This window comes from Accipiter gentilis, chromosome 23 (genome assembly GCF_929443795.1).
Source record: "Accipiter gentilis chromosome 23, bAccGen1.1, whole genome shotgun sequence".
Taxonomy (NCBI): Eukaryota; Metazoa; Chordata; class Aves; order Accipitriformes; family Accipitridae; genus Astur; species Astur gentilis.
The window spans coordinates 24,195,901-24,265,678 of NC_064902.1; the positions used below are offsets into that span (position 1 = coordinate 24,195,901).

The following is a 69,778-nucleotide window of genomic DNA, read 5'->3' on the forward strand; positions in this document are numbered from 1 at the left end:
GCACCGTGCAGATTTACCCCTCTCTGCACAGACCAAGGCAATACATTCCGTAGCTGGAAGCAGCAGAAAGTCCTTATCTTCTTCTGCAGGCTGAGGAACCATGTAGGCAACAAAGCAGAGCGTGGCCGGAGCACGAGATGTGAAATACAGGCGGCTCCGTTGCATTCCCAGTCTCCTCCCACCATTGAGGTACCAGTCTCTGCCACCATTCACTCATTTTCCTTCCCACACGGCCACTACACATTGTATTATATTTCAGAAAAGCATATCCAGGTGCTGGGGACAAAATGCCCTGTGAGCTCTAATAAATCCTACCAGGGTCACATGCGGCATCAGATGAGCAAAAGGGACATAATTAATCATGAAGCGCTCTCTGAAACTGAAATACAGGTCAAAATAAGCCTGGGGTATCTGTTTTCCTTCTCTGCAGGAAAGTATGCAAGAAATCTCAGAAAAATGTACCAACGTGTGAGCTATTAAATCAACACAAGAGTTTAGGATTTTTTTTTTCAAACTACAGTTGCAAAGAGATGGTTCAGTCCTGAGCTGTGGTTGTGATCCCAGCTCCTGGTAGCTCTGCTTTGATCACAGAACGTAAGGAGGCAGTTGGATCCTGGTTTCTGTTATTTCAGCGTGGGTTTTTCCTGGACTCAGGCACAACGAGGAAGGGAGGATGGCAGGGAACAGCGAAAGAGGGAGAGAGCTGGGAGCAGGAGCACGTGGAGCCCTCTTACCCTCACCTGCACAAAGGGGCTCTGTGCCAGGCCTCCTGGCCAAAGCAGGAGCAGGCAGGAATGTTTGTTGAAAGCTGTAAAGACGACCTTGCCATTTCATGTAAAAAATAACCCAAAAGGCAATAGATTGTCATTCAACGGTTAACATACGTTGAAATAACAGGAGAAACATGGCTTTGGACAGTTTCTTCTCCTAAAAACATTCCCTGTCTGTTGTCCGTGAAAAACTGCCCCAGCACATTCCTGTCTGATTCAGGAAATCCGTTTCCCTGAGCTTGGTGTCAGAGCTTGGGATGGTGGGAGAGCAGGACGGTGGGGACAGCAGGACAGCGGGGACAGCAGGACGGTGGGACAGCAGGACGGTGGGACAGCAGGACAGCCCAGCCTAGAAAGGCGACTTGGCTTGAGAGCTGCCAGCTCCCTCCACCCCGCCCGGGCACCCCCAGGCCCCGGGCCCCATCCCCTCCCCTCCGTGACACCGCCGCTTTGGGGCGGGAGCTCTTAAACCCGCTATTTTTGGGGTTTTTTCTTTGCCCTCTCTCTTTTTTTTAAGCCGCAGGGGCTGCGGCCGGACCCGCGCTTCGCTGCGCGGAAAGGCGCGCCCACGCACACGTGCGCGCGTTAGCCAGCACGCCCCGCCCCGCCGCACGCCATTGGACAGAAAAGTTTGTCGGCGGCGGCGGATTGGCTGAAGGCGGATCGGGACTGCCGCGCTCGCCAATGAAAGGCGCCGGTGCGGGCGGCGCGCCCCGGGCGAGCGGCGGGCGCGGCGCGGGATGGAGCTGAGCTCCGGCGTGCAGAAGGTGGGTCGGGGGGGGGGGGGGACACGGACGGACCGACCGACCGACCTGGGCCCCCCGTGGGTCCTGTTTGCCCTTCCCTCCCCGCTGGGTGTCCCGTGCCCGGTCAGGGCTCTGCCGGGGCCGCGCGGTGCCCGGAGCGGCGGTGCGGGGGGCGGGAGAGACGCGCACCTGGGACCCCCCCCCTCACCGACGGGGCGCCCGGCTTCGCTTCGTTCCGGAGGGGTTCCCCATCTCCCCTCGCCGCCTCCCTCCCCTGCCCCGGGCCGCCGGCTGTGCTTGCTCAAAGGCTTCCCTAAGGCGGGGGGTGCTGAGCCCCCTCGGGTGTGAGTGGGACCCCCAGCACCCCCCGTTACCGGGGCGGTTTGCCCCCCCCTTGCTTCTCTCCTTCTGACTACGTGGCCCCGTTCAAAACTATCCGGAGCCCTCTGGAGCAAAGCTCCCCCAGCAACTGGTGTGATACTGGGTTTGAGTAAGGAGCCGAAGCAGCGGATGCACGGAGAAGGAATGGCACAGAGCGTGAATATTGTGGGAGTTATTAAATACTCGGGGTTAAGAGTGGGCAAAAGTAATCTCTGAAGTTCTTAAATTGCTCCTGCAGCTCGAGAGGGCAGCTCTAGCTGCGTGCTGTGGCCACACAGGCATGCGCTGGGTCTGCCCAGCCAGAGCGCCTGGCCGTGCATCTGGGTTTGTTCTTATTTCTTACAAGAAATCTACTTCAAGAAAGCTTTTGCTGGAAAAGCAAATGTTTGTTGTCTAAGTTAACTTGCATAAGACTCTGACCACTGCTGCTCTCAGCTTGCGTCCTTGCGGGGAGTTGCTTGTCTCCTTTCAGACCCTCTGGAAAGGGTTTGCTCCTTGTGCTCACGCGGTCAGAGCCTTGCTTTCCCCAGGAAGCCGGGGGTCTCCGCCACAGTGTCCTTTGAGCAAAAGAACTGGAATAACTGAAACACCCTCTTGGCACGGTGTTAAGCTGAATGGAAGGGACTTTAATTGCTAAATAAAAAACATGTGGAATGAGTTGCCAGGGAGCAGCTGCTCTTATGACCTTACTTGCTGTACCTTTGTCACTGTATAATTAGGAGATGAGTTAAACACTTAATGTCAGCGCTTCTCGGTTTCCACATTGTTGTAATCCCATCTCTTGATGCCAGATGGCCCCGGCCAGGCAGTGCCGAGTGCTGTGCCCAGGGATGGACCTCCGTGGGTCGGCCAGGGCACAGGGACACCTCCAGCCCTTCCAGGTGGGGGACAGCACTCTTTGCCGTGAACTTCTGTGAGAAGTTTCTTGCCAATGGTGTCCTTGGAGATCCCTCCCTGACTGTCAGGATGGGAAGGGTCAGCCTGTCTCTGTCTTGGAGGTGTAGCTCCCTCTATCCCGCTAGGTTTGAACTCTGCCACTGCTGAATCCCAAGGAAAGCTATCTGTCGGATTTCATGGAAAACTGGATGCTCCTTGTAGATGACCCCGGGCAAATGTTGGTGTTTGGCAGTGGGGGTCACAGTCTGCATTGCGGTCTGGGTGGATGGGGCTGTGCCACACACCCTCTGCAGCATGATGCTCCTGCTTTCTGTGTGTCCTGCCTGAAAGAACTGATTTTTGGGTAGGAGTGAGGAGTTCCTTCTTCCCTCCCTCCCTTCCTCCTTCCAGCTCTGCTGACCCCCTTGGCTCCCTGCCACAGGGACCCCGTTAGTGCTTGCTGGCGAGGGCAGGCTCCCCCAGCGCGGCACTGTGGGGTGACCCTGTCCCCGCAGGCATGCGGGGGGTGGCCAGAGCTTGGCGAGGACCCGCCGGGAAGGTCTCCTCTGGTCATCATCCCCGGGGACCCGGAGCAACGTGTCCTCTGCCAGCGGGTCCCTGTTGCTGATAACCCTCGGGCACGTCCGTAGGGTCCTGGCTGCTGCAGCTTCTGTGGGGAGGGCACCTCTGGATGCCAGCTGGAGACCCTGGGGAAGCTCGTACCAGACACCGAGTGGAGATCAATCCCACGGGAGTGAAAACTGACCCTTTTTCATGGGTGACTGCAGCTGTGGGTTGTGTGCTGGGCTGTGGTCAGTCTGGTTTTGTCAGACAGCAGCTCCGGTCCTGCCTTGCCCAGAGCACTGCTCGGGGGGCTGAGCGGGGCCAAGCCCCAGGCTGGGGGTCCCTTGGGGGGGGGGAGGGGGGGGGGGAGCGGAGAAGCAGGGCTAGACGTGGGCAGCAGGGAGGGCTGAGCAATCGGTGCTGTGGAGCAGAAACGTGCCCTGGAAGAGCTGTCTCTGCACTAGACCCGTCTCCCCGGAGCTTCTTGAGCATCATCCACAGGGGATGGAGCAGGGAGGCTGCACGGCGGTACGTCAGGGGCTTACAACGCCCCCTGAACGGCTTGTGAACACAGAAACCGTCAGAGCCTTTCTTTCCAGCACATGTGGCTGGATACTTAGCTCCCCTTGGTGGAAGGGTAAAGGACAAGATGTCATCTTTAATTTCACTTAAACGTGTGAAGGGAATAGCACAAACTGCCTGCAGTGGAAGGGCGTAGTTCTGCTGGGAGATCTTCTCGTGGCTGCTCGTGGGCCGGCAGTGCGGAGCGTAACACCCCTGCGTGGGGCGAGGGAGGTGTGATGATGCCCCGGGTCTGCCTAATGCTTCTGACAAGCTGCCTGTCACCTGAACTGGAACTGGGCACGGTAGTATCAAAAAGGAAAAGTCCCAGCCAGTTTGCACTTCAAAAGGGATATGAAATGACATACTAAAAACAAGAGGGGGAAAAAAAAAAATACAGGCCCTGGATCACTGTCTGAATGATCTATGTCCAAAGACAAATGGGCGTCTTTGCAGTAGACGGCTGTTTAATTTCCTGAATCATGAGAAGGGCACTTTTCCTGGGCATGGGGTGGAATACTGTCAAATTTTAATTTGGCTTGGCAGTGTCGTGCAACCAGTTTGAGCAAGTCGGGGAAGGCAAGTCTGGAACTCATTAGGGCTTGTTGCAAGGCCCTGAAAATTTGATTTTCAATCACTGTTGGGTTTAATTATTGTTGATGTCTTGCCTAGCGTATTATGGGATTCTTTCTGAGGAAATTAAAACAGCATGAGTGGGACGGCATTCTGTTTGGCAAATGGGTTGTTTAGATTAAATTCTAAATGGAGAGTTAAAACTCAAAACAAAGATAAAGCGTGATGGCTGGCATTTTGTGTGTTACTGGAGCTGGTTCAGCTGGACTGTGCAGGCAGCAGGATTTGTGTACTGTCCTCACTAAATTCAGTCCATTTTTGTCAGGAGAAGAAAATAACCCACTAGGCTAAAAGCCCTGTTCAAAGCCAAGGTAAAGCTTACTCAGTTAATACAAATTTTAATTCTCTAACTTTTTCTTTCTTCAGTTTTTTAGCATGGGTCTTTGCAAACACCCAAAGCAGACTGTGGGACAGGGAAAAAGTATTGCTGCTGCTGTGATAAATCAGCCCCAGTGTATGCGGGGGGGCCTGGATGACTCGGGGTCTCGGGGAGAGGCAGAAGCCTCCCTTCTCCATCAGTAAAGTATCCGGATGCTTGAAGACTCCTCTGTGTATATCTGCAGACGTAGACGGGAACACGCTTAAGGATTGGGAACGTGCCCTTTACAAAGTCCAAAAATTTAGAGCTTTTTAAAAAACTTGAGGAATACATTGGAGACTCAGCTTTTTCAGTTATTCTTTCATAAACTGTATGCCTTGATCGAGGTGTACAGGATACTTGGGCTGAACCCCTAGCTGTGTTTTGCCCTCAGCACGGCGAGTGCTCGGCGATCCCCCGCAGCACTCGGGCAGATGGCTGGCTTTGCAGGGAAAGACACTCGGCTCCCGCATAACAGGGGTTATGCCCAGAAGTGTTCTTCTGCAGGATACATCTGCAAAATCTCTGTTCTGTCCAAAACCACTTCTAAGCAATTTGGGCACGCAGAGATAAAGATGGCAAGCGCTCTAACTGCAGTGAGTGTGCCTGCAAAGCCGTGGCCTTAGTCATTTAAACGTGCTAGTGCTCGTTTGTGTAAATGCTGTCAGGAGCTATACAAGTGATTTCGCCTCTGCTGTTGAACGTTGGACCTCATAATTTTTAACAATTAGAGAGTTTATTCCTCGGACACTTCTTTTGTGGTCACGATTGCTGGTCATAGTCTCCATTGGCAGAAATTCAGAGTTTCATTATGACAAGTTGGTACCTTCTCTGTAAAGCCTCCTCTGGATGGACAAGGGGTTTGGTCCCTGTGTCAGTGATGGGTTACACGTGGCTGATGGCCTGGGGAGATGGCTGGAGCACCCCTGTGCTCCCCTGAGAAAGCTGGTTTGTACTTGCGGGACTGAAAGCCCTGCTCCGAGCCCGGCGTCGCTGCTGGAGCCCAAGGGAGGAAGCGCTGCTGCAGCTGTCACGGGGAAACAGATGTTGATCTTAATGCAGAAACCTGCTTAGCTCTGAACGAGTATTTATAGCTATGAAATCATAAAGCAGCACACGGGTTAAAGAGCTTATTTTGGGACTTGGACTCGGAGCTAAATGGAGTCCCATAAAATAAATTTACACGTTACAAAATCCCTCTTGTCCTGCAGGGAGGCAGTGTCTGGAGTATTTGTTTAGGCTGAGGGGTTTTTTCCCTTTTAGAAAGGAAATATTGTGTTTCAGCCGTTCAGGAAAAGAGGTATTCAGATGTCCTAGCTCGAAGCTATTGCTCCATTTAAAGATGGGGCTCAGAGAAAGGGAAAGATTTCAGGGCAGCTATTTGCAGTTTTTGGAAGAGCAAGAGTTTCCTCATGCTGGTTACCAGCCTGATTCCTCATACTTTTACCATCTCACCTACTCTGAACCCCTTGACTCCAGTACTTCAGTTACTGAAAGGCTCTGAACTGCTCCAGAGCAGTTATTTCCCTCTGCAATGGGGGACTCCTTCCTCTTGCTGGGTGTGCTGGTTTTGCCCTCCCCTGCAGCTCACTGTGCTTTCATGAGTCAAATGCAAAGTGCATTAAAAGCAGTTGATAAAAGTGAAATGAATAGCAGCTTTGACTTAATTGCTGGTAGATAAGGTATCATTGTTAATGTTTAGCTCACTAGGTGCCATTTCTCAAACCTGGTCAGGAATGGCTATTCTGAATTGATCAGAGAGGCAAGGGAAAGGGAAGCCTGTTCTTCCTTGTCCCGCGGGGGGGGGGGGGGGTGGGTGAATCCCAGTGAATTAAAATAGGCGCTGGTGAGCAGGAGAGCGTGCTGGCTGGCTCACTTGAAAGTCAAACAGTGCAAATAAAAATACTGGGGAAAGGGAGGGGATGGCTGAGTAGTAGGAAGTAAGGAAAATGGAAAGGATTTTTTCTGTTAGTACTTAACTGTGGATGCTGTTAGCTGTACCCTTCAGACATGCAAAATACACACTTCTAGGAAAGTAACTTTTGCTTGTGCCTGCAATGTTAAAGCCTTGGTTAAGAGAAGCACTAAAGCAGCTGGGTGGCTGTTCTATACAAACTGCTGTGCAAATATCATTATTTTCTAGTGCAGTTGTTTGTCTGTTGGAAGCTTTAAATGCTGGGGGTTTATTGCCTTACTAAATGGGCTAAATTCTGTCAGGATTAGCTTTTACATAGTCTTCATGTATTCCAGATAGTGTTTCATTGGGAAGAAACCCGTCATAGGGTGAAAAAATCTACTGTAATCTTATCAGAGAAACACAGGAAAGCAAATTTACCCAAAAGCATTGTGGCTGGTTGCCCGTGCCCTGCCTGTATTTGAGAGGTGGCACAGCCCTTCAGCTTCTGCATTAGGGTTCAGGGCATCACCAGCCACAAGATTAACTTGGACTTGTTCATTTTCTCTTTCTGAAGACCTAGAAACATGTCACTCAAACACCTCACTTTATTTTCCTTCTATATCAGAGTGTAACTTGTGTCAAGATTATGAAGCTCCAGGCAAAAAAAAAAAAAAAAAAAATCCCCTCTGTTCATATCACATGTGCTGCCAAGTCTGCTTGGACTACCAAAGAGCATCCACAAGTGCCAGCTACAACAGGGATTCTGCAGGAGGACAGGCAGCCAGCTCCTGTCAGCCATGTGTCTTGATCCCGAGCATCAGGATCCAGTAACTGAGCAGTATTTCTCCTAGTTTAAAGCACCTGTCCTGGATCTGGACATTTAGGATGGGAACACAGACCAGACCTACAGCCCCAGAGGCTGGTGTGACAACTTTGCAGTCTCTCAGAGGACTGCTAATTTATTATACCTTTCCTCTTGAACACTGCATGCCCAAGCCATTTTTTTGTCATTCTTGCACAGCTGGATGGGTCTTTTGAGATTTTGGAGGGGGTTGTGATAGTGGCCAGATCCTATGGAAACCTTGGGGTTGATACAGGGAAGCTGCAGTGAAATGCCTTTGTGCCCTTGGGCGCATCTTCAGCCTTCTTGTGTCTTGATGTCCTCAGCTGTAAAATGTGAAGAGCAGAGCTGAGAAGATATTTAGGAGGACGAAATCAGTTGTGTTGTACAGAAATTTGATGGAAGCAGCTCCTGAAGCACAACATGTCAGTGTACGGAGGAACCCCCACTCCTGATGGTGTTTCAGCACCTTCTCCTTGTGCTGGAGGTGGGAAGGACAAAGCTGGCTCAGTGAAGGTAATTGGTGATTAGTGAGACACTTACCTGAGCACTCTGGAACTCGGCACAGCTGCTGTTTAATTAAATTTGGGTGGGTTCTTCCCATTCCACACACCTACGCACAACTTGGATTAGTTTTATAATTAAGACCAAGTGTCTGAAGCACTGTCTTGCTTGTGGAAAAATCTATTCATCTTATTTTTCAAAGTTTGCCCTTCTCTTATCATTAATTCACACATTGTTAGTGGAGAAAGGAATGCTGCCAACTATGTGCTCTTGGAAGAGCGAGATATTTGCAGAGGCTCTGGTTCTGTTGTATCTCTGTCATCCTGTAGGTTGAGATCTGGCAGCTCCATTGAAATAGTTTTCTCAGATATCGGTGCCTTTTCCTGGTCTTTATGTTGCTAAAATAAAAGGCAACAAACTTTTTACTCTGCAAAGTTTAATATCAATAAGTGCTTCCAGTATTCCAGGTGATACAAACTCATTCACTGGTGACTTAAATAAATCTTATAGAGAGAGTATGAGATGAAAGACAGTCTTTAAGTGACTTTTTTTTTTCTGTGAGTGTGGTAATTTGGATAACTGTGCTTGCTCAGAATCTGGCAGGGAAACAAATTGCTTTCAGGTCATGATTACAATAGATGTTTTCTGTCTATGAAAATGAGAAGAAAATAAATTAAAACAATCCTTCACTGTTCCCAGTCAAAATTATAGTAGCAAGTGTGTGTATTGACTAATGCACTTCTAAGAGTAGTTGTTAGCCCTTGTGCAAATGTGTTCCACTTGCAGACACTGTCAGGGAGCCCTTCTAAAATCCAGAAAAGTTTTTCCAGCACAGCCCTGAGTTTCCCACTTGAGGGAAGCCCTCCTGCCTGGCCTTTGGCTGGTCCAAGGCATGTTTGGGACAGTTCCTTCTGTGCCAGTACTGGGAACTGACTCCCAAGCACACCTGAAACTGGACCTCACCAGACATCAGGTGTAGTCAAGGAGGATGTTTGTTGGTTGTCAGCAGGAGGAGAAAAAATTAGTGTGATATGCAATGTGTAAAACTGTTGGACAAGGTCAGTGTGCTTCAGGAGTGGCAGGTCTGCTGCTGTGGCTCTTCTACTCTGGTGTACCAGTGTCCTTAGTGCTGATGCTGACAAAGTGGAAGGAAAACTCCACATCCCCAGGAGCATCCCTAGAGCTAACATTTTTCGTACTTCAGTTGGGCCGAATGCTGTAGCTTTGCACGCAAACTCCCCGGCCGTGTATGTCTGGGGTGAGGGACGCCTGCGTGGGCTGGGTGCGGAGCAGAGCTGGCCTCCGTCAGACTGATGTCGTCGGACCTTGCCTCTGCTTGATGAGCAGACGTAGCAAACATCTTCCCTAGTGAATGGCAGCGCGGTGAAACCAGACGGGGCTCCTGCATGTGAGATCTGTAGAGTATCTCTTCCAGAAGAGAGGATGAGCCAAAACAAACCCAGGCTGAACTCCCTGTCCTCCACCCAGGGCATGGGGATTTCATCCCACCCAGGGCTTGCGTGTTGGGTTCCTTCAGTATCTCGCTTACTCGTTGGCTTAATGTGCATTTAAGGCGAGTTCAGTGGGGGGGCATCGCTGGCGGTTGTGCCCTCCCAGGCAGAGCCTGGGCAGCGTTGGCTCGGACGCTGGTACCCGCAGCGAGCTGAGGTCGAGTTGTCTGGTTCTCCAGCCTCTGCCAGCTCTCGGTGTCGGATCGGCGGCTGCTCCTCTTGCGTTGGAGCAGCACTCGCCCCAGGCTGTGCTCAGCACTGGATCCTGAGGAGCAACTCCACAAAAGAGCTTTTTGGATCCTTGCAGCTCTCCAGTGATGTCCTTTGGGGGCAATTTTTCCCCCAAAGTTTAAGAAGCAGGTTTAATGAGAAGCAGGTGATCCCTTTCCTCAAGGAATTTCAGAGGTTTTCCAAGATGGGAAAGCTGTCAAGGAGAATGCTGAGTGAGACAGATTGCCCATCCAAACCATGAATTAAGGTGCTTGAGGCCCAGCTCTTGAAAGGAGGTTTCTGCCAATGAATCCAGGAGAGGATTCATTGGGATTCTTCTACATGGTAAAAGGACCTTAAGCCAGTATTTTAGGATTCAGAGTAATTGTTTAAATAGCTAAACAAAGCTGTAGGTTTTTTTTCAGATACAGCCTTTACTACTGGGACATTGAGGCCAAGTTTTCAGTGCCTTTTGTGTTCATCTGAAATTCTGGACCATTATTTAAGTTACACTGAAAATGAGATTTGTTTTTTGACGTGTACTTCAGTCGTGCCTTGTGAAAGTGGAGCTGTAGGGGATAGCTCAGCCTTCAGCATTGCTGTGCTGATATGCAGGTAGCGATACATTCATACCCTCAGGAGTGTTAATGATAACTGCCCTTGCACTTAAATGTATATACAAAAGCTAGCCAAATGATTAAAAATCAAAGGGCCTCACTTAACCAAGCACCTGTGAGTTCAGATTTGTTGGACTGATGTGACCCTTTTGCTAGTGTAGGAACCACTGAAAGGGAGAATGATCTTGGTAATCTGACCAGGGAAATGAGAAACTTACTACTTCTAGTGCATCTGCTTTTCAGCTTGAATTAAGAAATTAAAAAAGGAGTGAGACTATTTGACATGGGCTTCTTGTTAGTTCAGAGTGACTATTAACCTGGGCACTACCTTTACTCTGTACAGCTATTTGAAACTTTGATACCTTATTTAAGACTCCCAATAGCATACAGAACAGCACAGGCTCAGAACTAGGGTAGTTCTAGTTACTGGAAGATTTGGGGGGAGCAGCAGAGGCTCTGTCCATTGTTAGCACAACAGTGTCCTGCCTCGCCTTAAATTTAGGGCAATCTCATAATGTGCATGCCCCAGGCTTGGTCTTGGTGATGGCTCTGTCCCTGCTGCTGATGCCAGGATTTGCAGAGGTGACTGAGCCAAGGGCTTGCCCTCGCTGCCCAAGTGCAGTGCTCCGAAGGAAGCTTTGGACACAGCCAGGACGGTTCCCCCGTTCAGCCCAGGGTCTCCGTGGGGCTGGGGGCTGCTTTGGACAACCAGCCCCAGGTCACCTGGCAGGAGGTGGGTTTGCCAGCTCTCTCTGCCGGGGAGGCTCGTGCCACCAAGTCCCTTGGGCATCCCAGAGAAGCTTTTTCTGGCCAGTAGCTGATGCTACATGCTGCCGGTACGTCATGAGGAGAGAGTTCAGAAGTCCCTAGCTTTGGTCAGACAGGCTGCTAGGTAGCTCGCCCTTCCTGGAGGAAGGACAATTGCATGTATGCTGAGAAGGGACAGTTGGGTGCAACATGTGGTTGGGTATAAGACAATTATAGCAAATCTGCCCTGCTGGACCCACAATAGAAGGCAAATGCAGCCAAAGAGGCTTTTTGTGTGTACAGAGTCTGGCTTTATTCCTGCTTTTAACTAAAACACAGCCCCTTGGATGTGTTAATATTTTGCTGTTGGGCTTGGCTGATTTTTTTTCTCCTGCAGCCTGTCTAAATACTGTTTAGCCTTAACCGGTGGTGGTGTACTTTTCCAGAGCTTGCAGCCTTCCCCTTGCTGTGATACAGATACCTCTTCTGTTAAATGTAAACACTTACACCCTCCAGTTATTGGAAATCCTTAAGGAAGTTTCAGTTAGCTCCCTATTATTATGCAAGCTTAGCTTTGTTATAGTCAACTAATGATGACTAATTAATTGCTATCCATCCACATCCCTGAACTCCTCAACAATTGTGCCAAGCAAACTGGTCCCACACATGTGGATATTGTATGACTTTTCCCTTTTTTCTTTGTTCAAGGGACTTTCTCAGTTAGTTGTTAATCTCCAAAATTCATTGCAGCTGGAGGAACCCCACCCAAACTGTTCATGTGGTCCCTTAGCTTCACTTAAGCTCTCTTCTGCCCTGGCTGTGATTTATTGGGGTAGGATATCAAATGCCGAGACTGCGTGAGGGTCTTCCAGAGGCTGCACAGAAGGGTTTGGATTGAACTTGCCATGGGCACTGGGGAGCGGTCTGACCGTGAGGAGAGGTGAAACGAGGACCTCGGCTCTGAAGCGCTGTTGTGAACTTGCAGTAACTTTTTGGAAACCAACTTTTCCTCTCTCCTCCCTAAAAAGGAGGAGAAAACATACTTGAGGTAGCTATGTGTCTCCATCGCTGTCTTTAGTCTCCAAATAAGGTGTTGTGCAATAAGTGCCTTCAGGACCGAGACACCTCTGCAGAAGCAGGAGGGCCCCCTTGGCCAGTCCCTTCTGGAGCTGCGGCTGTGCCAGCCGGTCCCAAAAGCCCTTTCAGAGGCTGGCAACCAGCGGGTGACTTGTGCGGCAGTGCTGGCGAGGAATAACGCTCTCATGGGGTTACCCTTCAGCCTGTTCATGGATCTGCTGTGATGGTACTCATGCTCTCCACCGGCATCGAGCACAGCGAGTTGGAGCGAGCAGAGTCCTGCTTCATGTCCCATCACTGGGTGTGAAACTAACTCCTGCGGGAGGGTGTTCGTTCTTGGAAGTCTTATGAGTCTTCAACAGTCTTTGATTAATAACCACATTGGCCAAACTTGCCAAAATTCTGGACCTTATTTCAGGCCCCAGTTCCTCTGAGGATGCGACTCCAGACTAATCTGCCAGCTGGGCTCGTGACCCCGCAGGTCCACTTGCCACCAGCAGCGGTGTGGTGGCCAGTGCTGCTGCTGACCAAAGGGGTGTCCTCTCCTGGCTGAAGCTGCCCAGCATTTGCTTGTGGTATGTGGTGTAAGTACTGCTAATGGTGAAACCGTCCTGCTAGGACATACCCTGGCTTTTCAAAGTGTTTGTTTCCCATCAGCAGGACTATTACAGACTCTTTTTGTGATTAAACCAAGGTCCCTGTAGATATGTGGGAGAAAAGAGAACTAAAGGTCTTCCAAGGGAATATGGGCTAAGCATCCCTGATCAGATAAGGATCTCCTTGCTTCAGTTATCCTTTTGTTACAGTGACTGACTTGGCAGCTAGAGCTGGCTCCACTTTCCGATTTCCACCTTGTTTGTCACTTGAAGTCCTTGGTCTGTGCTGTGGTCTCATGACATGTAGCATGCTTCTGCTGAGGTCAAAACTAATTTATCAAGTCTGGCATGACCCTGTGCCTTGTGCATAGCTGAAGTAAGATGGTATAAGTAACAGTCTAATAGCAAAAGAAAAGGAAAAAAAACTAAGCATCACCAAAAAGCAAGTGCCTGATTTGTGACTGCATTTCCCTTATGCAGTGTCAGTAGCAAATTCTCCAGCAAAGGTGGGTACCTCTGACTGGGGGGACCAGGCTGCAGGCAGTGAAACAGCCCAAGGCATATGCTCGGCTGCATATTGGGTATTGGTCTGCTGTTGTTATGCTCAATTTCCCTCATGTATCAAACTCATTGAAGTCCTTAAAGGCAAGCAGAATACTGCTATGGGTTCTCGTGGCACTTGGTGGGTTAATCTGTGTGTTACGGATGTCTAGTGGGACTTCCCAGTTCTGCAATGACCTGAGATAAACCAACCTATCCACAAAAGCAGCTATTCACAGAGGATGTTAGGATGTTAGCTTTTCCTAACTGGCCTTTTGTAAGCTCTGTGAAAATTTTGTATTGCATTTAATTTCTTCTACTCACTACTCCATAAAACAGTTGGGTCTCATGGAACGAGTGTCCCAGGAGCAGTGTGCCGCAGCCACCCCATACTTCTGTGGCTATACAAAGCAGAGATATTAAATGCAGCCGAAACATCCCAAGGCACTTTTTTCCTTGCTGTAGAGTACATCAGCCTGCTCATCACCGTCTGCAGGAGGATCTCAGCAGTCATCCTGTTACTGATGCTTTTGGCATTGAGCTGTTTATCGCTACAGCTTTAGACTGGGTGTGTGGAGAGCACGAAGCCATGACAGCTAATGGGGCTCTGTGTCCATATATATCCAGTTGTACCAAAGAGGAAAGTACTTGGGTAAATGCAACTCTAAGAAGGGAGGAGACATTTCTGAGGGCCTGTGCTTATGATAGCTGGTGTGTCTGTTGAGCACTGACAGGTCTGAGTTCAGCCCATTTGTGGTCTAGAAGTTTGGCCTGTCTGCCTGTAGCATTAGCCTGGGCATGGCATGGCTGTTCCTAGAGGAGCCTTCACTGGGAAACACTTAACTAAGTTTAGTCTGAAGTCTCCTCTTTGTGGATGTACTAAGTCTCTGGCACTGAACTGGTGGTGAGGAGAGTGGAAAGAAGCTTGCCCTTGGAAGGATTTTCAAGTCACGTGGATGTGAAAAGAGCGTTATCTCCATGTGTCCCCTCGCACCAAACTTCAAGTGTCAAACTAGCTTCAGTAGACCCTTTGCCAAAGGGTCATTGGGCCAAGATGAGCCAGGCTGGTCAGAGGGTGATGATACACAGAAAATAACCTTCTGGAGTCTCAGCTGAGCTGCAAATGGAGCAGGCTGGTGGAGCTGGACTCTGACCTGCTCATAACTGCTAACCAGGGGGGTCTGTCTTGCCAGACCTGCCTTGGAAGCTCAGTGCTCCTTTCCAAAGGAGTCCTTAAACTCTAAACCGAGATGGAGCCATATTTGGGTTTCTTCCTTGTCATTATAGGCGCTCTATTTTCCAACCACTGAGTGAACTTACCAGTGTCTAGGATGGCCCTGCCTTTGGCCAGTAAAATAGTGAACCATGGTATTACTGGCGTATTCCTGAGATTGTTCAGAAATGTTTTTGTGGGTAGAATGGCCTCAATTTCCTATCATTTCACTACCTAAGAATTTCCTCTGCACTGACTTGCTTTTCTCTCTTTTAATAGCAAGAATGCTATAAGACAAAAAAGCCAAAACAGAAATCTTAAAATGCATTGTATATCTAGTCATGGTGAGCAGAATTTGCTTTTCTTCCAAGCAGTTTGTTGACACAGGCTTTTTTTGAAAAGCATTACAAATGTCTTCAAACTCTTTATCTTAAACTTTAGTATCTCCTTGTTTAACACTGCTGTTCCCACATGGGCTTGGGCATAGGTGGAGTCTAAGATGGGAGCATTTGTTTTGCATTATCTTACTGGGTTTGGGGTTGTTTTCTGCAGTGTCTTATGTGTCTCTTTTTTTAAAGAAATCTCCTTTTATGCATATTTGAGGAGCCAGAGCGGAGCTGCAAGGAGAAGCTCCATATCTGGGCAGGAAGTCCTGCTGACCAGGCAGCCCACAAAACAGGCAGCGGCGCCTGTTATGTTTGGCCCCTGCACAGGGATGGAAATGAGAGTGGCTCAAACCTCTCTCCGCTTCTGAGGGAGCAAGGAATAACACTGTCCTCCAAGCAGACGTGGCTGTGCTTCCAGTCGTCGTGAGGAGATGCTGCCCGGAGGGGTCCGAGCTCGCAGGGGATGGATATCCAGTGATGGATCGCTGCCCCGTCCCCACGTGGAGGGGGCTCAGGTCCGTTTGCTCCTGCTGCCCTGGCAAGGTCTGCCTGTGCCACAGGGGTGTCCTGAGACTTCACGGGGCCACCTGAGCTGCCCTGCAGGCAGTGGTGGGATGAGCTGCCATCCCAGCACCTTCCCCTCCTGCTGCAGACCTCCACCTCGGAGGGCAGGTAAACCTGAGCCGTCTCAGGAGCCACGTGTTGCCTTGAAGAGCCTCGCAACTTTTGCATCGTTTCCCCCATGTCTTCATGTACCTTCAGGCTCTCAGCTATCTTGCACGGTGAGGAGCGGCGAGTTGTGCCGCTGACACCTGCGGACAAGAGTTTCCAGGGAGATCTGGTGTTCCTGGCTGCAAAGGCATGTGCAAAGTGCACAAATGGGAGGGCTGGTGACTAGGTCTTCTGCGCATGCCTGAAGTTGTATGTGGCCAAAGATCAGGGCTAGGGCTTGTTTAATTTTGTCTTAAGGAAATGGATGATCGGCTTCTGTACACCCCAAAGGCAAGGATCGCCTGTTGATGCCAACAGTTTGTTCTTCAAGTGAAACAATAATGGCAATTTAAGATAAGATCTGAGGCTTTGCTGTGTTAAATGTCATCCATTTTACTGTATTTGTTTGGACTGAATAAATGTGTGATTGCAGTGAGACAGCAGTGGAAGTTCAAAAGCAGTTCCTGGGGTGCTGGCAGAGGGTGGATGGTGCAGCCTTCCTTGCTTCAGCTGGTCCCGTAAGCCTGAAGGGACTGTCGGAAGCAGTTATCGGACGTGCTCATCCATCCGTGAGCTGACTGTGCGGTCCGTGGTGTGGGGTACCACCTGTTTGATCCCAGCTCTGCCAGCTGGGAGCTTCAGGATGCTCGCCCTGCCCTTGGTGATGGACAGTCATGCCCAAGCCATCTCGTGGCAGCATTTGGAGTCGGGTGGGTGTCTGGAACAGATCCAGCAGCCTGGACACAGATCCTCCAGTTAACTGGGGTGATGGGTAGTGCCGGCCTGCTCTGGAGAGCAGGTACGAGGGTGATCTGGAGCGTACTGATTCAGCAGGTACTTCCATGGGGTTTAGACTGAGTAAAGAGCAGTTAACCTCAAACTTGGACCTGGGACATGAAGCAGAAGTCATATTTGGACAAGTAGAACAAATTACCAGGTTGAATAAATTACCAGGAAAGGATCTTGTTAACACCAAAGCAATGAAGTGAAGTACTGGGTTTATGTATTAATGTGGTTGTCACAGGCTGGTGGCCACCCCCAAATGACTAAGAGTTCCTGCACTGACACTTGGACTGTGAAGCATCAGGTTGTCTTGTTGGGGGTTTATGTACTGATTCTTGCTAGTGACAATGCTTTTCCCTTTGCTTTCCCCCTTGTATATAATGGAACTTTTTCCAAATAAGTTTATTTAATCCAGATGTTTGTATTAAATAAACAACCATTCATAGTCCCTTGCCTATACTCAGCTTCTGTCTGACTCGTTAAGATCAGAGTCAGTTAAAAAAACCCATCAGTAGGCATCTAGCACGTGGTTCCAGAACTGGCAAGATTGTAAGTGATCTGTGCTGGACTCTTAAATGTTTTCATCTCTTCTGGAGAGCTGCCACATACCTGAAGAATCAAAAAGTCCTATTTTTCTGGATGTTAGAGGCAGGGTGGAGTATGTATGTGCATGTTAAGACCATTTTAAGATGCATTTTTATGAATTCCCAGGGTGAGAAGTCTTTTCAATGGCTTCAAAGTATCTGGAAAAACAGCAGGTGAGAAATGAGGTGAAAACTACAGGTGAAAGCTGAGGCACAAATGAAATAGCAGTCCTGTGGGCAAAGTGAGCTGAAATGGGGCATTTTGTACCCTTTGGGTTGTCCTTCTCGATGAGCAGCCTTCTATGGAGACTTAATAGTTTTGTGGGGAAAAAAAAGCGTGTAAAGGCTTGTTGTCTACCTTAAAATTGGCAAACCAGTGTGCGGCCATTCCTAGAACCATCTGTTCGTACAAGCTTTGTCCTTATTAGCAACACTGGGTTTTCCAAGTAAATTAAATGTCTTTCCTAACTCGGTGCCATCAAATAACTTTTTCCTCCTGAAAGCTGCAGAATGAGTTTGAATGTCAGACGAGACCTCGGGGTGCCCCAGGTCTGTGCAGGAGCTTTGAGGAGCCGGGGGAGCTGGTGCTGGAGGGGATGAGGGCTGCAGAGTGGGGAGAGGAGCTGGGGCAGGAGGAGGTGTAATATTGATTTAAATAGTGTATGATCTTGTAATGAAAGACTATCATAATACTGAAACACACATGGACTAGATTAAGATTGCATAAAAGGGCAACACCCTTCTCCAGCAATAGAAACCTCTGCAGCCTCCATTGTTCTTCTGATGGGCTCTAAATGTGTTCACACAAATGAATAGTCAATGCCTAGAACAAGCTTGTATTTTTGAGAGGGATTAAAGATCTTCTGCAAAAACTTGATGAATGGGAGCAAGCACCAAAAAGGGCATGGTGGTGTGAGACTTGTACATGTTAAGCCTTAATGGAAAATGCAGAATGCGGGGTCTAAAGTGGTCAGAAAATCGCAAGACTGGCACTTTATAATGCTTCTTGAGGACTGAAAGTATTAGGTTTTTTGCGGAGGTGGATGACCACCCTGTAGTTTAATCTCTGGCTGCACAGGGTCGGATCTGCTGACATGAGGCGAAGCTCCTGGGATCCTGCCACTGCTTCTGCTGGGGGTGCGTGTCCTGGGGGTGGGACTGTCCTTGTTTTCCGTAAGTCTGTTTTTACAGGGAACAAACATGTCTATTAGATGGGAGTCTGAGAGTTTCTGTAAAAACAACCAGGCTGAGAAATTCAGGGTCCCATAGAGTCACTTTTCCCTGGTGCTTCCTGCAGTACTTTGTTTTTGTCTCCCATCGTACCCTCCTGCATTCTTCACATCCAAAAAGCCCTGTTTGATAAATCCATGGCACAGACACTAAAATAGGTTTATTTTCCAACGTTCTTGGCTCCTGTTGTGGTGTTTTGCACTGGTCTGTCTCCTTTTGGGAGGTTATTAGGACTGTCTCTGTGCAGCACTGAGCACACGTGTATATAAAGTGACTTTCTTCTGCTTTCAGTGAGCAGCAGAAAGTGCAGCACAACCATAGCCCTTTTTTCCCCTCCCCTGCCTTCCCTCCCCGGAGCCTTTCCTTGCCGTGTTTCCTGTTCACCGTGGAAACCACCCATAAAGCCCAGTGCCAGAGGTGTGGAAACATGCCACATTCCCAAAATACACTTAAGCCCCTGTAGAAAGACCAAGGAGATCCAAGCGGCAGTAAAACAAGGCTATAGCAATGCACCTCCCAGTCTCACTGCATGAAATTTCTGATTTGCAAAGATTCATATGCAATATATAAGCTGAATCAAAATAACTTTTAATGAGCCCTGAGGCCTCTGTGCATGAGAATAAGGTGGCTGTCCAGTGTGTGTGCGTGTTCACTGTATTTGATGTGCCATCCCCCCCGTGCTGTTCCAGACGTGCCATCATCCCTCACTTTAAGCTGAAAACCTTCATCCCAAGCATCCTAAATAAACTTGTAGCAGGTCTGCATGGTCAGTGGTCAAATGGTGTTTGGGGGGTTTGAGGGTTCACAGGGCATAAGGCATGGCTGAAGAAATCAATGTCTGAAGGACAAAACACAATTATCAGTACTCTAGACTCGGATAATCTTTGAGGATAAAGCCTTTCCAACTCCAGTGTCCCGTTCTTTTCCAGATGTCGGTGAGCCAGCCGCAGTCAGGAAGAGGTGTGCCGTGTTTACGCTGCAGAGGGACATGCACGGGCTTCGAGCCACATTCCTGGAGGTAACGTCTTGGCCTTGATGGGACCTGCCCTGACACTGTCCCTTTGGTCCTGTGGATATTCAGATTCCAGTGACTCTGAGTGCAAAGAGGAACTGCAGAGCACTTCAGTGTGGTGGTGGGAGGTGCGGAGGGGACACACTGGCTGGCTGGGACAAGTGCTGAGTGGCGAAGATGCTCGTGCTCCCTGCCTTCCATCCCCCTTCCCTCACTGGTCCTGCTCTTGTATTTTCTGAGTTAAAATCTCATCCACGAGTCCTTAAACCAAGCTGAGGCTCTCACACAGTGGGTTTTTCTTCTGCTTTTGCTAACGTTGCCTGCTCCCTGGGAGTTGAGACTATCTTTGCTAGGTTGGGTGCAGGTCTTGGCAGCAAGCTGTGGCTTGGGAAGAGGAGAAAGCCGGGGTGAGAGATGGCCCACACTGCAGAAGGGTCTCACCTGCCACGGAACCGTCTCCGACACAGCCCTGCGCGGCTGGTGCTGTTCAGTGGGACGTCGGGAGCGGGGCACGGTGCCGAAGCTTCTGCACACCGTGCTCGCACGAGCCGCCCGATGCCCTGCGCAGCGTGCGTGCTGGAGCGCGGGTCCTCTGCCCGCTGCACGCTGGCTTCCCAGCCTGTCAGATTGTTTGGAAACGAATTAGTGAAAACAAACATGTCCTTGCTTGCTTTGGAGGCAGGGAAATGCTGACCAAAAGGATAATCTGGTGGTGTTGGTAGGAGATGTGCCGAGTGCCTGGCTGTCACCCTCATCCTTGAGGGTGAGCACGGGTGCAGAGCTGGCAGAGTGAAACAAAACCGGTGGTGAGGGCTCAGTGCTGTGTCCCGCTTGGCAGCACTGTGGCGGCTGTTGCTGCTGGCTGGCCTGAGCATCCTGGTGGCTGAAACGCTATGCTCGGTGCCAGAAATGACTTGTTATTTGATACTTTATTTTCAGTGTTTTTCCTCTTAAAAACACTAATTTAGGTAAATAGCCACCCAGTATCAGTAGCTGGTGGGAACCGACCAGTGCTGCATGTTTGGCTCTGGGCATGGGCAGTGGGCTGCTGCCCTGCCCTATCTGCTTGCAAACCGAAATGGGAGAAACAAAGGGGGCTTTGAAATGGAAGGGAGCTATCCAGATGTCATTAATTAAACAGGAATTAGTGCCCTCTGAGGTTGTCTTGCAAAACACTAGACTCTTTTCTGTGAGCCTGGAGAACTCCCGTTTGGTGTGGGCTGCACAGCTGGGTCCTGTCGCAGCGGTGCGCAGGAGCCCGCAGTCTGCAGGTGTGCTGTCTGTGCTGCTGAAATGCTTCAGGAGGCTTCACGACGGTGGTCTGCAGTTGTGTGCTGCAGCCCTCCAGTTCCCAGTTTCAATACCCCAGCTGTCTGGAAATCTAAACTTAAAAACACTCTTTTGGTTGAATCACTTTTTTTTTATTGACTCAAAGGCTGGTTTGAATCATACTTGTTTCATGATCCTGCTGAAATACTTGGGGTTGCATCAGAGACAGTTTGTCCTTTTTGCTATTAGCATTTGATGGAAAAGCTGGCCAGGAGAGGGTCGCCTTACAGACTTGTCTTTATGATTTGTAGCTATTATAATTAAAATGATAGACACTTAAGTAGATTCCTCTTTTAGCAGTCACTTTTTTTAATGGCATGTAAAGCTTTGTAAGAGGCAAGGCTGGCGCCTGGCTGTTGGAGACTGGTGAGGGTGGGAGATTTAGTGATGCTTGAAGGGGTTTTCAAAGTTCAGAGAACGTGGCAGCTCCCCGTGGTGGGTGGGAGGCCGCAGTCTATCAAGGCTGCTGCGGCTGCTTTCGCCTGGGGACGGCACTTAGGAGTTCATAGCTTTCTGCTCCGTGCTGCTGCCGATCCCTCTGGGATGAAAAGCTGGACAGGAGCCAGCAATGTGCATTTCCAGCCCAGAAAGCCAACTGTATCCTCGGCTGTATCCAAAGCAGCATGACCGGCAGGTCGAGGGAGGGGATTCTCTGCCTCTGCTCTGGTGAGCCCCCACCTGCAGTGCTGTGTCCAGCTCTGGGGTCCCCAGTACAAGACAGACATGGACCTGTTGGAGCGGGTCCAGAGGGGGGACAAAAAAATGATCCGAGGGCTGGAACACCTCTCCTGTGAGGACAGGCTGAGAGAGTTGGGATTGTTCAACCTGGAGAAGAGAAGGCTCCGGAGAGACCTTAGAGCAGCCTGCCAGTACCTAAAGGGGACCTACAGGAAAGGCGGGGAGGGACTTTTTGGTAGGGCCTGTAGCAATAGGATGAGGGGTAATGGTTTTAAACTGAAAGAGGGGAGATTCAGACTAGATGCAAGGGAGAAATTTTCTACGAAGGTGGTGAAACACTGGAACAGGTTGCCCAGAGCGGTGGTGGTTGTGGTTTAACCCAAGCCCCATGCAGCCGCTCACTCACCTCCCTCACAGTGGGATGGGGCAGAGAATTAGAAGGGTGAAAGTGAGAAAACTCGTGGGTTGAGATAAAGACAGTTTAATAGGGAAAGCAAAAGTCATGCATGCAAGCAAAGCAAACCCAGGAATTCATTCCCCACTTCCCACAGGCACGCAGGTGTTCAGCCATCTCCAGGGTTCCATCATGTGTCATGGCAACTTGGCGAAGACAAATGCCATTGCTCCGAATGTTCCCCCCCTTCCTCCTTCTTCCCCAGCTTCATCTGCTGAGCAGGATGTCCTATGGTCTGGAATATCCCTGGGATCAGTTGGGATCAGCTGTCCTGGCTGTGTCCTCTCCCAACTCCTTGTGCCCCCCAGCCTCCTCACTGGTCGGGTGGGCTGAGGAGCAGAAAAGCCCTTGGCTCTGGGTAAGCCCTGCTCAGCAGTAACCTTTTGGTTTGATCCCTCTGGTATCAGCAGTGCTTTCAGCACAAATCCAAAATGTAGCCCCATACCAGCTACTGCGAAGAAAATTAACTCTACCCCAGCCAAAACCACCACAGTGGTGGATGCCCCGTCCCTGGAAACATTTCAGGTCAGGTTGGACAGGGCTCTGAGCAACCTGGTCTAGTTGAAGATGTCCCTGCTCATGGCAGGTGGGTTGGACTAGATGACCCTGAAAGGTCCCTTCCAACCCAAACCATTCTATGATTCTGTGAATTCTGCTGAATTCCTGTGCCCGGCTCAGGGCACAGGAGCCTTTTTGTCTTATGCTGTAATCCAGGTCTGTGTTTAACCTTTGGAAGAGGCTGATGCTCCATGGCTGAGCCATCACGTGATTGCATGCCTCCCAGGGCTCAGCTCGTATCAAAAGGATGATCTCACTTGTCACCCACAGGAAAATCTGTAAGTCGTGCAAATGCAGCCAGGAGGATCACAGCCTGAGCTCGGATGTGGAGGACGATCGGAAAATTGGGCGCCTGCTGTCAGACTCCAAGTATGCCACGCTCACCGCCCGGGTGAAAGGAGGTGATGGCGTTCGCATTTACAAAAGGAACCGCATGATCATCACCAACCCCATCGTCTCTCGGAAAGACCCCACCTTTGACACCATCACGTACGAGTGGGCTCCACCGGGGCTCACCCAGAAGCTGGTAAGACAATCCACAGTGCGTTTGGTGGGTAGTTTGTGTCACTTAATGGAGAACATAACTTGGCTCTGAAACAAAGTTATTGGGGAAAACAGTAAAACATATGGCTTGCCTCCGAGAGCAGAAATGTATGTATCACTTCATATTTTGGAAAACCACATAAATAACCAGAGTAGGTAGGTAGGAGAGGGGAATGGATTGCCTTTGGGTTTTTATAGGTTTGCTAACATTTCTAGGAGAAGTCTTACTGGGCTTTACAACTAGAAAGCTCACTACTATGGTAAAGCTCATGTCCAGTAAAAACATTGCTGAGGAGAGATCCCATCTCTGCTGTCCTGCCAGTTGTACAATGCCCGTGCAGCCCACACAGGCATTTGCATGCTCCAAAACCCCCGGCTGGATGTGGGAGTGATTCTTCCAGACCTTCTTGGGGTGTCTGGGCTGGGGTTTGGTCCTCTCCCTAAACACCCCCAGGAGGGCACCAAGGAGGAGGCAAAAAGCCATGCAAGCTGTGGGGCACACACAAGGACCGTGAGTCAACTCCAGAGACCTGTCTCCATGCTTCTAAAACAATGTGGGTCTGGACTGGACTTCTGGAGAAGCAGCAGAGACAAGCTACTTGGGGGATTTATTTGGGCAGGAGTTGCCTTGGGCTTTGACATCCCTGTGGGAGAGGGAGGTCCTGCCTTGCTTTTTGAGTCTGATCTCTTTTGTAAGTCTGGATGTGAGCCTGTCCCAAGGTCAGCCAGTGCAGGTAGAGGTAGCTAGCTGGTACATCTCCAGAAACCTGGAGGGGTTTTTCAGCAAACACTTCAGGAAATCATACTTTAGTCTGTCTCAAAAGCAGAGAAATTAAATCAATGTGGAAAGAAGTAATGCTGCATCTAAATCCAGCGCGGTGTTTGTAAATTATTCTGTTACGGATATAGGCTTTAAGGGCAAAATAACTGTTGTCTTTAGTATGGTAATTATTTTCTTTGCTAGCTGAGGTAGTTATTAAAATCTTGGACTTAAAATAGGCCTGGCATCTCAGGTTTATTAGCTCAGAGAGCAACTAGTGCTCTCTTGTGCCTCTGTAGATCACAGAATGGCCCTAAACCTCCCCAGAACACAGCTTTGTTTCCTGTTGAATGCTGCATCACCTCAGCCCTGGACGAACGTCTGTAGGAATACTGAAACAGAGCCAAAACAGCGTGCTGACAGCGCTTACTTTGTGCCTTAGCTTCTCTGTAATGCTGTCATCTTTAACTTCGGCTCAGATTTGCTGGAAAAGTAGAGAAGGGGGGAAAAGGGGTTTAAATTTTAAATTTTCCATGTGGTGGGCAGCGTGATGTGGGGTGGGCAGCTGGGTGGTTGTGCCTCAGGGTTCCCCATCTCCTGATCCCAGAAGAGCATCACGTCAGTGGAAAACCTCCTCCAGCAGCGGCCCAGGGCAACCGAGCGGAGCAGTGGGCTCGGAGCCCCTGTGCCCAGGGACCCTCCTGCCACCGCTGCCGAGGTGCAGCAGCGGCCTGTCCCTGTCCCCAGCAGACTTGCAGAGCTTCCCCCTGCAAGGAACGGGAGCGGGAAGGCTCGTCGTGCCAAGGTGTGCTGGCCTGGAGGAAAGCTGAGCTGAGATCTGCGGCTGAGAGCATCCTGCCTGCATCGCTGCTGCCTGAGGAACCCCTCCCAGATTCAGTACTGGAGCTGGGTGGGTTTTTTTCATTACAACTAAGCATAGTCCTGTCCAAATAAAAATATTTCTTTAGGTTTTGTAAAGAGAAGTCAGGGTAAAAAGGGGAGATGGGGACCGTGGTCCCATGCTGAGGGCTGGATCTGAAAACAAGCCCCCAGCCCAGTCCCTCCCTCCTTCCCGTGCCTGGTTTCTGTCTGGGCAAGCAATATTGCCGTGTGGGAACGAATGGAAGTGGTTTTTGGTGTGTGGAAGTGTTAGCCAGCAGTGTGCTTCTTGAGGGAAAGCACTTAACTGGCTTTTAACTGTGTTGTGGTACTAAAAACATTATATATTACGCTGTCATTAGTGGACAGCTTTTACTCTTCAAATTAAACAAATAGTTTAAAGCTGCTGAAAATTGCAACCAGATTTTTTGAAGAAGAATTGGGGAAACAAATGTGAAATTGCAGCTGCAGACCCGAGAGGCAGACTGTGATTATTTCTTAAAACTCCGTTGCCCTCACCCCCTTGGAAAGGCTGACTGGGGGTGACATGAAGTCTGTACTGGGAATGCAGTTGGGGCCTGTGGTGCTGACTGGGGCAGACCACTGGGCTTTAACGAGGGACTGAGACCCTCACGCATCCAACTGCCCGGCTGTTTAATCGCAGCCTCTTCTTCCTTCCCCTCGTCTCTGGTAGGAGCTGGCCCAGCAGGAATGTTTGTTTAACCAGTGTTTGCCTTCCACAGGTCCCGTGGGGCATCGGGGAGTCTGTGAGGGATGGGGAGAACAATGATGGCATCCTTCCCGCCCAGCCTGATTCATTAAGCACGCTGCCAGCCCGGGATTTATCGGGAACCCGGGTTTCACTGCTCCGCAGGCTGGCTCGGCACCTCGGGGCAGGGTCGGCTCCTTGCTGTGAAAAAGGATGCCCAAACTCTGCCGCTCCTGGGCTGCTTTCTTCTTCTACGGGCCTGAACCCCAACCGTACCCCCTTGTGAGTGCGTGTTTGGGGTGATCCCGAGCACAGCCCTGTGCTGGGGGGGGGCGGGGGGGGCGCAGCTGGGGACCCTGGCAGCTCCCCCCACCCGCAGCAGCAAACTCCGTCCCTGCGGAGCTGGCAAGGGCCAGCTCAGGGTACGTGCTTCGTGAAAGCTTTGGAACTCTAAAGAGTGCCTCAGCAGACTGGAAATGCCTTGGTTCAAGTAAACGAGGTGCAGGAGCTTTGAAGACAACCTTGATGAATTCTAGCTTGAAGATCAACTTGACAAACTTTGAGGAGAATGGCTGACATCCAGTCTTTCTCGGGATAGTTTAAAAGGGATTGGGGCCAAAAGCTTTTAGTGCATAACTGACTCGCTCCAGTGATTTCCTTCTGAAGGCAGGCTGGAAACTTGGGGTTGTTTTTAATATTGTTGTCCTGAAGTGGATGGTCCAATAATAGGAGGAAGTTTAGAGCATGTTTTTGTTGAGCTGTGCCTGGAGAAGTTATGAAGTGGATATTCAGGGTCCTTGGGGAAAGTGAAAAGAGCAGATCATAAAATATCTCCAAAATTCAGTAGTTAACAGTGAAAACCTAAAATGTTCTTCCTCAATTATCTGCGCTAAGGCGTAGTAAAGCATTTGTCTGTAATAATACATGGTAGCAGCAGAAGAAATGATGTTTAGTTACCCTTCGTGTCAGTTTTTGGTGTCGGGTTGAATTTTTTTCCCTGATCTATTCTCTGGCCACATTTTATGACATCTGCAATTGTAACTTTAAGCATTCCCTTGACCAGGGAGTGAAATCCCACCACATGTCTGGGCAGATATTGAAACCTGCTACTGAGCAGTCCAACTGTACTTTTAAGAAAGGCTTGAGACTTTGCTTTTCTCTCTCACTTTCAGTGCAGACATTTTGTATTGGCAATGGAGAGTCTGGTGCTGGAGTGGAACAAGGCGCTTCAGATACATGTGCTGGTGCAGTGCTATTCTTGTAGCTCTGGTAGAAGTGTCCATTAGTCTTGGCCCGTTTGTAGTGGATTAAGAATTTCTTCCATTAAGATCCTACTGTGTTACTACTCAGCTAGTGCTCTTGCTGCGATTGAACCAGGCCAGTGCAGACTGCATAGCATACGCTGTCTTAATGTTCACGGTCATACAGCATCAAGGTTTTGGTTGCAATTCTTGCCAGTTGTCAGATACCACTGGCAGTATCCTTATTTTGTGGGGCAGTGCCTGTGTGAGGCCTGGGAGGAGCTGTCAGGGAGTTCTTGTCTCTTGCTTCTGTAGTTCCTATTAGGATTTCTCACTTTCTGTGAAAGCTATCTGTGCACCAGATCACTTCTACAGCATCCTGCAGCTCTCCAGCCAGTTATTCCCAAGCAGCACCTTCTCCCACAGGGTGACAGCCCTCCCCCAGTAAACTTCTGGATATCAGTCCTGCAGTTGCACAGAGGCACAATACATTGAGTGTTGATGTCTAATATAATGTGCAGCGATGTTAACGTGCACTCCAAGAAACAGGGAAAAATCCCTGCCTCCATTAAACCATTTACCTATTGCTCTTGCAAATCTTCAGGCAGGAATCTTGCCCTGCAATGCTGCTATCTGACTGAAAGCGGCTCAGGTGGAAGGTGACTTTAAAGTTTTTACGGATGTCACGAGTTGTTCAGTGTTGTGCACACTTTTCTGTATTTAAAAAGCTGTACCGAACCAGACTATGTACAGTAAACAGTTAATTGCTTCTCTACTTTCTTAAAATTCAGTTTTCAAATGCTGACCAAGTAAGAAACAAATCTAATGCAGCTGGATGCTGGTCTTTAAAATGGAATGGCAGAGAGCCAACTGGCTGCCCCTTAGCTCTTCACACTACAATAGGAAAATGCATTGAGTGGGAAACTCCCTTCCCCTTAGCACCAGGCCAGAAGAAGTTAACTGTACAGACCCCACTGTCCTGTAAATGCTAATTCAGTGGTGGGACAGACCTCTTGCAAGATCATGATTTTCTCTGCTTTTTTTTTTTTTTTACGATGGTAGATAGTGGCCAGTTGAGCAGGGGACTTTATTTGGGATAGTTTCTTGGCATTTACTTTCCACGTTGCAGGGCGTCAGTGACCAAACACCTCCCCTTTACTGCAGAATCAATAGTTGGGTAGAGTTGGTGGCTGTCTGTTACATACAGACTCAACTGCTATCTGACCACTTTTTCTTGTATTAAGATTTTTTTATTGATAAAAGGGGATCTTTTACAGTAAAATTATGCTGTGTGCAGCCCATGAGGGCTATGGGGTGCTCTTGGTGCAGCCTCCAACCCGCTCCCTGGAGCTCTCCCCATCCTGGCATGAGGCAGTGAGAAGCTGGCTGCGCTCGGGTTTTGATGTTTATGGGTTTCTGGTCTCTTCAGCAGGCGTGTTGTCAAATTACCTGAAATAGTAGTAAGCTGGTGCTGGCAAGGGAGGGTGTGTTGGGATCTGGGTACAAACTAGTGAAGCAAGTCTTTGCTGCTTTGCTTTCCTGGGGAGTCTGTTTTTTGGTTTGAGGTGGTTTGGGTTTTTTTTTAAAAAACAAACCCCAAAATCCTCAAAACCCACACCCAACCTGTTTCCTGAGGATAAAATGATTACCAACAGCCTGGCTGCTACTTGCATCTGTGTTAAGTTCAGGCTTTTTTTTCTGAAGTGTAGGTTAGACCAACTTGAAGGGAGGGCAGGGGCACATTTTCTGCCACCGCTCCGTCACGCAAGCGGAGCATCTCTTTACAAAGCACCCGCACAAGGAGAGCTCGTGCTTTCCTGCCCGAGGGGTCTCGGGGTGACTGTCGGTGCTCTCTCCCTCCCAGGCCATGCAGTACATGGAGATGATCCCGAAGGAGATGCAGCCGGTGGCGGGGACGGACGGCGCGTACTATCGCCGGCGGCAGCTGATGAGACAACTCCCGCTGTACGACCAGGACCCGTCCCAGTGCCGCGGCCTCGCCGAGGCCGAGCTGAAGCTGATGGAAGACTTTGTGAAGAAGTACAAAGCCGAGGCGCTGGGCGTTGGGGAGGTGGCCCTGCCGGGCCAGGCCGGCGGTGGGAAGGAGGAAGGGAAGCCGCAGGACAAGAGCGTCGCTGCCGGGAAACCCCCCGAGTCCACCAACGGGGCCCTGGAGAGCGCGCCCGCGGGAGGGCACTACGTAAGTGCTGCGGCAGCGGGACGGGCTGGCGGGGGCGTCCCGGCTCCGCTCTGATTTTGGGGAGCTCGCAGGGGATAGATTCGGCCTCAGCTAGAGGGGGGAGAAGGTTGCACCAGCCAGGGTGATCTGTTCCTCGTTCACGGTCTGGATCCTGCAGGCATCTCCAAGTCCGCTGCAGTGATTTTTTTTCAACCTACCGGAGCGGTGCTGTGATGCTCATTTGCGTCGTGGTGTGCTTTGGTACAGCACTGGGAAAGACCCCGGTGGGACCCCTCGCGTGCTCCTGCCAGCCCTGCCGAGCACCGGCGTCCGTCTAACAGGGGTGAGGAGGGGTGGGTTGTCTCTTCTCCATCTCCCTCCCTCCACGGCAAAAGCTGTGCCGAACCACCAAGGTAAGTAAACTTTGCATCAGCTGTAGGAGCCAGTGGTTTCAGCTCTGGATTCTTGGCAGCATTGAAGGGCTGGGCGTGACGTGTCCCTGGGGGATTGTGCATCAGTCAGGTACTTGAGATCAGAAACTGTTTTACTGTGAGCTAGTGAGTATTTCCAGCTAGGCTTCCAGACCTGCGCAAGTGGAAAGGCTGCGAGTGACAGGAGGTGGTGGCTCAGTCTAATTAATGCAAAGCTGTGAACATGGAGATAGTGCTCCCAGGGCTGTAATCACTCTGGGGGACTTTGAACACACCATGCACGTCTCTGGGCATAAAAATACATTTCCACGGGGAAATGATTGAGATTCCCCAACACCATTTTAGATTTATGTTCTCCCAGCGCCTTCAGGAGTGGCCATTGTAGTTGCTGAACAAATGCTTATCGCAGAATATGGTGAGTGAAAATATTTCGTACTGGCCCTTGTGAGGGTGACTTGCAGCAAAGGATTTAAAGCTGGGAAAAGAAATGGTGTCTGAGTGTTTTTAGGGCAAGATTTTTCTAGCCATTACTGCACTGGGATTGTAGCATGTTAAGAGCAGTTTTCATTTTCATTCCATATTGGGTAATGTCTCCCCTCCGCTATGGCCTTTTCTATTAACGTGCATCTGACTTTCAGAGCCCGGTGATACAGTAAAAGTTTTTCACTATTGCAACAAAATACTGAATTGGACAAAGAATTTTAAGCTAAAATAAATAGCCAAAAAAGGAAGGTTTCCATTAAACTCATTAATAAAAGTCATCTTAGCAATGAGGGTTTATTTAGACTACAAGTTTGTCCTTCCAAATAAATACATAACTGTGATGTTATTCTCTGTAGTTTAAAGCATCATTTTTCTAGAGGCACTAGCTGAAAAATGGAACTGCTTCAAAAGCAGTTGCAGGAGATCCACTTTGACCAGCACACTGTGCAGCTCAGCTCGCAGCAGACTGCAAAGTGCTGTGGTTTCTGGCTGTTCTGATGACAGACCTCCTGCTTCCCCCCTCCAAATTAAAATGGGCAGGTTTTTTTAATCTCCTGTGCAGGAATTAATGCAGCTGACCTGATACAAATGGACCGTGTCCCAAGACCTGAAATGTGCTGAACTGGCTTTCACAAAACTGCACTGAAAGAAAAGTTCTGCCCTAGAAAAATGAGATAGAGCACTGCACTTTGCAGTATGTGTGAGGTTGAAAGTAGTTGTGAGCAAAATGAGCTATATGAAGACAGAGAATGAATTTAAAAGGACTGAGAAATGAAGTGTATGAAGCCAACAACACCAGAGGCTTTAATGTTGTCGATGTGTTCAGGGTTGAAATGTAGATCAGCACGCTCCAGAAGTGGAGGTTTAGGTACCTCTCTACGTAGGAGACACACGGGAGATGGTCACACAAAACTCGGGTGTTAAACATGATGCCTGCTCCCGAGCCTGGGGCAGCTCTGCGGCCCCCCTCTGCCGCCGCTCCCTGGAATGTGTCAGGCGATGCCCACAAGTGCCACCAGCCTGCCCGGGGCCACTCCAGGACATGCTGTCCTCAGCTGGAGGCATGTTTGTCCCAGCCCTCAAAGACCTGCAGGACTGCAGGAATGAAAAAGGCTTTTTTGAGAAGATACGAGTGCCTTTGGTTCAAGAGCATAGGGGCAAAATAAGGTGCTGAATAGCTTTAGGAGATCCTGATTCTCAAGCAGTTTGCATGATGTTTCTTCATTTGAGTCTGTTAGAAGTAGGACGCAGATTTGAATCTGTTTAATACCAAACCTCTTAATTGGCACCAGCAGCTTGATTTCACCCTATTTCAGATCAAGGTGTGAGTCGGAGCTATAGATTTATGAACATTGGGGCAGGGAGGGGGGAAACAAAACAAAAAAACACTACACTTGCTCTAGAAGAGAATGAACCCAGAAATCACCAAAGCTGCACCAAGAAACAAGCTGGAATGATTTCCTTGGGTGTTTGTGTGGTCCCTGTGCTAAGGTTGTTAAACCTCTTATTGCACACTCAGGCCAGCTGTGTTGAAATTGGTGTGTAAAGGAAAACATACAGGGCCAATGTTAATCACTGTCAGAGGCATCAGAGCTCAAACAGCTTTTTGAACTTGTCTCGGCTGCAGAGAGGGGCCCCATGACTGTAATAAGTCTGTCCTATGAGCTGAAGGTTCTCCACTGAGCATAAAAATCATCTTTAACCCCCTCAGAACTAGAAAGTGTTCTGGTGTGATAAGCCACTGAGGTGGAATCAAATCAAATCCTGAGGCAGTTGATCAAAATTAGCCACTGTCCCAAAAAGCTTGAGGCCAGCCATGCAATGTGTTGTTCCCCAAGTGCTCAGGGGAAGCTTCGTGGTGTCTGGGGAGCTCCTTCTGTGGAAGCTCTCATTGCAAAATAGCAGCCAGTGGAGAAAGCAAGTTTGAAAAAGCTTATGAGAAAGGGACGCTTTCTTGGCCAACACCTCTGGTAACTCTGCTAATAAAGTCTTCACTCCTTTCCCTCTGCAATGGAGATGTAAAATGAGTACCAAGCTGTAATCCCATCTTAAATTTGAAGAGCCGCTTTTTATTTAGTGTGTAAATGGCAGGGCGATGGAAGTTATATGATACTTGGGAAAAGCCCTGCGAATAATTGCCATAGAGAGAAACAGCAAAATAAGTTGGTTTTTTAGCAGTTCTTATTGGCAAGAAACTTGAGCTTGGAGTTGGAAAGCTGCTTGTGTTTGTTCTCGCTGTTAGATCTTGCAAGATAAGCAGGGCTGGGATGGATGGGTCTGGCGCGTTCCCTGGGGGTGACTGTGGAGGCAGCTGCAGGGTCGGGCTCTCTGGTCCCCGAGTCGCCCAGGTCTGGTGCCTTGGGGAGGTATCGGGGGCGTCGGGAAAAGTACGGCCTCGGTCCCGTGTGATGGGTGCAGCATTGATCGGAGCCCGTCTGCCCTCGCTGACAGCGATGCCGGTGTGCCGGCAGTAGTGCTGTGCCAGCCGCTCCGCACCGAGCGCGGCAGCTTCACGTCCTTGTTCATGCAGACCAGAAATAGCTCGGCTTCTGCACCGCCCTGGGCTTTTACTCCTTCCTTGGCGTGTGTCTTGGGACTACTTAGAGAAGCGTCTGAAGCCCTTCGCGATGGAAGGAGCAGTGTGAGCAGACGTATCCCCTTTCAGACTCACAGAAAAGCCAAGCCAGGAAACATTTTGTCTCTCCTCTTGTGCTGCCTTTGCTCATTATACTGGATTTGCTGGTAAAATAGGAGATGACTGTCAGCGTGGTGGAAGTGCTCCAAGGGCTGCGGGACAGTTACTGAAAATCCAGACTGAACGAAGGAGGAGGCAATAGCAAAATGTGTGGTGTGCTAGAAATAATAGCAACGAAACAAAGAAAAGCCACTTGGTGGGTATAAACAGGCCTGTAACCTTCTGCTGTGTAAAGGCAGAAATGAGTTTAAGAAAACTCCTTACGTGCAAAGAATAGTCTCTTTAGCACTCATGCCGTGAACTAGCAAAAGGGGCTGGATGTGGTGGGGAACTTGTCTTTAGTCTGGCATTTGCAGAGCTCATAGAGAAACCCCACTCCCTCTGGGCTCCCAGAGAGGCTGTTTCTGCCACTGCTGCTTTACTGGGGTTGTAGCAGGGAGGATCACCGGGGCTCCTGTACTCCCAGCACAGCGTTTCCCAGGCTGTAGTGGCATCAGGGTGTTTTTCCTCGGGACATGGACCAGAGCTGCCCCGCGGGACATCCCCCTCCTCTGTCCCTGCCCCATCCCCGATGTCCTCCTGGATGCCCTCCTCGGGAACTGTTAGCTTACCTTCTACTGAGAAACTTTATTTTTGTGTCTCTTCTACCCACCTGTTAGAAGGTTGTTGACTTAAATCGGAGCATTTGTAAGCAAAGTCGTCATCTGAGCACAGAGAAATTCCTGACCGCTGACCCTGTGCTGCCTGGAGCATGCTGGAGGGAGAATGCCGCTGTGCAAATGCTCCAGTCGGGCATGGCAGCTTCAACCACAACGCGTGCGACATGCAAGCTGCTTCACACTGCGTCTTGGTTTCCAAAAAGCCATGGCCAGACTGCTGTGGAGACTGAGTAGGTCTGGCCTTGCAGCCAAGGGCTCTGCTGGAAGAGACTCCAGCTGCTACTTAAGAGCACTTCTTCTAGGGAGTGACAAAGCACAGACTCAGAAGCTATTAGCCCGACCTGGACTATCCAGACTTAAATAGGAACTTAAATAACAGCCCATCAGCTGTCAGCTTCAGAGAGGAGAGCTTTAAAGCTTGCTCTTAACTAATCGCAGGATCGCTCTGCAGGCACGGATAAAGAGTAAACCCAGTTAGTCTTGTGTGTAGTATGTGTAGATGCTAATTAATCTTCAGATTAGCCAAATCTAATTCTGTCTTTTTGGACTGTTATAAATTGAAAGTACTGTGCTGGAATCTGTAGAGTGACATCTGCCTTAGGCATAGAGGTATATATTAAAAAACAGTGAGAAAAGAACAAAGTTCACAATCTCTATGCAAAATAACATCTTTGACGTGCTGTACTTCTGCACTATAGGATGTCTTAACTCTTTCTTGGAGAACCTTTGGATCTTAGTGAAGGTTGCCTTTAGCTTGGGGCGTGGGTCCCAAAGGCCAGACACTTAGCTGATGGTGGATAGTGCCATTCTTACCTGCCTGAGGATCTGGCTGCAAGAAAGTAACCAGTATTCCAGGGAAGGCTGGCATATATATATTTATAATGACTTTTAATAATATTACAGCTTGACACTGTCCATATGTAGCACTGGTCCAAATGTTCGTGCAGGGTGTGGAGCGATAGACTTGGAGGTGTTGGTTCTGTCAGCTGTGGGTGCCCTGTGATGCTCTCTGTGTTGTCTGAGTCTTGTGGCATAAATGAGATGTTTTTCCCAGCGCTTTTCTGAAGCTGCAACCATTGCCTTCTCTTCAGTTTAGCGTTCCCTTGCTCTTCCACCTTGCTGCACTGTTTCCGTAGCCTCATTTTGGACCGGTGTGTTCACTGGGCCTTCCAAGCTGATACAGCTGTAAAATCTGGCTTTGGTATTCTCAAGTTTCCCTTCGCAGAACAAGAGCTGAAACAAAAAACAACCTAAGCCACACAGCTTAGCAGTCGTGGAATTAGATGTTTTTATTCCCACTGTCCTCCTTGGTGCTACGGGCTGTCAAGCAGGCGCACGGCGGGTCCTTCAGACTATGTAGAAGCGCGAAGCGTTGAGGACGTGCGTGGAGATCGCGGTGTTCTGTTTTGCTAACCCCGCTGCTCGCCAGCTGCGCGGTTGAGCACGATGCGTCAAAGACGCCGCGAACCAGGATTTAGGAGTAAATACCCATCCCGCGCACCCACCATCGCCGCTTTTGCTCCCGCCCCGCGCTCACCCCGCTGCCTCTCCGTTGCAGCGCTGCGAGACCTGCAAGCAGCCGGTGCCGGCGGACTGCCCGGTGGTCTACGCCGACAGGGCGGGCTACTCCCACCAGTGGCACCCGGTGTGCTTCGTCTGCTGCCGCTGCTCCGAGCCCCTCGTCGACCTCATCTACTTCTGGAAGAGCGGGGCCGCCTGGTGCGGACGCCACTACTGCGAGAGCCTCCGGCCGCGCTGCGCCGGCTGCGACGAGGTAGGGACCGACCCGGGGGTCCGGCCGCCGGATCGTTCCGCTGGGAGCCGCATCCTTCTGGTGCTGGCCACCAGGTCTGCGGCTGCTCTGGGGAGCTGGCGGTGCCTAAAGAAAATGGGGTGAAGCAGTGGGACATTAACGGCGGTCTCGGCTGGCTACACCATATCTGTCTTGGAGCCAGGGTCCGGCTCTAGTTGCGTTTAAAGCATGATGGTTTTGTAGCGCTTAACTGCAGCCCGTGACTTTGGCGCAGTTGCTCAGGAGCGGTCCTGATCCTTTATTTACTCGTTCCCAAAGACTGGCCTCCACAGCTAACGGGCTTGGTGGGAGGTGCGGGGCCGGTTCTCCGTGCTCCGGCTTGGTGAGATGGTGGAAATAAGCAATTTTCTGTCTGTCCCATAGATCATCTTCTCAGAGGACTACCAGCAGGCGGAAGGGATGACCTGGCACAAGAAGCACTTCGCCTGCCTGGAGTGTGAGACGCTGCTGACCGGCAAACCCTTTACTCTGGACAACGCCAACCTCCTGTGCACGACCTGCAGCAAAAGCAAACGCCTCTGAGCGGGGAGCAGCCTGGGGGCGAAGTGGGCTCCCCGAGGTCCCACCAGAACTGGGTCATTTCTCAAGTAACTGAGAAGGGGAAGACTAAAAAAAAAATTAGAGCCTGGCTATTCACTTGCAAGCAACTAAGTGCCCCCTTGCATCCCATACAGCTTGCAGGAGAATATTTCCTTGGGCAGGATGCAAAGAAAACTCGTACGCCTGCGGGTGAGAGGTACATGGCATATCTGACTAGGAGGGACTGAAAAGGAGGTTCTGTGTTATGCTGTTTTTTTATAAAGTATCTCTAAGCTTCTTATGACTAAGATCCCGCATTAGTCTTTTGGAAATAACGCATCTCAAAAGTAACTTTTGGCATGCTAAACCTATGGTCATGGTCAAAAACAAGGGTGGTTCATATTTTTTGAAATCCATACTGGAAATTTACGCTAACAGACTGCTGACAACTGTACTAAAGCAGTAGGTTTGAAGAGTTTGATTAACCTGGGTGATTACTTTCTGAAAGCAAATGATAGAAAATTGCAGCAACATGTAGCTGTAGCTTTCTCCTCCTAAGAGTACAATAATGTAAAAATAACAAGTTGGCACACAGGGCAATTGGTTTAACCCTGTTGAGATGGGAAGAGTGCAGCTCTGCCACGGGGCAGCTGACTGGCCCAACCCTTGTGAGCTTTAGCCCTGAAACTGGAATGCAAAGGCATTCCTGGCAGGTCCCACCGACCCGACTGGGCTCCCCAGCCTCTCGCCTGCCTGTTACTGCAGGCGAGCGTGTTTCCACAGAGCAGCATTGTGTTCCTACTGCGATGCTGGAGGTCGTTAAGCATTTGAAGTATGGGCCTTTATTTTGGCTGGGTTTGACCAGGAATTTTATGGAAAACAGCTTTCCAGCCTAAGCTGTCTTGGGGGGGGTGGGGGGAGACATGGTGCCTGAAATGCTGCAGTGCCAGTTTTGCCCCTGTCATATGTCAATGACCCCCTCCAGGTACAAGGGAACCGTACCTTCCCCTGGGAGCTGGCAGCACCCTTGCCCTGGGCTCTGCCCTGCTCCTTGTCCCACAGCTCTCCCGTCCCTAGGGGAGGTCCCCGTCACCTCCTGGATCTGATGGGGTGACACCATCCCAGGATCTGGCACTGAGTCTCTGCGGATAGTATTTGTTCCCTACATCAAGCGATGCTTCTGGTAGTCACTGAAAATATCAGATAGTCCAGGCTGGCAGGTGTCTGTGTACTCAGTCTTTTTTCTTCTATTAAATGTCTACATTATTTGCCAGAGAACTGGAATATTTTTTTGCTGAGGTGAGTGTGCAAGGAGCTCACAATTGCTAGGTTTTTCTTCTCCTACAGAAGATGCTGGTTTTTCTTTAAAGCATGCTCTGCGCTGTGGATGTTTGCTTGCCTATGATAAAATAACTTGCAAATGGGAGTTGGGGGAAATTGTACCTGCTGCAGGGTTAGAGCGTGTGAGCTGTGGGCCGGACTCTGCCCGGTTCATCAGGGGATGCCCCGCTCCGCTGCTGGGGGGGAGCAGACCAAGTCCATCACTGTCTTTGAGTAGGTGAGACCGATGTGGTGTAAAGACATACCTGTATGTGAGGTGCGAGTGCCTCTTGCGCTTTGCCCAGCCCTGTGCTGTTGCGTGGCTGATGTTCCTGGAAACGCTGGGGGATTTAAAGAGAGTAAATGAAATGCTGCTGCTGGAGCGGAGCAGGAAAATCCCGAGGTGGCAGCTGTAGCTGTGGGGGGGGATGGATGTGTGTTGCAGGGTATGGTGGCGCGCATGTTTCTGGGGTCATTTGTCCATCTCAAGTTAGTCGATGGATGCGTTGAGTGCCTGGGGGTGTTGCTTCTGTAAACTCAGTGGGATGCTGCAAGTCACAAGAGGATGAGTAGACCTGAAGTTGTGCTAGGTATAATAAAGCTCCCTTGGGTCAGCCTCAGATACAGGCACTTTGGTTATAAGTAAAGTGGGAATGAAAAATAAAGCCCAGCGCTTAGCTTTACTGCCTCTTCTTCATTTTGTTACAAGCGAAATGTCTTTACATATTTGTGAATTTTTTTTTAAGATGCATCGTTGTTCTAAACCCTGCGATGTTAAGGTAGCCAAAAGTGCATGCGCTCAGTGTAAGCAGTGACAGGAATAGTGTGAATCACCTATGAAATGCTATTTCAGCACAGGCATTAACATCTAAAACAGCATTCCCTGGTGGAAGGTCAGTGTCCATCTGTGCACACAGCTAGTTACCTCTTACAGTGATTTGCCTAGGAGGTAGGTGCACAGCCATTACACAGATGCCTGGAAGAAAATTAAATTAAAAAAAAAAAATCAACAAAACGTCAAGGTTTTAAAAGTGAAAGACTATTAACTAAACTACTGCTATCACAGAAAACTCAATAATGTGTTACACTCTTCTCCCTGGGTGTTTTTGGATTGTTTTGCCTCGGCTAGCCGCACAATCCTCACAGGGTTTGTGATACAATGAGCACAGGGGACGGGTGAGCCAGACCCCAACCGCAGCGGGGTGTTCCTTCAACTGGGGGAACTGGGATGCTGGCTGTCGGCTGCCCCTGCTCCAGAGCTGCTGCGTGCTCCCCCTTCCACCACAGCCGGGGTTAAAACACCAGTGGAGGCTTGCAGGGAGGCAGCGGTTGTTTTCTCTGCCGCAGAAGAATGTGCGTGTGGGAGCTTGGGTAAATGTCAGAGCGGAGGCACGGGGAGAGGACGGGGTTTTGGGGGGAGCGCTGGCACCCCAGGGCAGCAGCGGGGAGGGGGCGTAACGCTGAGAGCAGAGCCTGCTGCCCCGTCCGGCACCGCGTTGCTGCCTGCCGTGGTGGTGGGTGTCCCTGCCCTCGTCCCAGCCGTCGCTCCCAGGGGCTGTGAGGGCAGGGCTGGGATGGTCTCGGAGCGAGAGACGGGTCCGGTCCGCTTTACGTACAAGGATTGTCCCTAGTGATATTGCCTTCGCTGGGCTTGTCTTACCGGAGCGTGACCGCGGCCCACGCGCAGTAGCATCAACTTCTGAAGCAGTCTGTCTCCATTAACGCAATCCTCCATCGCTAATGCCTTTGCTTGGCTACTTGGAAAAATGATACCACTGTAGCATGTTCTGGTTTGGGTCTTGATTTTGCGATCTTTAAATTGTAATTCTTCCCCTCTGAAGTCCCTCTTTCAGCATACACGTGCTTGCTTCAGGCTTTTTGGACTGCTGGCATCCACTTGAGCCTTTCAGGTATTTCTGCAGCTTGTAAAATACTGTCTGCCAAAAAATCTACTGCAATTAAACAGCTTAACGAAATCCTGTGCCTCTCAAGTGTCAGGAGCAAAAGCGTGAAATTAATGCATCTAACAGCTCAAAACATATGTGAGTCTTTAGTTTTGATACTAAAATTGAAATTCAGTGTAAGCATGAGAAGATATTCAGCCCGAGTGAAGACATTGTGCTGTGTTTTGCTGTGGTTTATCATCTAGAACGAAGGAGGCTGCTGCAGCTGCCTTGTGCAGGTCACGAGCTCTGGTTTTCAAGAAAGTTAAATTTACGGTGGTATCCTGGCCTGTCTTATAGAGAGCTGTCAGCGAGCAATATACGGAGGGCCTGTACAGAAAATTGATAAAAATTGAGATGTTTCATAGGGTTACTATGTGTGACAGGAATAGACTAAAGGCAAAGACTGTGTTGTGTGACTATTTGAAAAGCATCTTGTGCCACTGCTGTGTCCTGTCCATCGTTTCAAATAAAAGCTCCTGTACAAAGACCGCTGGATGCTGTCTGGCTGTGTGCGTGACCTTTAGCTGCTGCAGGCGGCTTTGGGACCCCTGGCGAGGGGTTCCGTGCACAGTGCAGCACTCCAGCCCCCAGTTAATGTGATCTCCTTCGCCACCCACAGCAATGGTCTCTGATGGAGGACGGTGTCAGCAATCCCGCTTGCTGATTCAGCTCATCTGCATCATGCTGTGGTCTTTAATGTCCCTGCCCCTCAATAGCAGTGTTAAGCCACCTGTAACGCTGCTATTGCGAGATGATGAGATGGGCTTATCTCATTACACTGCTATTCTGAACATGCAAGTCTCTCCTCATCAGAGAGGGAGATGAAAGAAAAACTAACGAAGAAGCAGGCAGCAGAACAGGGAGTGGGATGCAATGGGATGCTCACACCCGGGCAGGGGGGAGCGGGCATCTCCCAGGACTTGCCACAGCCCACCGTGCTCCTGGGGGGCAGCTGGAGGAGAGCCGTGTTTGTACGCAGCCCTGAGCGTGAACAGCTCGGGTGTAAAGCCTCTCACCTGGCCGTGGTCGGGTGGCCAGGGTGATAAGAACCTTAAGAGACGGGTCTCTGTGGTCAGGATGCAGCACGGACATTAAGCTTTCAGAGCGGCTTCGGTCAGAGGCGTGCTGTGCCCAGTCTCTGCAGCTGTTCCCCGTGCTGGGCGCCCTGGCTGTGTGAGTGAGTTTGTTTTCTCCTCAAGCTTTGCACTGGGTTCCTTTAACTGGAAAATCCAGGCATTTGGATGCTTCAAGCTGCTCGTCCTGGCTGCACCACTTTGCCAAGTAAGAACAGACAGGACGGGGTGAGGGATTTCATAACGGCCACAGACAGCAACAGGTCTCACTGCGCCGACAGCACCGCGGTGTGCCGAGGACCTCAGTCACCCTTCCTGGGGAGGGGGCAAGGCCGGGGGTGACGGTGCCACGGGGCTGGTAACGTTTTCTGTGCTGCCGACACGTGAATTTCAGTGCTGCTGCTGTGAAACCTCTCCGTGGACGCTGCTCATTTAAACCGCTGCGGCATGGCACGGGGGTCCCGCACAGCCGGTGCAAAGCGCTGGTGTCTGCCGGTCTGTAAGAGCTGAACCGGTGAGCTGAACTTCTCCCCTGGTGGGGTTTGAATATTAATCTAGCTCTTTCACAAAAGCATAGGGATAAATTGTCTAAGGGTCAATTTAGCATCACGTATTTCAGTAACTGATACCAGTGTTTTAACTTGTGAATCTGCAAAGGACAAACCTTAATTTCCTCCTGTCGATGGCCAAAGATGGTGAGCGCACGTGGAGTACGTGAACACTCAGCTCCAATTTAAACGCAAATGTTCTGTATAATTGTTCTCCTAAATAGGACTGACAATACGTGAAATTGTTCCTAAAACTTTAAATAAACTATTTCTGGATAGGAGAGTCTCACAAGCCTTGCTTCGGTTCCCTTCCCGCTGTCGGGGCAGGCGTGCTGCCCCAGGGAAGGGCAGGAGCGCGGGAGCTGCAGTGGGGTGAGGGCTCCTGCGAGGAGGAGGAGAGGAGGAAGGTCCGAGATGCTGCTGCTTTTCACAAGCTAGAGCACGCTGCCATCCCCGCGTCCGAGACGCCGGCTCGTGTTGGTAAAATGGGCTGGGGCAGAGCCAAAGTACGGCAGAGGCTGGAAGAGCAGAGCAGGGGCCAAGGGCGTAGGGCGAGGTGCAGTGACTGGGAGGTCGCGGTGCCGGGCAGGAGCCCTGCCTGCGCAGGCGTGCGTTTAACGGCGAGGAGCTGGCTGCGGGGTTCCTGGGGAAGCCATCCCGATTGACTCTGCAAAATCTGCAGATGCTTAAATATTTCCATTGGGATAACGTTAACTCGTTGCCCAGTGCCGTTACTTACCTGAGGTTAATTATTTAACAGGCTTAGTGAGTGCAATTACCCCCAGTATGTCCTCGAGATGGTCTAAAAGAGGAAGAAGCACTTTGAAAATGAACTCTTTAATGGAGGAGAAATGGATATTGAGTATAGTGGCTCTGGCAAGGAAGGGTAGCCGTGCCTGAGCCCTGGCCCTGGGCTGGAGCCCGCGGTCTGGCCCATGCCAGCAGCCGAGGGGCAAGCCTCCGGACCCGGCTGGGGCACGAGGGGTTGTGCCAGGCACGGGGGGTCCTTCACCTGCTCCCCCCAAAAGCAGACCCGGGAGCATACGGTGGGTGCGAGGGAAGGCAGAGAGAAAATAACCATTGACTGGGCAGAAACCACATTTCAGCTGAAGTTTTGCAAGCTGAAGTTTTTCAAAGCTTAACTGATCTGAATCTATAAATATTTGCAGTGCTGTCTCATTTGTGGTCCCCCTTTTTTTTTTTTTTAAGAAATATTTGAGGAAGAAAAAGGGATCGTCTGTTTGTGATTTGGGAGGATTTTGCCAGTGGGAAGGCAGAGGCTGTTTAAGGACAGCGGCTCTGTTCAGGTCACCTTCCTCCTCCCAGGTTTCCCATGGCATCTCCCCTTGCCGCCGGGGTCATCCCCACCCTGGGGCCACACGTCCCCTGGGACCGGAGGAGGAATTGGCCCCAGCTGCAGGGGAGTTCCCGTGCACTGCCCTGCATATAAGCTTGGGGAGCCTTCACTGCTAAAGTGGGGAGAAAAACAATTAAGAAACGAGCAGTGGCTGGAGCAATGCCTTTATAGACCTCAGCAAGGGAGGTGGGCTTGAAGGAAGGGAACCCATTGCTGAAATGAATGCTGATTCTTTGTATGTATTTGCAATATCTAGTCTAAGACAAACAACAAAACTTGAAATAAAATTTCTCAGCTCAGATGGGTAGGAGGAAATTAGCTATCCCTGTGACAGGAGAGTATCTTACTGTTAATGGGGTACACCTTGAAGGCTACGTGTCGATCAACCCATTAGTGTCGAGGAGGGACTAGGAAACTGGCTGGACTCTCGCAGCAAGGCTCGCTCCCACCACTGCCTGGCACAGGTTTCTCTAGGCAGAGCCAGAGGGAAGGCCGATCTGGAGGCATTTAGCAGGTTTCCCTCAGAGGTCTATGGAAAAGACCCGGGCACTGTGATGTATTTATGGGCGCTGAACCCGTGCAGAGGGAGCCCTGTCCTCAGGAGCAAAGCAGTGGTGGCAGGGCGAGAGCTGGGTGCTGTTGGGCACAGATGATGTGTGGGCCTGGGGCCAACTCTGCATTCCCCGCACTTCTGGGGCCGTGCAGAAAAGGTAGGAAAAATCCCTAAAAGGGGGGAAGAAATACGCTCTCCTGATCTTCTCCTGCAGTGCGCACACAGCTTTTTGGGTGTGAGAGCTGTTCGGCTCTGCAGGACTTGTCCCCTCGACCTGGGAGAGGCTGTTCTGCTCTGGCCAGAGAGGTGGAGGTTTGGATCGATGACTTTTTGGAATCGATGGGATTCTTGTTATTTACCTTGGTGGTAACAGACAGCCATAGAAAAGTTGTTGGTCTTGAGTATAACTCAATCCAATACCTGGGTAAAGACAATAGCCTTAAACAGAAACTTTTAAGGAGTTTTATTAGTGGAGTCAATTCTTAGAAGAATGTGATTTCAGATACCTGTAACTAATAAAACTTAAAATTCAGTGGCTTCAGGTGAGAAAAACATAAACCAAGGACAGACTGAGGTGGCTATATAAACACTACAATAAAACTTGCTTAAACGCCCCAGAGAGAAAAATTTAGAGGTGAAAAAACAAGTACTCATGAAGTGCTGGTGTGTTTCAGTGGAAACACTCTTCCAGAGACTTGCAACAGCTGCTGCTTTAGGACTGAGCTAAATAAAGTTCATATGGCTATGTGTTATTCTATAAAAAGTGAGGTTAATTATGCCTATATAAATCTAATTTGAGCTTTTATTTACTTTTTAACTCAACTTCTTCAGCCAAATCACCAAAAAAGTAACCCTTTCCACAATGAGGGTTTTATGCATTGTTGCCTCATTTCACGAGTTGATGCAGGCAAGCATCTCCAGCAGCAGCCCTGCGACACGCTGCTCATCCAGCGGTGCTTCTCCCGACCTGCCTTGCACATCTGCAGGAATACCTGATTTATGACTTTGCACATCCGGGGATGTATTGCTAATAAAAGAAAACTGAAGGGAACTAGATTTTGTCTACCTGGAAACCAAAGTGCCTTCTGAACAAATGATGATGGATAGTGTTCAAATAACCACTCGTACTTGTCTAGGCAACTTGCAGGTGTCAGTTTAAGCCATCTTGCAGACAGGTAACCCCACTGAGAAATGAAGACTTCTGCAGCTCACCCAGCCCGGGCTGCTGACGTGAGGGTGAGCTGCGGCCGTGCCTCATCATCCCTCTGGCTGCAGGACCGGTGCTGCAGCGGCTGAATACGCTTTTTTGGAATCGGGGCGGGGGGAGGGGGTTAAGTTGTGCAAAGTGCTGAGATATTTCACTGCTCCACTCGCTTGGCAAAAATAATTCTACCATTGCTTTTCTACAGCCTTTGCTAGAAATTTGTCCCGCTGGATGGTGCCTGGGTACCCCACACCCGTCCCTCTCAGCTAGGCTTGAAGCAAGTAGCCTGTGTCGGTGAGAGCTGCGGCAAGGCGGCCATGGGGTGAAATGGGGCAAAACCTCTGCAGTGGGAGTCCAGGCCTGCAGGTCCCAAATGCTTCAGGCACGCTTGGTCCCCTGGAGTTCCAACTGCCCACGCTTTAGCTCCATCTACCATCCAGAGTGGGAAAAGGGCTTTTCCATGAAGCACTTTTTGTCCCAATGCAACTTTAGCAGGCAAGCTGCAACAGATCTGGGATAAGAAAGCACGCACAGCAGGGTTGGTTATTTTTTCCTGTGTGACTCATCTGCCTTCGCACCGGTGCATCGCCCGGCGTGCTGCCTGCGCTGCCCGTGCTGCCCGCCTCCAGCGTGCCCCCTGCAGCGGGCTGCACCGAGCCGCAGCATCAGTTGGGATGCCCGTAATGCCGAGGGCTACAGCACCTCACCGCCCGGGGTGGGAAGGCGCCGCACGCAGCTGTGTTGTTGTTGAGCCAGATGTTTCATTACAGGCTTAGCAAATTCCTCCAGAGCCCCACAACGGCGCTGAAGCATGGAAACTGTCAAAGACAGACATTTTCCCTGCACATGAACTCAAAAAGCCAAACGAGACACAGGCCAACTTAAAGACCAGCAAATAAAGGTCTCTTTTATAAAAGAAACCTATTAATAGTTTGCCAAGACCTTCCCTTGAGACCACCTAAATAAATTTCCTTAGATTGACAAGGCTTCAAAAGCAACCCTTTTAGCGAAACAGGACTCGAAAGCTGTTCAACTGGAAGGCACCAGCCTTCTGGTTTTGCAGCTCTGAACTTACTCAGAAAAGAAAGATCATTCTTCAAATCCAAGGAAAACTTGTTGCGGCAATTTTTCTTTTCTGGTGCTTTTACAGGGACTAAACGATCACACACTCTGGGAACCTCCAAATTAATAACAAGTCGCCTTTAGTTAACTACCCTTGATAAATTGACTGTGCCCAATGTTGAGGGGTTTTCATAAATTCCTTGGGGTTTGGGATGGGCCTTCCCGTGGCTGGAAGAGAGCGGAGTTGTGATGAGCAGCTTCGGAAGTGCCACTGCGCCGGGGGAGAGGAGGGATGCTGCCCCACTGAGGATGCAGGAGAACAGACGATGAAAAGAAGTGGTGATTGAAGGGGATCCCTCTGCAAACCCCACCAGCCAGGTTATAAACAGGGTAAGCCTTGTGTCTGTCCTAGAGCTGTGCTTTAATGAAGTCCCCTCGTGTTCCTGAGCTTCTCCATGACTAACGCGTAGTTATTCCCTAGTTGCTGCATTACAGAACTGCCAAGTCTGTTGTGCTCATCCCTCTCCAGATCCAGCACCACGGTTCCTGTGCCAACAAAAGATGCTTTAAACCATGTGATGAGAAGCTGAAGGGAAGTCAACAAGTGGCAGGTTAGGGTGGAAAACTCATCCTTGCTCCAATGAGCGTCGCATTCCTATCGACCAGGCTTGCAAAGCCCATGATGACAAACGGGGTTTCTTCGGCCGTGCCTGGCACAGGCAGGGCAGCCGCCCCGCACCCCGCTCTCGTCCCAGGGGACATCACCTCCCCTGCACCCCACGGGCACAGAGCCTTCGCTCCCCCGATGGAGACCCAGCCGTCGGGTCCGGGCTGGTCTCCTGCGTATTAGCGCACGAGCAGGGCCGTGCACGGCTGCGTGACCCCGGCAGCGTGGGAGGCTCTTCCTCCCCATTCCTCCCAGCCCAGCGACGGGCAGCAGCCCAGCGGTCGGTGGTGCAGGGACTGCGGTTTTGGGTTGCGTTTGCCTCATGGAGCTGGACCGTGGTCAGGAACTTCCCAAGAGCCGGTTTGTCTCGTACATCACGTAAGGTGTCTGCGTGGCCTTAAATGGGCATGACGCTGGAGTTACATCTTCCCTTTTTTGGGGGGAAAAGCCAAAAAGAGCCCTTACCGTGCTTCCTGCTGCCCTCGCACACACGCACATGCCACAAACCGAAATGAAACGTTTTGTTCCTCAGCCTTTAATTCCCCAGCGCTCCCTCCAAACGCAGAGGCCAGCAAACAGATGGCTGTTGTACAAGCTGGGCCGCAGGAGAGACAGAGCCGCGCTGTTCTCCGGTTGCTTTTTCCATGGGTGTTTCCACGCCCCGCGGTGCCAAACCGCACCTCCCGGGCGAGTGCCGACAGCGAGCATCAGCCGAGGGTGGAGGCAGCCCAGCGAGGGGGGGGACAGGACCCAAAATGAGAGGGCAGCATGCCCCGTGCCCTGCTGCAGCCTTGCAGTTCGCCCGTTCCGCTGCCTCGCCAGCCGCCAGCAAACCTGCTCTGCGCCGTGGTGAACCCGGTGGGATGCAGCTGTGGGCTCCATCCTGCCTGCTGCCAGCGCCTGCCGGGGAGACCAGGCGTACCAGTGAGCAGGGGACCTGGGTCTGCAAACCAGTGACAGCGTTCGGACGTCCCCGTTTCATGCCAGATTAGGTTCATAGAGAGCTACAAGAGACTATTTTGTTTCTATGTACCAGCTTATATTTTAGATCCCCCAGAAGATGAATACCTTCCCGTATTCCCATTTTATGCAGCATGAGTAATTCCAGAAGAACTGCACTATTTGGTGATTCAGTTTTCCGTCTTTGAATCAACAACCACATAGCCGTTTGATGTTTTGCTCTGGGGAGGAATGGCTTGCTTTCAGCAGCACCATACCATATAGTGCCGGTATCCATCACGTAGCAACCCACATCATTGGTCACTGGACCCATGGAAGAACCTGCAAATGATGGAGAAAGGGAGACTTGCCCAGTAAAGGAGGAGAGAGGCAGGCAGGAGAGCCTGGAAGTGCTGGAAGGCAAGAGCCTGGCGAGAATGATAACCCTTCCCGAGTAGTCTACCTGAACCAAAATGGCTCTTAGTTTTGTACCAAAGTTTAGTTGCCTGCCCGTGGCATAGTGTAAAGGCGAAAGCGTGCACATCCCCAAGTGTCTGCAGGGTCAGTCAGCAGCAATTTGCATCTAATTTTTAAATGGCTGAGTTGATGCTGACTAGTTGATAGAGTCAAAACAAACAGGACACAAGCAGGACATGATGTCCTCAAGGCTGGTCAGCGAGCGGATCCATCGTGTTCGCCTCCGTCTCTCTCAGGAGGAAAGGTCACAGCATTGGTCCCATGGGAACACTGTCTGTCCATGTCCGACAGTCCCCAAGCCCAAGTCCGTGCTTCCCCTGCCCCAGCGGGGCCGCGGGCGCTCCCAGGCTGTGAGAAAATCCTCCTCTTCTCCCCCCAGACTCAGGCCCAGGCTTCCTCTCTTTGGGCAAACAAGGGAGTTCAGCCTGATTTCACGCAGCCATTATCAGGACTAATACACCATGACCGGCACTTTCAGCTTTTTCCATAGCGTACTAATGCAGGAAATGAAAGACTAAATTGCAAAGGTTAACAGTCGGTGGCCTTCCTTATCCTCAGTGCAAACGAGCGCTGCCTGAGGATCAGTAATACCCCATGAATATTCAGAGCATAGCTCCCAGCAACCTCAGGCTGCTGCTTTATTTTTCAGAGAGAAAAAAAATGGTATTTGCAGACTTGCTTTCCTAATATTTTGGCTGATCAGCTTAATTGTTTTTCTTCACAGCCCTTAATCGTGTCTGTTCCTGCAGCTATTATTCAGGCATTACTTCCACAGATATTAATGTGTATTTTGTTTAAATACTGAGTGCCAGTGTCAAGCCCTAAGCCCTGTGCTGCTTGAGGAGTGGGAGGAAATCCAGGCAGTGTCTCGCAGGTTGGCAAGGACTGGGGCGCAGCCAGGGCATTAATCTAAACTAAGAAATGCTGGTTATATTTTAACATTGTCCAAATATTAACACTGCCCAAAGGATGTGGAGGTGTTGCCTTGACATATCAGAATCCAGAACACCATCTTTCGTGGCCAGATGTTAGGTCTCCAAGACACCTCTTTAAATGCAGGGCTTGGCCATGAACTATCCAAAAGAAAAGATTGGGAGCAAGCAGGAAGAAAAGCCCTTGGGACAGCAGATGCCTTTACGAGACCACATCTCTTTTGCAGGGCTTCCATTGCGTCTCGTCTAAAGCCACGGCGGCACCAGTGTCCTCCAGTTCCGAGAGTGGATGAGCTTGTCTCCGGGGCTGCGGCCGAGCTGCTCCGACCATGGGTCAGCACTCAGGATCGGTCCTTGCATCGGTCTCCCACAATAATTCTTGTTTGGAGGTACACAAAAATTATTTCCTGTTGTTCCTGGTTTGCTATAGGTGACATTAGCGTTTTTTGTGCGAGCGCCTTACTATTTGCAGGTTGAAACAAGTGAATTTGGGACACTTAGAGACATTTACCCACTTTCCAGCTCCTTTTCAAGGAAGATCAAGCACTGCAGCGGCGCTTATTGTTCTGCCAACCCCTGATTGCGGGGGGACCCAGCGCCTTCCGAGGATCACGAGCCGAGGCTGCTGCCCCGGCTCCAGCATGCCCTCAGCACCGCGACCCTCGGCTCTCCCCGGCTCGGTGGGCTCTCTTGCAGCCCCTCGAGCCCAGCAGCACCGTGTGCCCGGCTGTCACACTCACCGGGGCGGCCGCAGCAGGCAGCCCCGGGGCTACAGCCCTTGCTGCCAGAGCCTGGGGCTGGGTGGGATGCTAACTGCAGAGCTGGACCACTTGCAGAGAGTTGGGCTCACTGGCTCCTGATGCAGCTGGGAGAAAAGCTCCTTAAATGCAGCTGGGAGAAAAGCTGGTAGGGGGAATCCTAAGCTTGGATTCGGTTTTTGGAAGCGCTGCCATCCCCCACCTGCTCCCATCCAGGTTTCCAGCCACTGCTGTTCCCGAGCCCTCCCAAGCCGCACAGGTCGCCTGCTGCCTTCCCAAAAAGCACACAAGCGGGGGCTTCCTCCAGCCGCATCGCCGTGGCCCCATACGGGAACTCCCGTACCCACAGACCTGCTTTTGCTCTGCTGGGGACCACGCTTGCTTCTCGGTTGTCAGCGGGCAGCCGAAGCACCGTCACGCTGGCCAGCCCGGCATCCCAGCTGGCTGCTCCAGGGCTGGAGCCCCCCCCGGGACACTGCCATGCGCACAGCCCCGGGGTGAGGCTCCGTTTCAATACTTCATGTCGGGTTAAAGTAAAGGGACACCAAGACCTCTCCCTGTCCCTTGCTCTTTGCTGTTCTGCTGCAGCGCAGCGAGCGGCTGCCTGGGGAAATGCCAAAGCTCTTGATAAAACTCGGTTATGTCAGCAACTCAGCAAATCCCCAAGGCACCGCTAAATATGAATAAAGAGGGAATAATCCCAGGAAATCAGTCCCCGAGGAGAGGCCACCCCAAGGAATTCCTGGTGATTTTGGAAGCTGCCCTAGCTCCAGCCTGCCTGGCACACGCATTTGCCATCCTTGGCGTGCCAGGGATGCGCTCAATTGAGGCATACCAGCCAAAAGAAGAGCCCTTTGATTTTTATTTTTTTTAGTACAAACAAACTGAAAAAGTTACAAATATCTTTTAACCTTTAAGACTTTTTCCCCCAAAGGACAGAAGTTTAGACAAATCAAAGCCTAGTGTTTACAGTTGAAAGCAACCAGCAAGGAAACTGCATCTTCTGCTTTGTTTAGAATATACAAAAATTTCCTTGACTGTCAGGCACAATGTTTAAACCATACAAGTTCAACAAATGGTACATGCTTTCCACTAACCATGGCAAATGCCACATGCACCCACACGCCAGCTGGTGGCATGCAAACCGCACCGGCTCTCGCCAGCTTTCTCCTGTTCTCCAGCGTGCTGGGTCTGGCTGGGAGGCACTCAGCACTCAGTTGCCCACAGCTCATTAATGTTGACCTTCCCTGCTGGTTGGTGTGGGAAATGCCCAGCTCATAATATCGTGACACAGACATTTGCTTAGGGTAGGAAGTAAAGCTGCTCTTAAAGAGGAACTTCTTTTTGGTTCTGTGGAAATCAGGCCAGTGTGACAGGCAATTCTTTTTCCCATCAGAAGGAGTAGGGTGCAGTGGATGGCATCAGCGGCCCAATTCTGTTCTGTTTTGTTTTACTTTTTCCAGAAAGCCTGTCCTTTTATCTTTCATACCCTATGGGCAGTTTGAATGTAACTGATCTATCTATCTGAGGCTGCAGCCTACTCTTAAATCTTCAAGAATAAACCTTTCTTTCCTTTTATATATTTTTTTTTTTCTTGGTATGGCTTTAAACACTTCAGCAAGGCATGGCATTTAGATTTTGCATCAGATTTCTGGTTGTCTTATCCCAGTCAATAGTCCCTCGTGTGACTTAACGTCTACACTTTAAAAGAGCATGAAAGTACCCTTTGATTAAACTCATTGGGTCGCATTCCCCTGTGGAAACTTGCCGCAGCCAGTTGAGTAGCGGCAGGGAAAACCTGGCCCACTCTGCCTGGAGTGAAGAATTTTGGCATCAGGTTTTGGAGGCTGAATAACAGCCTGGAGAAAAAGTCAGGGCTGTTGCAAGCACAAGTCCTGGCAAGATGGAGACTATAGTCAACACTCTTCATGGCAAAGAACAGAGGATTTAGGGAAGAATATCTTTTTACAGCACCAGAAAATTTGCCTCAGGATCTTTCACCAAAAGAAAGCCACTGGTTGTTGTTTTTTTTTTAACCACGACAAACTCTGAAATATCAGTAGCTCTGGCAAAACTCTAAAGCTAAGTTTCAACCAATTTTGATGAAAATGTCGTATCAGGATAAATGTGTCTTCCCTGAAGTAGCTGTTCTTTATGGTTTCTTGGTAACCAAAAATGTGACTTAGAAGGGCTGCCACGAAAGTGAGTATTAATCTATTTATCCTCTTCCAAGAAGGAGAAAGCTTTCCATCAGAATTAGGTTCTCGGATGACCTTTGGTTCTTGATTTCACTTAGTTTGAGAAAAAAACTCCAGGCAGAGGTGAATCAGGGTCTGGAAAATTAAACAGTTCTAGCGTGGAAATGGGTGGGTTTATGGCTTTCAGACACGAGGTCTGTCTGCCCTGGGAACGCGAGGTCAGACCGCGGTGGGGACGGGTCCTGCCGGCGAGACCCCACTCGTGTGTGTCGTGTGCCTTGTCCCCAGGGCCACGGTGCGGCCACCGACCAGGGGACAGGGCGCTCAGGTGGCAGAGGGGCAGATCTCTAAAAATGCATCTGGCCAGCAGGTTGACGTTAAATGCTTTGGAACGGTTTTGAACACAATCACATTTTCAGCCCATACCATCTGTTTCCAACTGAGAAACAATGGGTTGGCAAAGCACCAGCCCCTTATGGCAGGGATCAAGGGATAAATCCGAAAACCCAAACCAGATGCATTTGGTTGTAACAGGAAGCCGTTGCATCGCTTTGGGCCGCCGATAAAATAGATTTTCAAAGGGCTGACTATGGCCTCAGGCAGTGAGCCTCTCGGTATTAAATGCTAATCGCAGACCCTGCGGAGAGCCCGCAGCTCGCTCACGCAGCCCGCTCCTGGCCGGCAGAAAGCGGAGCATGCGACATCTGTGGGGAACACCAGCCCCTCGCTTGGAGTACGGGATTTTGAGTCTTCCTGTTGTTTTGGCTGCTTCTGGCAAAAATTCACACGAGAGGGCTACAAAGAGCTCTTCCTGCAGCTTCTGCCCGAATGCCAGAAACCTGCCAGCTCCTTCGGTGTCCCCAGCCGCCCCGCTCCAAGGGCCACCCCAAGCTCTGCGGGTGGGATTTCTAACAGCGGTGGTCCCGGGTCACTTGTGGGTGACCCTGGGGCACGGGAAGCCACCAGGGATGGTCTGCCCTTCATCCCGATCTCCGTGTTACAGGGGGGATGCTGGAAGATCTCACCAGCATCTTCCCACCTCCTCCTGCCCTTCGCCAGCGGTTTAGCGTTGTGCTCGGCGTTTGCTCATCAAAGCCTTTCCCTGTAAGGCAATGCGGCAATGCCTCTGCTTCTTTTTGCACGGCTGAAACACTGATTAATCTAAACCTTTCCCCTTAGGTTATTTGCCTGTTAATGTTTTCAGACAAAGATAATTCTGAGTATGCATGCAGAGGCCAACCATCCCCCGAATGGGCAAAAGGCAACTGGTATCTGCCTGAAAATGGGGAAGAGGAGCAACGCTTTTCCCAGGAAAAGCCCAGAAAAGGTGGTGGGGACAGTGGTGGAAAAGGGAAGCATGGCTGTCCCCAGCCCCCATCTGATGTTATTATCTCATGCGACTTAATTATCCTCCAAGTCTGGCCCAAGCATAACGGTGTGCAGTTGCTGCTGTTACACTCTTCACAGGAAACGACCCTGCGACCGCACAACTGTTAATAGCAGTTCCAGGGCTCCAGGTAACTTCCAGCTGGATTTCAGCTTTCTCATTTTTAACTGCAATTTTTAATGTCCGCTGAGCAAATGTCAGTAATAGTGAGGAAAGAAATTTTTTTTAATTTTTTTTTTTTATGATTTACAGCATAAAACAGAATTTACAGCCTGCCAAGGCCTGCTCCAGAAGCAGGTTCCCCATTTTGCACTAATTTTATAGGAGTGCTGTTACACCATGTGCCTCTCAGGATGAACACAACCCAAAGTGTTTCCTTTGTGCTGTTTGTTTTAATGCAGAAAGGAGTTCTTTTCCTTCAAGTGGCTTAGAATAAAACAGAAATTTGTATTATTATTCCATACAGGTCATAAATCTTTTCCCCGGTAATGTCAGCAAGCGCACAAGCTGCATCTGAACGCGGTGGTGAAACGTCACTGAAATTACACCGCTCTCTGGTAGGAGCTGAGGTGGGAGCAGCCGCAGCAGAGGAACGACAGAACATCCCACTGCAGCCCCGGCACCCGCTGCAGGGTGGGTGCTGCGGGTGCCGCACGGGACATCTGGGTGCTATTATTTTCCTATGAATTTAAAACCAATGGAATCAAAGAGCCGTGGTTGCCGGATCAAAGGCAGAGTGGTCCAAGCAATTCAAAGGCTTGTGCGTGCCCCCCGGGAGCCTCCCCCGGCCAGGCAGCAGCAGCCCCCTGGGTGCTCACCGGGCTCCCCCCGGCCCCGCGCAGCCCCTGCAGCATCCCCCCCCGCCAGGAGCCACGGTCGGGCACCGACGTGGGGTCTGCGTCCCTCTGCCAGTGCTGCCGCCGGGTTGTGCAGCTGGGAAAAAGCCAGCGGAGAACTGGAAAGGAAGAGAACGAGCAGAAAACCCCTGTAAAAAATAAAACGTTGACAGTAATCTACGTATCCTGGCACTGCACTTAACTGCAGCTGGATGCAAAATTCCAGTTAGTTTTGAAGTATTAAATATAAAGTGATGTGTGTGAGCCCAAATCACAGCTCTCTGTCAGAGATCCCGATTCTGGGAAAACAAATTTCAAACGGTTAAGAAAAAAAAAATGCAGTTGAAACACTTCAATTAACTGCAGCTATCATATTTTCTCAAATTTGTCTTGGAGCCTCCCTAGATTTTCCTCCTTAATCCCAAAATGAAATTCAATTTATTTCATATGTTCTTAGTGCCTGAACCAATTAATGTATTTTCTTGTCCTTAAAACCATACTCTTTTATAATAGAGAGCCCTGTAACTAATTCATAGTAATTCTGAACCCAAGCACTACACAAAATAAAGAGTTAGAAACATTTGCTTGTCTGGGAAAGCAAGGAGCTCCACAGACAATCACACAACCTCTTTTGAGCTGCTGCCCAATTACTAATTACTTTTCTATTGCAAGGGCAGCCCTGAAGGAGCAAAAATAGCAGAGAGCAAAAGATAAAATCGCTTCTCTGCTAGGCTGTGCTTTGACAATGATAAGACTGTACAAGCTCCCAGCTACAGCTCAGGCAAATAAACATGTCATCTGTCTGGGGAAACGGAGTAACATGGCCAGGAGCAGGAAAAAAACAAAGGTCTGATAATGCTACATTTCAGGAGGTTACAGAATGTGTCTAATTGGCGTTTGCCTTGCACAATATTAAAGATTTGGTCTTTCTGTTGCTTTCCTCTGCTTTAGCAGGCACGCTGGAGAAAGCCTTGTGATCTCGCTGTCCGTAGATGGTGCCTCTGCCCTCCCAGGCAAACGGAGCCAGACGGCCAAGCCGGCCTCAGATCACCAGCCCTCTCAGGAACTGGAAGCAAAATTAATACTTTGCTACGAGGTCTTGAACTGCACAGAAGCAGAGCTCTGCATATTTGTTTCCTAAACAGAGACCCGTGCTCAGCACCCTGCTCTAATCCCTGGCAGGGAAACCATTGCACGAGCCGCCTGCTGCGGCAGATAAACCGCTGGCGCCGCTCGCTCCTGCGTGCGCCCGCTGACTGCCCGCGCGGGCGCTGAGCATCGTTAGCATCGCCTCCGTAGAGGCCAGGCGAGCCGCGGTGCCCTCCGTGGAGCCCGGCGTATGCTGGAGGAGGGTCCCTTGCTGAGGAGCTGCCCTGGCCGGCGCTGCCGTGTGCTTTGCCTGGCTTTGAGCAGCGACCCAGCCGGCCCCGGCCCCAGCCCCAGCGCTCGTTTGCCCGCAGAGGTCTCCTGGGGAGAAAGACGGCAGCAGGGTTTCCTGTGCTGACCCCTGCATTCACTCGTAAGGGCTTTTTTTCCTTCCCTTCCCGCGTGGGAGAGGTATTTCCTTGTTTTTCGTAAAGCATGGCTAGCTGATGTCTTCGCCATCTGAGCTGTTCCATGTCAAAAATAGATGCAAGGAGTCAAGGGGACTCCAACACCCATGAAGTTACCACAGGGATTACAGCAGTTCTTGCTGCTGCTTCATGAATATTGCCTTAAATATGTATTTTATTATGTTTTTCCACTCTCTAGGTTCTCATTATAAATAGTCAGAGAAGCTTACACGGGAAAACGTGCTTTATCTTCTTTGTTGTCTCCCTGGCAGGGTCCTGTTGGCGCTCTGGTGGCAGGGACGTGGAGGGGTGCCCAGAGGAACGCCCCCCCCCACCAGCACCTGCATCACCTGCCGCATCCCCATCTGAAAGCTGGCTCCACGGTTGTCCTGCTCCCTTCCACCCGGGATGCCTCTCCGAGCCATTTCATGGTAAGTGGCACTGAAAAATTGGGTTTCCTGAGGCGGGAGTGAAGGAGCATCTGTGAGGGATGGGCACTGTGTGACCATGGCCCCGGCTGCTGGTCCCAGCCAGTGGCAATGGACATCCCAAACTAAACAGTCCTCAGCCATCCCAAACTAAACAGTCCTCAGCCATTTTATTGCCAGAAATACCAGCAGCACGAGCTGGCAAAACCACTTCTTGTAATAAAATGACTCAGATTAATTCTTAAATGTAGTAAAATAAATTGGTTTATCTCTTAGGAGTCATTAATATGCGAGTTTTGTTTTGTTTGGGTTTATGCAATCAGGAAGTATCCCTAACCCAGAAATACCCCACTTCATCTGATTTTTCAAGATTAATCTTCTTTTTCTTTCTAATTAGCTCTTGGCACAGGGTTTTTTTGTAGTGGGGTTTCAGCCAAAAGGCGATTTATAGAGTTGGGCTGTGAATTTCTGACATGGCAAGAAGAAAGTTTCAGAGTAGGGAAATAAAGCTGGTTGTCCCAAGGCATCCCAGGAAAATAAAGCCAGTTCTCCCATGCCATCCCAGCCGTGCCGTGCCTGGTGCTGGGCAGGCAGCTGCCCCAGCATGGTGTCGGGTCTGCTCGGTGGTAGAGCTGGGAGCACTGGCACGGAGAACAGCCCCACTGCCTGCAAACAGGCGATGGCAGGACTTTGGTAGCAGTTTCTGAGCCTATCCCAGTAGAATGCCTCTATCCCCGGGGTAAATAAATGGCAATTAAGACACTGGTGTCATTATCATACATTGTTTGTCAGGACCAGTGTTCCCCTTCCAGCCAGAGCTGCCAGGCAAGAACAACCAGCTGCTGAGTGGTCATGCCGCTTTGTGAGTGGGACAGCGAAAGAAAACCCCAGTGTGTGATCTTCTGACAAGGCTGGAAACAGTTTGATGTTGTACATGTGGATTATTCAGTAAATAGTGGAGTTTGGGGGGAGTAGAATTTAGAACAGAAACCTTCACATAAGCTGTGAAGCTGGTTTATTGTTATTCTGAGGGCAAAAGATGTCTGGCTTGTACCAGAGGAAATAGCACCTCTAATTTAATGCAGAGCTGCCACCAATTTACTTGGTCTCGTCACCAGTAAATATTGCTGCCAGATCAGCCAAAGCCGCAGGGTGGGCAGAGAGAGGAAAACTACCGACGTGGAAAAAACCCGGCTCGCTGCAGCCGGCAGAGCTGGATCCGACCCTCCATCACAGGGCGCTGCCGTGGGCCAGCCAAGCTGCTGGCTTTGCCATGAGAAGCAGCACTTACGTGGTACCCACGTCTCTGTGTGTGCTCTGTAATGCACCGTGTATGATGGAGACCTGTGTAAGAGGGGGCTCAGCGGGTTGATTTTCACTTGAACACCCCCAGGTGCCTGGGCAGGATTCTGCACGCTCGGCACACGCCAGCAGCAGAGCCCCGGCGCATCCCCGTCTCTGTGCTGTGGAGGAAGGTTTAAAGCTCCCTTCAAACCCAGACCCCACTGCTGCTCGGGATGCGTTTCGGGCTCACGGCCCCCTGTCCCCAGGTCCTGCCCCGCCCCAGCACAGCGGGTCCTTCTGCTGCGCAGGGACTCGCTGGGGCGATAGCTGTTTGAATCGACTGCTTGGTGGGTGATGTCACCGGAATCACAGAGAGGAAAAGGCCAAATAAGGCAGCATTTTAGTGAAAATATGTCCTAAAATGGGAGTTTGACTGATGATTAGCAAGCACAAAACACAGATATGATATTACCATGTTGAGAGTGCAAGAGCCCCGCACAGTCTCAGATGCTGGAAAAAACCCTCCAGGACCCGGAAAGATGAGAGAAAAAGCAGCCTAATTCAGAGCAGTTTTCTCCACAAAAGCAGGCTGTGTCAGGAGGTCAGTATGAGAAGAATCTCGCTGCTAAGATAGATGGACAGATCAATCCAGTGAGAATTTTTTTCCTGGGAAGAGACTGGTTTTTGAAGAGTTTCTTCAGTATGCTTTTGGCTTTTCCAGCTTAAAGCAATGAACCTGCTCTAGCAGATAGAAAAAAATGTTATTTTAAAGGTGCTAGAAGCAAAAACACATGGGGGAAACCAAACTGGGTTGAAGAAGTGGGGAAGGGGAGCACACAGCTCCTTCCCCCTGGACCCCCACGCTGCTGCCTGCAGCTCCCAGGGCGGGAGCAGGCACCGGTGGCCCTGGTGGCCTCAGGGGACCTGGGTGGGACAGGGGAGGTGGCTGGAAGCTGGTGGGCTTCAGTGCAAGACTTCATCCCTCCTGGCAGGGAGGAGGTGTTTGGGTTATCCCGGTGGGAGAATGGAGCTGTGGAGGAGGGCTGGAGGGAGTGGGGCTGTGGGGGAGCCCAGCCAAACCCACTGGGAATCCATCCGCCTCCTGTCTTCTGTGATGCTGCACTCCCCTGCCACCAGGAACAGAAGAGTAGGAGCTGAAAGCACAGCCACTGCGACCAATTTATCATATTTATTGGATGAAATCGCATTTAAGGGATGTCGTGTCAAAAGGTCGAACTTGTTTTATAAACCCTCAAAGGCTCGGGGGGGGCAGTGGGAAACTTTGGACTCGCCTGGCAGAGTTTGCTCCCTTCATTGCAGATGGGGCCCCCACCAAGAGGTTACGCAGACACATGCTGGTGTGACTGAAATAACAGTCAATTTAAGCAAACCTAGAGTGGTGCTCAGGCTGCAGCCTGCGTTCGTGGCATTTGTTTCCCTGGGTGGCTGCACAGGCACGCAGGGAGGGTGTGCTCGGGAGCAGGCTGGATGAATTCCTGGGCAGCAAGTCCATAAAGAGAAATTAAGAAACTAGCCAAGGCCCCCAAACATCCCTAGTTATGGTGCTGGGGAACATGAGGGGAAGAGATGGCTGACAATGGCCGTGTGCAGGTGCTGTCCCCAAACAGCATCCCCGACGGTCCAGCCAGGCCAGGGTGCCTCTGCTCTCACCCAGCAGGGCTTTACAAAGCTTCGCTTTCCTTAAAACACAGGATAAGGGTTTCAGCATCATCAAGTTTCTTTCCTCGTTCCCATGCAGCATTAATAATAAACATAGTAGTGTAGTTATTAATAACGGTAATGACCAGTCCCCTCTGCTAGGAAAGACATTGAGCACAGGCTGGCAGGCGGAGCGGGACCGCAGAGCTCTGCTTCCCTTCACCCCGGCAGAGGCAAGCCATCACCCCAGGAATTTCATAGTTTCCTGTGAAAGAGGTCCTGCTCATTCATCAGGCATCGAAAAGCATGCTCAAGCCAAGAATGTATTTATTTTTGATCTAAATATAGTTGAAGTTCTATTTAAAAAACGCCAGGAATGGCAGGACTCCCACCCCAAGGCGGTCACAGGGGGAGGCGGCACCGGGCGTTGGGTGTCAGCTCCTCGTTCCCACGTGTGCCTTCATCCAGGGATGCTCGTCCCACCTTGGCTGGGTGACGGCTTGGCACAGGGACAGGAGCCCAGCAAGTGGGCGCGGGAAGGGCTGACAGCCTCTGGCTGCTCCCGCTGCCTCCCCCTCCTGTGCCCAGGCAAGACACGGGTGGCCGCAGCGTTCCCCCGCGCACAGGAACACGGGCGGGTTTGAGCATTTAGCAGAAAGCAGCGAGCTACAGGTCCCGAGATCGCTCCTGCGGTGTGTGCCCCCCGCCTCTGGTCCCGGGGGGCTGGGTGGGAGCCGGGATATTGCAGACGGAGGATGTCCGACCAGCCGTCCATCGGCTGCCACAGCGGGATCGGGGTCCTGACTGTTCAGAGACCACCGTTTGGCCCTTTCCATACTGGCAGCAGCAGCAGCAGAGAGGGTGAAGTTTATCTCGTGCTTCAAGAATGACTCGATGAGAGCGAAGTGGGGTTTGTATTTGTTTCTGAACAACCACTAGCAACTGCTCAGTCCAGAAGGAATCTGGCCTGATGACTATTTAGGCTATTTGGATTGCTTCTAAAGCTTATCCAAACTGTCTGGTCCCTCTCTGTTGGTGGCTCAGAAGAAAAACGCCCTCCTCTCTCTCCCCTTTGCCCCGATGGTGTTGTGTGGTCTTCTCAAACAACGGCACGGTACCCTCCGTCAGCCTTGGGGCCAGCCCTCCGCGGAGGATGGGACCCTGCCTGCGGATGGCCGCCGGTTGCATCCCGCTGCCAGCCCGGTCCCCTTGGCAGGGCAGCCCTTTCCGAGGGACCCCAGCACCAACGCCGGCACCCGCTGCCCCGCGCTGCACGGGCCACCCGGTACGATGAGCTGCAGGATCAGCTCCTCGGGTCATTTTTCAGCCTTACGCAGGTCAGGGACTTGTTTAACCTGAGTAAGGCCCGACTAAAACTGCATTAGATGCATCTGCCGAAAACAATCTGTCACTGCCAGGCAGGCAGCCTGCTTGATTTATGTGCCCCGCTGGCCTGCTCCACTGCGCCTGGCTCTAGAAAATGCGTGTGTATCTATATGTAAGTACACACACACTTATATGGATATGCACATATAAATATGTATATATGGGAAGGAACAACTCTGCAGTGCTGTCTAGGGAAACGTGCTCTTACCTCCTTCGTGCTCTGGAGTCTCGAAGTTCTGAAGTGAAGGGTTTGCCAAAAAAAGAATTGACATCTCTGTGGATTTTTAAAGATGGACAGACTTTTGTTAGGAGCAGTCTGGGTGTTATTATGGGGCACGCTTACGTAGGCGTGCCTAGGTTAAAGAGCCAGTCCAGAATTAGCCATTAAAAAACCCTTTAAAGTAGGTGTTTTAATAAGAATGCCGTAAGTCTTTGTGTTCCCTTTTGCTGCAGAGCACCCGGTGGCAGTGGCGGAGGCCCCTCGGAGCCGCAGCGACCCAAGAGCGCAGGCTGCGGAGGTCGTGCATCCACCACCCTTCCCTGCGGCTCCTTCCCTGGGAGCACAGAAGCCCATTTGACTGTGGCTCTCACCATCCTGCCCAAACGGAGGCCTCGGAGTATGCCTGCACAGGGGTCCCGCTTGCAAAATCCCCCAGTAGAACCAGGTTGGTGACAGGCTGAAACCAGGTCTAATCTGACACCCCCAGCACACCCACCCTGGGGGCAGCCTTGGTGCCGGGGCCGATGCAGGAGAGCATCGCCCTGTGCCGGGAATGATGCAGGAGAGCATCACCCTGTGCCGGGAATGATGCAGGAGAGCATTGCCCTGTGCCAGGACGGCAGCTGCTGCCTGTGTCTCTCCCCCTACAGCAAAATCAGCAAAGCTCCTGTCTCTCTCGCTCCCTCTCATCCTCTCTGCTTACACACTAGCAGAAACCGCGTGGGGTTTTTTTTCATTTTGGGATTAGTGTTAGAAAACACTTCCTTTACAAAGTAATTTTCAACTCACTTGTTTAAAATTTGTCGACTGCTAAATGTGTTTCCCCAGTCATTTTTTTCCTTACTCTCACCCCTCACAATCCCCATTCAAGCCGACATATGGGTCCTTTTATTTTTTAAAAATTTCCCAGGCCCTCGAGCTGTGTTCCTCCCCTGTGGATTTTGCTGTGATAACCTACTAACTCAGCTGGCACTTCAGTGACAGACGAGTGCCAGGCTGCAGGCGAGCACATCCCCGTTGGATGCAGCAGTCTGTTGGGGGCTGCCAGTACCACCCATGCAAAACCCCTCCGTTAGGCCCCAAACAGCACAAGAACCAAGAACTATGTAAAAAATCAGGGCAGAGGAGAGGAGGTTTGGTTGGTTTGTTTTTAAATATGAGTGTTGGTATCTTTCTGTTTGCTTTCACATTTCTGAACTTTTTAGGGTCTGTTTGCTTCATTTCCTCAAGCTCTGTGCTGCAAACACAAGTGTTTGCACTTAAATTGAATTATCCTTATACCTAAAGCAAGCAGAGGTTCTCCTGCAAGTTTTTCTGAGAGAAATGTTGCAAGATGGCTAATAGAAAAAAAGGAGGATGTGGCAGAACTGCCTCCTCCAGGCACTTGAGCCAATACCCCTGGTCTGGATGAGGCCAGGGAGCGGGTGCTGTCCCCAAGGGCAGAGCTCGTCCCCCCAGCCCACGGGCACAGGGGTGACCCCACGTCCTCTCCCCCCACAACCTCCTGCTCTCCCCATCCCTGCAGCCGCCAAGGGCATCGCACGCAGCAAGTACAGCAAAGGCCTTTTAGTCTTAGGCAATAATTTTCATATTGGTACAACCACCCCTCAGATGGTGTTAGTGGGTATTTTAAAATGAAATCCTTTAAAGTTAGATTTGCTAATTGGATAGATTTTGAAATATATCATTATAGATTATGTCGTAACTCAGGAAAACTGACAAATAAAATGGGGAACGAAAGGCACCAGTCATAAACTGCATAGCTGGACTGAAAATGTCACTGTCAATATGCATCACTTTAATGATACAGCATTGCAACAAGAAAGGAAAACGTCCACCGGGGGAAATCTTTACCCAAAGGCCTGATCCTGCACCCGGTGGGAGGCCTGGAGCTGGCCCTGGCTCCGAGATACAAGTGATTTGGAGGGAGAGGCATCGTGGTTTTCCTCCCCTTCTCCATTTTGTTTGCAGTCCCACACCGGTGCAGTGGGAAGGTCCTGGAGCATCCCCAGTCCCCGCAGGCGCAGGGGGTCGCTGGGTGATTGCTGCCGTCATCGTGCTTCTCTCCCAGCACCGGCGCTCAGACGACGGTGCAGCCGCAGCAGCACCTCTCGGGGTAGTCCAGCGCGTGCACCTCGTTTTCGAGCCCATAGATGTAGTAGAGGTAAGGCTTCCCTGAATACTGGCAGTGAACTTCCGTGACGGGGATTAGCTCAATTGTTTGGCGCTGGGAAAAGGAAAGAAGGAAAAGCTCAAATTAAATAAGCAGTTTGGAGCAGATGCTCTATCTCGCTTTAGAGCAACTCATGTAGAGAGGGAAAAAGCCTCAACTTTCAGCCACAAACCTCGCAGGTCCGAGAGAGCTGCTGCTTTGTGAAGGGGTAAGAAAATCTGATGGAGACCCACCAGCCCATCACTACAGCCGTCAAAAATTTCCCTAGCTGCAGCCAGCACGGAGGAGCTAGCATGCTTCAGCCCTTGCATCCTAGACCACTTTTACTGCATTTATAGCTATTTAAGCGAATTCCTTAAGTCCTTTAAGCCCTTGTTTCCAGTCCTCAGTGTGTTAGCATATGCCTCCATCTCATGTGTGGCTGAGGTCTGCGTGTGAACGTGGTTCCCTCTCCTTGCCCTGAGAACGTGGAGGAGCCGCGGGAGATGGGATGTGCACCAGCAAACACTGGTGGTGGTGGTGAACCACCACCTTTGTGGACACACTCACCTCTGTCCCTTGGAAGCAGGAAGAGCTGTCGGTGATGGGCTGCACTGTGCTGTCTTACTGCAGCAGAAATTGCTGCAGATTTAACCCCTGCTGCTCTGCTCCCTTCCCTGTCTGAGGGTGAAGGAAGCTGCTTTCATCTCCACTTATCTGGTAATTATTATTCATGGCTGAATTACAGAAGATAGCCTGGTATCAGTGCTGCGGTGGCACTTTATCTCCTCATGGAGGGCCCTGCTTTGCTCCTTCCTTTCCTTTCCAGAATGAGTTCAGCAGTTCCTGCCCTTCCCTAACACCAACCAAATCCAAGTTTTGGTGAATTTTTCATCCGTAATCAGCCAGAACTGTCGCCAGCTCAAACCCAGCAACATGCCCCAGCCCCTTAGTGCTGCTCGATGGGATGGAAGAAGGAGAGAAGCCAAGTGGTGCCTGGCAGCCGGTCAGGTCTCCTGAGCAGCCGGTGCAGCCCCGGGAGCCGCACGGAGCCGAGGGGCAGGCGCCCACCCCGGCTCTCGCCTCTTGTTGCAATTTCATGCAAAGTCTCTGTTTTACATAAAGCTCAACGAGCCCGGCAAAGTCTGCCTGGCTCCAGCCCCTCCAGCCCCAGAGGGTAGCTGTGGTCCTGATATTTACCTCCAACACATGGCCAATGTCATAAGAAGCCAGAATAGAGTCAGCCAAGCAGAGAAGAAGAGCCTTTCCCTCCCTGCTTCCTCCAAAAGATGTTGATTATTAAGCGGAAGAACTTCAGCCAACGACAAGCAGAGGGGATGAAAAATTCAATGGTGGGGAAAGTGCCGGCAGAAGGCAGCCCGGATCGGCATAAATACCACGTGGTGCCGGGGATTTGGCAGGGCAGGAGGTTTTCAGCACCTGCTTTCCCATACAGCTAGAGGATGCTTTGGCTGGTGTGCAGCAATCTAGTGAACAAACTGCCTTTGATGCTGAGAAGTGGAAATTATAGGCTGGAATTAAGTTGGAAGACAGAAATTTGCCAAAGAGCTGGTTTTGACAGACCACATGGAAAATCAAACCATCTCCCTTTAAGTTTATTTTGGTCTTTCAGTTTACTTGCATTTTTAATGTGAAACCTTCTCTTTCCTGTGGGTGAAAAGACAGTATGTTCTAGCTCAAGTTTTGCATTTGCAATCATCTTTATAACAGCAGCAACAGAGATTACAACACTCTAGCGAGAATCAGATGGAGTGGAATCCTAATGTTTATTCAAAATTAGCTTCTAAGATAAAAATAGTGGTAATAAATAATGTTTGCCGGGGCTTTGAAAAGGTAAAAGGAACAATAATAACCACAGTCGCCTACATCTTTCAATACGTGGCTGAAAAATTATTTCCCTGGTATTTCGCTTGATAACTAAGATTTCTTTGATAATTAGGATTTCTTTTTCATTTGCTAAAGATCACCTCGAAATAAAAAATGAAATCGGTTACTATTCTCAACATCTTATTGTGTCTAACCATTAATCAACCTTCATTAGCTGACCCCCCGGGTGCAGGGGTGTGCAGCAGGCGGCGGGGGGACGCGCAGGCGGCTCCGCTCCGGGCTCCCCCCTTACCTGCCGGAGGATGCGGGAGGACGTGGCAAACGCCGCGCTGTGCTCTGCGACGGCTCGCTGTGAGGCCAGGGAGATCTCAGGATCGGGAAAGTCGATGATAGGGTACACCTGCAAGAAATAAACCCAGCCGTGGAAAAGAGAGACCCTATTTGTCTGGCACAAACATATTCAATTTCACCAGCATATGCAAGGAAAGACCTGGGCATATAATGGACATATGCAGAGTAAATGCTGAGCTCAAAGTCCCAAAGGCATGTCCATCCCACCCCAGCAAAGTGTAGAAGAGTCCAAAACGGGGACCGTGCCCCTCTAGACAGCAGTTAGTGCTGCCCGGGGAGCAGGACAGCACGGGCAGAGGCTGCTGTTCCCACACTGGCAGGTTTGGTTAAAAACCGGCACTGGGTGACTCGGTGACTCTGTGGCCCGACAGGATTCACTGTCACCTTCTTCCAGCAGTGCAACACTGTTAAATTCGAAAGGTTTTTTTAAAGCCTCTCTGTTTTCCCCCAGCATGTGGACAAATTAGAAAAGAAATACTGGGCTTGTGGGCAAAGCAGAACTAGTCATGAATGCAGCTACTTCTCGCATAGCCAGGAGTGAGAGCCGTTTATGCGAGGGGCCCGCTGATTTTAATGCTCATAGGACTTCAGATCTAAAGCATTCGTTGGAGAGTGACTCAGATGCTAAAGAATCATTCAAATCCCAAAGGGATTCTGCAACACCAGATGCAAAGTCTTCACTACAGATGCATGATGCTGAGTAATAGCTCTCTGGGGGAAAGCTGGTCCGTGCTTGGATGGTGCCTATCTCCCCGTCTTGGTACATGACTAAAGTTTTTACAGGTTACTGCAAAACAACTAATAAATAATAAAAAGGCAGAGTTAAATCCTCACTCATTTGCATTCGCATTAAAAAAAAAAAATCAAGCTGAGGACTGAGCAGTACAGAAATGGCATTGGCTGTAGGAAAGCACTGTGCTTCAGCCATTTTTTGACTGTTTCACCCCAGGCTCCTGCAGGTATAGAGAGGCAGATTCCCTCTGGGAGCCCTGTACCACAGGAGCTGGAGAAGAAATGTCCGGCACTGATGAACAACTTGTTTAAGGGCCCTGCACCCGCAGGTCCCCATGGCAGCACAGCGAGCAGCCCCAGCCCACAGCAGCATCTCTGTGCTGGATCCTGGCTCCAAAGCTGGTGAGATCCGCCCCGGCCTGCGGGATGAGCTCCCAGCGGCTCTGCAGGCAGGCGGGTTTGCTGGTCGATGGCAATGCCACGCAGCACTCCGGCAAGGGGCGAGAGCCACTCCATGGTCTCTCCCTGCAAAGCCTGCAGCCGACGGCGCTGACGCTGTGCAGGCGGTGGAAAATGTGCAATATAAAAAGGCCCAGGGATGGATCTGCTGCTGGATGTCTCCCGCTACTGCTGGAGAGCTGCGGAGAATGACTCTGGGGTGGGATTTCTGCTAGTCTGGCGATGGCCACCGAAAGTAGCCTGGGGGGTTGAGCGCTGACTGCTGCAGCGCGGGTTGGTCGCATTTTGTCAGGCAGAGAACCCGACCGCTCTCAGTTCCTCAGAGGAAGCTAAGGATGCTCTGTACTACCCAAGGGCAATGGACCAAAGCCACCTCGTTGCTTTGGTCCTGGTGCCGCCCCGTCAGACCGCACAGTCGCCTGCGAGTCCCCCTGCTCCTGCCAAAGCATTTCTGTTCCAGCCCGAGAGCTCCCTGGCCCCAATGCCCCCGCAGGGAGGAGCAAAGTCGCAATCCCCCAGTGCCTGCTGATGGAAAAAGACCCACTTTTGCTGGGTTTCATAACCCCATTGCTGCCTAAGTTTCTTCTGACTGTAGAAATGGGAAAAGCTGTGTCCCACAAAGGGGAACTGGGCAGCTTTGCTGGTTATTGCCATGTCCAGAGCAGCCACTGGCCACCGCAGCAGAGACGCGCAGCTGGAAGCCTTTTCACAGCCCTCCTCCTTCACAGCCGCTCCGAGAGGGATCCCCTCCAGCCCCGAGAGTCACACTCACCACCGCATTTTCATCTTTAAATATATTCTCTCCACTGACTTTGCTGAGCAGCTCTCTCGGGAAGTTCAGATGATGCTCAGAAACAAATTCAAAGACATTGTTCTTCCTGCAAGAGGGTGGGAAGATAACTGAACGATCTGAGGCTGGTTGCAGGGCACTGAGCTATCTCCAGGCTCTTTCGAAATGCCTGAGCAATGCTTGAGTGCTCGCTGATTTCCGAGGACCATAATCACGCCTGCCTAACCTTTGTGCGCTCCTGCATTACTTTCTAAATAACCTTGTATATGCAACAACTGTGGATGACTCTTGCATAAATAATCTTGAAATCAGACCTTCATGGTGATCACCTTGCCCTACGGCTTTCAGAGCCTCCTACTCCTTGCAGCAGGAGAAATCTTTCTTACATTCCCTTTCCAAAGCCACGGCTCTTATTACCGTGAACCATTTTGCTCTATTAGCTCTGGGACATGGGCATGGTTAGTGGCTGATGGTGCCTCCAAAGGAGCTGCAGGTCTAATCCGGCAGAGCTGTGCTTGGCCCCAGTGCCCCCCAGGAGTCCTACCAGTGTGACGGGCATGCCTGGGGCGATTTCCAGTCTCTCAGGACGGACAAGATGGTGTTCTGAAAACTGAAGGTCTTCACACAGGGTAATGGAAGGCATTTTGTACAAAAATGGGAAAGTGCTCAAGAAGCACCCGGCAGGGCAGGTAATGGCTTTTTGCTAAACCTCACAAGCTAAGATCTTTTTCAGCCCCATCTGCCACCTCTGGCACTAGAGCTCCCCAATGGGAGATGCCAGATCAACACCACAGCCGCCAGCCTTGGGCCGTCACTAAAGCCCCAGAACAAGGAGCTCAGCCACTGCCCCACGTCACCCCTGCCTGCTGGGGGCTTTGGGTCTGAGCTCGTACCAGGCAGCGGCTCAGCCGCTCCGTCTCCATTTCTGACTTCTTGAGTGACCGTGGACCATCCTTTACCTCTCTGAACCCACTTTGGCTCCCACCACCCCCCATGGACAAGACTGCCGTCATTAAGGACTAAAGCTGCCCTGCTAAGCCCCTGCTTCTGCCTGACCAAAGGCAATAAATACTCTCCCAGCTCCCCCTTAGGAAGCCCAGCTGAGCTCCCAAGCCTTGAGGTAAAATAAGGAATAGAAGTAACAGCTCGGAACTTCTACCCATGCTGCTTACCACCTTATCACCAGCTGCTTGAAATGTTGGAGCTTTTTCTCTCCCCGACAGGTCGCACAGGTCTTGCTGCCCCGGCCAGAACATGTATTGCACCTTTGGATGCAACAAAAAGCATTTTAAACAGGATTTTAAACACTGCCCACTTTCAGAAGCCTGCAGACCTGAGGGTGATTGATTTCAGACTGTTTGTGTAGCTCAGCTGGGTCAGCAGCTACAGGAGTCTATGATAGCACATGCACCGCACATACGTCTTCCTCTGGTCTCTGACTCAAGGGATGTAACATATTTGCTGGAAAAACAAATGACTAATGCCAGCCTCAGATCTATTTGTAAATGTGGAATTAGTCAAAGAATGTATTTGTACATCTAATTAAGGATAATCACAATTTCCCCACACATCAGTAGGAAGGCTAGTGTCACTTTGAAGACGCTGCTGCCTGTGATTCTAACAGATGCAGGAGGCATATGCTTGTGCATGGAGCATTTTGATTGCATCAGAGCAACACAGATTAGCAGCAGTTAACAACTGATTCATTAAGGCTCTTCAAGCCATCATTAGCCCCAGTGGATTCATGCTTTAAAATGACTGCCATGATTATGCACGATACCATCTCTGTTATTTTAAACTTAATGGAGCCACATAAACAAAACAGTTTTAGAACAGTGCCTTCTTTTTTGTCACTTAAAGTTAATTTTTAAGCCTGTTAAGTTTCATGTTTGGAAAAAGGCTGCACTGGCTGTGAAACCTGCCAAACCCCAACTGGGCGCTGCAGGAACCGGACTGAAGAGCAGCTCTGAAGTTTGCTGCTGCCATCCCAGGTCAGCTCCTTCCAGCCCCGTCCCACCCCCTTCCCCAAGCCCACCAGCATGGGAGGCTGAGCATGGACCTGGAGAGACTCAAAGTTGCAGCTCCTGAAGGTCTGAGAAACTCTGCTTTCATTGGAAAATCCAAACCTTTCTCCAGTTTCCCAGAGAAGCTGGGAAATACGACAGTCTTGTAACAGAAAGGTGAAAAAGATGGAAGAAAGGCAAGCTAAAAAATTTTTATTTTCCAAAGGCTTAAGAGCCTCTCTCACAAATTTGGGATACCAGCCTGGTTTCTGAATGCTGAGGGTGGGCCACACAGAATGAATAATAGATGTTAAAATGAAAGTTCATTTAAAAATCAGAGGGCGAAAAGACTATTTCTAATCATTTTTCCTGAAGAATAAAGCTACTGCTGTACTGCTTTATCTGTTAAGTGGCCTTCATGGTAGAAAATAGAAAAAAGGACACAGGCATGTAGAGCATGCTCCAACTCTGCACTGTAACCTCTGCCAGCAGCACGCAAGTGGAGCCATTTTGGCTCAGACATACCAGATTAAGGGCTTTTTTTCCCCCTACCAACTTTCCAGTATTTTCCTCCTACTGGCAGACTCTCAGCTGATAACCTCCACCAAGCCAGTAGGACTGGGATGACTGGTTTCTATTAAACATGGCCTAAGAGAAGCAATACCCTCCGAGCAGAGCCACACTAACTGACGTGCAGAGGAGCCCATCGTACCTTTTGCGACCTGCACCTGAACAAAGCTGGCATCTCTTTTGCTGCTTTAGTCTCCGCCGGGATCCCTTGCACGTTACACACCTCGTCTACAAATACACCGAAGAATTAAAATAGGTGGTGACTGCTAGAATATAAACGTCAGTTTTATAAATCAACAGCTTTTGTGCACATTACCAAAATAATTGCTACCTCAGGCTTGCAGAGAAAGGCATATGACAAATACGTACATTGCAAATAAAGAGCGTACAAAATAGCTCATAAATTGTGACCCTGGATTAACGAGGTGTTCCAGTCAAACTCACCAGTGATGCAAACTGGACACACAGTCTAGGTTGAAATGCCTTTTTTCTTACATGCTTGTTTTTCCACTGTTATTTAGTCATGTAGTCAATAGTATACTTCTATTTAAGTATTTGTGTTTAATCAGATACACTTTAATTAAGCGGCAAATTTGTGCAATGACAATACATCTTTTGGCTGTCTGGGAATATCTGTGCAGAAGAACAAATAAAGACAGGAGGCCAGATTGTAGCTGCGCTGGTACCCCTGGGTTAAGCCTCCTCTCCCATTCAGAAACCCCAAATACAGGACTGAGCATATCTGAAAGATAGCAAAGTTTGCTGTATTTCATGCCTAAGATCTGACCTCATTTCAACAGCGCAGAAACAAATTCTCCTTCTCCTCTCACCATCATAACACATAGGCTATCGATTGAGGATGGGGTAAGACATCTTTGCTACCTGGACAGGATTTTGACAAGCCCATTCAGCAAGTCTGCAGGACCCGGGAACGTCAGCTGGGAACTGGGCTGAACACGAGTGGGTTTGGGATGCAGGGTGGCAAAGGGGGAATAAAACAGAACTCGCCCTCAGATTTCCAACCCTCGTAATAAGTACAGTAATAAGGTAGCACGTGTTATAATTTTGCAAATGGACCCCAAACTTAGAGGAATAGGAAATGCAGGCTGCCTGGCAGAAGGTTTCGCAGCTCCTTACCCGACCTGTCCCGTGGCACACCCCGCACTTGGACCGGCCGTGACCGTGGCATCTGTGACAGTCCTGAAATCAGAAGATTATTCATGCACAGAGCTGCCCAGGGATTTCGGATATCTCATATTATGCACATGCACTCTTCCTGCATCTAAATTCAGTGATAAAATTCTGGTCCTAACAGGAGAGAATCCAACACCATAAAATTGTGCTGTACGACCATTAAAGGAGTCATAAATAATAATTATTTAACAAAGGCAAATGTCCACGTAGTGCTGGCAAAAGAAAGTAATTTTTTTTCTTTACTCATTCTTTCACTTAAAAAGTAAAATAAATTGACCAGCTACAGAGCTTGTCAAAAGCTAAATGGGATCTGTCATGCAAACAAATGTCCTGCTAATGTTGAAAAAAAAATTTAACAAAGGAGGAAAGGTTATCCAGTGCTCTTTCTTGAAAAGGTTGCAGCAAGATTTGTCCTCAAAATTCTAGAAGAAGAAAACACCAGGAAGAAGGGATCTCTGACTAATTTCCCTGGTGTCCAATGAGGAAAAACCCATGAAAATGAGAACTGTAGTGAGGCGTCCATCGAGGAGCTGAGGGTCCCGGGGAAGGGACACTGCCCTGGCTGGGGGCTGCTCCCCGAGCCCTGACAAGCCCACCGGCCGGGGAAGGGGGTC

At 50.3% G+C, this 69,778-nt stretch overlaps 2 protein-coding genes across 2 annotated transcripts in view; one reads left to right on the forward strand and one right to left on the reverse strand.

Moving 5' to 3' along the window:
* The first annotated feature begins 1,433 nt into the window (after positions 1 to 1,433).
* Positions 1,434 to 39,031, forward strand: LMCD1 (LIM and cysteine rich domains 1). Its single transcript, XM_049826611.1, has 6 exons — positions 1,434 to 1,537; positions 19,266 to 19,354; positions 22,638 to 22,893; positions 28,364 to 28,699; positions 34,505 to 34,720; positions 35,123 to 39,031. The coding sequence occupies exons 1-6, from the start codon at positions 1,511 to 1,513 to the stop codon at positions 35,279 to 35,281; spliced, it is 1,083 nt and encodes a 360-aa protein (XP_049682568.1). The 5' UTR covers positions 1,434 to 1,510; the 3' UTR covers positions 35,282 to 39,031.
* Positions 39,032 to 60,997: 21,966 nt separating this feature from the next.
* SSUH2 (ssu-2 homolog) overlaps positions 60,998 to 69,778 on the reverse strand; it is a 10,807-nt gene continuing 2,026 nt past the window's right edge. Inside the window, exons 4-9 of the mRNA XM_049826613.1 lie at positions 69,108 to 69,170; positions 68,113 to 68,198; positions 66,570 to 66,662; positions 65,380 to 65,485; positions 63,358 to 63,465; positions 60,998 to 61,292 (exon numbers count right to left, since the gene is read on the reverse strand). Of these exons, the coding sequence (XP_049682570.1) occupies positions 61,146 to 61,292; positions 63,358 to 63,465; positions 65,380 to 65,485; positions 66,570 to 66,662; positions 68,113 to 68,198; positions 69,108 to 69,170 (603 nt within the window). The 3' untranslated portion in view covers positions 60,998 to 61,145. The remainder of the gene's footprint in view (positions 61,293 to 63,357; positions 63,466 to 65,379; positions 65,486 to 66,569; positions 66,663 to 68,112; positions 68,199 to 69,107; positions 69,171 to 69,778) is intronic.

What these genes read in the sequence shown, in the direction of transcription:
- LMCD1 (XM_049826611.1), top strand. Translation starts at nt 1,511, where the DNA reads ATGGAGCTGAGCTCCGGCGTGCAGAAG. An exon ending in CGCCCGCGGGAGGGCACTAC is followed by an intron (nt 28,700 to 34,504) that starts GTAAGTGCTGCG and finishes TCTCCGTTGCAG; the next exon opens with CGCTGCGAGACCTGCAAGCA. An exon ending in GCTGCGCCGGCTGCGACGAG is followed by an intron (nt 34,721 to 35,122) that starts GTAGGGACCGAC and finishes TCTGTCCCATAG; the next exon opens with ATCATCTTCTCAGAGGACTA.